Consider the following 72,089-nt stretch of genomic DNA (forward strand, 5'->3'; position numbering starts at 1 on the left):
TGTCTGTTATTGGTCAGTTTAGTCTGTGTGTTAAAGGCCTTTTCATAAAAATCTGGTCAGATCTTGTTAAGTTGTTATTTCTGTGTAAAAGGAAGGAAGCAGAGAGAAGAAGTTTTAAAACCTCTTTGTTTCCTTCACAGCTCTTTGGTATCTGCTGTGCTGCTGCTTCACTCTCTCTCTTTACAGAAAGTATTAGAAGTTTTCAGACGTGTCACTGCTGGATGTGAGGATGGGAGCCACTTTGCTCTGTGAGCTGGGCCTATTCTGTGAGTACATCACTGACTTCTATTGTTTGATTCATACTGATCCATAAACATGTTTTAGTAAGAAGAACAGAGCATCAGTCACTTGTACCATTTCAGGTCATGTGATCAGAGGACTCTCATGTTTGTTACCAACATGGTTGTTTGTAGACTGGATTAGATTTTAGTGCACTGACTCAGATCAGAGTGGAGCTGGTTTAGTTTATCTAACAAAGGTTTGTTTCTCCATCAGTGATAATTTGATGCATACAAATCATAGCAGCCACTGGTACAACCACAAGTGTTTGATTTATTTTGGATTTGTGTGTCTTTAGTTTGATAAAGTCTGAAGTTTCTGTCTTTATTGTAGTGCTCTGTACACTCCTCTGCACTGGACACGCTCAAGGTGACTGAACAGTTTTTACTTTTTTTCTGTCTTTTAATTTTTCTGGTAAAAATCCTCTCAAAATACTGCATGAATCTTAATTACAGTTGACTTATGTTTTATATTTATTTATTATTAAATATATGAACAGTGTATGAACATACTGTCACAGATTGTTTCGTGCATAAAAGTGTTTCAGGTTAACTTTGTGGTCATATTGGATTTTAGATGCTGTGTTAACTATTGAACCCAACCGGTCGAGTTTTTTCATTGGAGAGTTTGTTACCTTCAAATGTGACATAAATGAAGGAAAAGACACTGACTGGGAATACAAAATCAACAAGGACGGTCGAGAATTAGTTAGGTACAGCACACAAAAAGACAAACTTTTGTTTACAAGTCAAAGTGGTGAATATCAGTGCTCTGGTCGCAGGAAGAGTTCACATGATACAAAGATCAGTAATACTGTCTCTATAACTGTATTAGGTAAGTCCTCAGTGAACAACAATGTGATGATTCATGTTGAAAATCATCTGAATTATAAAATTCTCAATACATTTAATTAATGTTGTCATTGAAATTTGAAACTTTAACAAGGACTACTATATTTTAGTGGTTACTTTGCTCACAGCATACACAGTATTACAATACTCACAGGCTGTCATTTATTATTACTTCATGTGTGTATTTTATTGTATAACAAGAATAACTGTGTATGAAATACATTTTAAATAAGGAAAAGAAGAAACATCAAAAGTTTCATAAAATTTAAGGTGATGATGTTTCTGTTATCTAAACCTGAAACTAGGCAGATCCCTCTGAACCCATCATTGTGTTTCCTTCAACAGTGAACTGCATTAATTTACATTCAGTGTGACTTCTTCAGGCCTGAGATTTGACAAACATTTATAATATGACTATTTAGAGATCTACAACCTGAATTACTGCAGCTCTGTCACCATGTTGAGACAGAAAAATGGCAAACATTTGAAGTGTCTGAAACTGCAGAGAAAAAAAATATAATAGGGAAATTTGTAGATTTTATTTTGTGGGAATTTGAAATGAAAACATATTTTGAAATGCAGCTTTTTCCCCTTTATAATAGATCTGTCTTCGTTTTTCATAACATCAGATAAACCCAGGGCCACACTGACAGCAGGAACAACAATCATACCAGTAGGGGGCAGTGTGACACTGACCTGCTCTGTGCAGAGCTCTGATGGATGGAAATATGAGTGGTTCAGACGAACCCAAACAACCTCTGAAGTTCAAATCAGAGATCAACAAAACAGAGATATCAGAGTATCTCAAGGAGGAATCTACAGCTGCAGAGGAACAAGAGGAAACCCAGTTTACTACACTGATATAAGTTATGATGTCACCATTGAGAAAACCAGTGAGTTCAGTCATTTAGTTTGAAATATACATTCACTCATGATTATCAAACATACAATGTAAAGTTTTCTGTGTTGATTTCATGTTTCTGTTTGTATCTCAACTGTTAATATGTGTGAACAGTTTCCAATAAAGTTGTTGTAAAACAACAACCCAACTGGCCTCAGATATTCAGAGGTGAGACGATCACTCTGACATGTGAGGTGCAGGAAGGAGGTGAAACCACCGAGTGGGAGTATGAATGGAGAGGACCCAGGACACCCACACAGTGGACACACAATAATGATGTGACATTCAGAGTGTCTGAGTCCAGCAGTGGAGACTACATGTGTAAGAGTCGATGCAGCGATGACTCATATTCTTCAACAGAGTGGAGTGAAGCCTTCACATTGTCAGTATCAAGTAAGTCATGTTTGTTGTGCGATCTCCATTTGACAAATGTCATAATGGTCAGCACAGGATGAATTCAATGGTCTACAAAGCATGTTACATTGTTAGTCAGACAAAGAGCTGCAGCTGATAGTAGCCTCATTGTAGACAGTTTGTCACCACTTTATGTCATGAACTTTCAGCTGGTATAGAGACGCCAATGCTGACCTGCTGCTCCATCACCTGAGGACAATGATAATATAAACAGGATGAAAATGTAGTATTTTGCAAACTCCCCCAACAAATAAAAACAAATATAAAACTTCATCTCATCAAATACTGCTTTGTTAAAATTAATATGAAGCACACACACATGACTGGGTTTCATACAAAGGTTTTTGATTTTATTTCTATTAAACTCATTGATTTGCATGTTAACCTCAAAGTAATTTTATGAAAGCAAATCAGACTCATTCCAAGTTCTTCCTGAAAATGTCTCATTTGTACAATATTATGTCTTTGTGGGGAAAAATGTGTTGATGTCCATTCTTGTGCCATCATCATGTGCCATCATCTTCCTTCCTTCCTTCCTTCCTTCCTTCCTGTTCAGGTTTGTGTTCTTGTTCATGCTCAGTAGGTTAGTTGTCCCAGTATAGTTTAGTTCTCCGTTTTGCCATTTGCCTATCTATATTTCGTGTTCAATTAATCACCTTCACACCTTCACAACTGCCTGCGTTTGGATCCTCCTTTATCATCTCCACACGGCTCTTCTCACTCGCCGTGACAGTACGGACCAGCCAGATATGGATCCAGCGGTGTTCAGCCCTCCCAAGGAGCTCCAGGAGGTCATAATCGACGCAGCCTCCAGGTTAGTGAACCTATGGCTGGAGCATGAGGGAGAGGGATTTCTCAGCTCTGTGGAAGCCAAGCTTCACCAGCTGATTTCCGGTTATCCCTGGCTATTGGACTCATTGCACCCGCTCGTACAAAACTTCATTTTTTACGAACTACACCTTCACCCCTATCCCCCCACTGCTACCACTCGCCCGCTCGCTTCCACGGAGGACGTGTTGTCCGAACCGCCATCCGAGGAATTACCCGGCCCGTTGTAGCAGTCTCCGAAAAGAAAGCAATGTTCACGCCGTCGGCGCAGCACCCCACACCGGCAGTGGTGAGTGAGAGGGACACTGCTTCTGCTTTTTCAGAAACAAGGACAATTTATTCTGGGGCCATTTTCTGTGTTTCCACAGAAGATAATAGTGGTTTTTCTATGGCCACTGCTTCAAAGACTGTTTTTCCTGAGCCCACGCTCTGTGTTAATGACTGTTTCCACTCTGTTGTTTCCAAGCCTGGAGTTACTGAGCCTGGCATTATGAATTTAGGGAATGAATATGTTAGGGGAGCTTTTTCGTCTGCATCGGTTCCTTCAGGCAAAGCAATAAACTTCACTGAAACAGTTTTTCCTGACCATATCCCCCCCATCCACACCTTCACCACAATTCCATGTGGGGTCTGTAACACAGTTAGCAGTTCAGTCAGCCGCCACGCTGCCCCCAGTTCAGTCAGCCGCCACGCTGCCCCCAGTTCAGTCAGCCGCCACGCTGCCCCCAGTTCAGTCAGCCGCCACGCTGCTCCCAGTTCAGTCAGCCACTCCACCACCTATTACGCCTCCACTACAGCCGTCTCTGCTACCTATAGCTCAGTTGCCACGAGCTCAGCAGCCTACCCACTCATTCATTCAGTCACCATCCTCACCGTCTCATTACAAGCAGGGAGCGCACTTCATCGTTATATCTGCTGGTTCACTTAAGCTGGCATCTCAGAGACAGTTGTTCCCTCTAGGGCCTCCCCAGAGGCTGGGTGTCAGTCACCAGCTAACTCTGGACCCCTAGAGGTCAAGACGCCAGCACCAGCAGCTTCACTGGAGAACTTTACTGAGCAGTCTCAGCCGTCATCCCCTGCTGAGAGCTCCAGTGAAGGACCCGTTCAGTCGCCTATCTCAGCTGGAGGGCCCGATGAGCCCGTCCAGCCTCAGGCCAACTTAGCTGGAAGGCCCGAGGAGCCCATCCAGCCAGCCCCAGGTCTCATCAGCTGGGGGTCCTGGAGGACCCAGCCAGCACATCCTCATGTCAGCTGACGGTCTGGGGAAGTCTGTTCAGCTGTCACCTGCTGAATCATCTCCTGCGACTTCTACACCGTCGCCTGCAGCATCCGCATCGTCGCCTGCAGCATCCGCATCGTCGCCTGCTGCATCCGCATCGTCGCCTGCAGCATCAGCGCCACTGTCAGGTTCCGCAGCCAGCCCTTGGAGGGGGGGTACTGTCACGGATCTGGGTCAGTTTGACCCAGTATTTTGAGTTATGTTTTGGTGTGTTTTTGGATTCTTTTCTTATGATGATGATGATGAATCTGTGTTTCAGTTATTCTTGTTTAGGGATTAGTTCGTAGGTTTTGTGTTCTCATGTTTATTGCAGGTTTAGTTCTACTTCCATGTGCCATTTTCTGTCTGTCTCTCAGTGTCGTGTCTGCGTCCTTGTGTAGTGTTTTCTTGTTTCCTGTTTTATTTTGAAGGTCTGCGTCTCATGTGAGTGTGTTCAGTTTTACCGCCCTCGTCTCGTTAATTACTCCCAGCTGTGTCCACCACCTGTGTGTAATTTCTCTGTGTGTATTTAAGTCGCGTCTTCTGTCATTGTAGTTGCTGGTCCGTCTGTGTATCCTCCATGTCTCATTCGTGTGTCTCCCTGCTGTCATCATCATGTGCCATCGTCTTCCTTCCTTTATGTTCAGGTTCTTGTTCATGCTCAGTAGTTTAGTTGTCCCAGTATAGTTTAGTTCTCTGTTTTGCCGTTTGCCTATCTACATTTCGTGTTCAATAAATCTCCTTCACGACTGCCTGCATTTGGATCCTCCTTTATCATCTCCACACAGCTCTTCTCACTCGCCGTGACAGACAGAAATAACAAAATTCTCCTTTAGATAATAAGACTGTTTACTGTGACTCTCTTTCTCCTCATTGGAGGCCACCCGTGTTGATCGAAGATTGACTTTTACTTAACCGGGTGAAGGGACACTTTCTCTTGGTTGAACACACACACATACGCATGTACAGTGACACAGACCTACACTCAACCCCCCCCCCAAACCCCTCCAAACACCTTTGAAGCTTATGTCTTCTATGTTGTGAGATGTGGTGATTCATGTGTTGTTGTTTTTTTTTGTTTTTGTTTTTTCTCCTCGTCTTTCCTCATGTTGTGCATTTTCCATTGTTGTACCTCTCTCTGACCTGCCTACCCTATGAGATGTTTGTGTAATGTATGTATGATCGGAAGGGAAAGATGGCGCTGGCACGGCTGGCAGCCTTAACCCAGTTTCCCTCGGGATGAGTAAAGTATTATCAATCAACACTACTAGCAGCAGCATCACATCCTTGATACCACATTGCAACCACAAGACCTTGTGATAGCAACACTAGCAAAACTATATAGAGGATTACCAGAATGCCAGTCGCACACTCTTACACACCTTTTGACTACATGTTTCTGTATACATTAGCACATGTTTTGTTTGTTTTGTTTTCTCAAAAACTAAACATGCAAGAAGGATGAATGATGGCTGAATGATCAGAATGCCAGAAAAATCTAAATAACTTAATTCATGCTAATGCTCGCCGCTACCACCATATTGATTTCACCTTCGAGACTCTCACAGAAGACTCCCTTTTCTCGTTCACCAAAATTTCCCCCTCTGATCTGAACTAATTTAGCCCAAACGGTCAGCAAATCAAGGCATCATGAACTGATGCCTGTCACTCACTACTCTATGAAGGTGAATGATAGATGATGCTGTGGAACATGGGCTGTGAAAAATAAGCCCATGTAGTTAAATCCTGTGTTTTTCTTTGGACTATTTGGTGTTGTTGCTGCACTTTTTTACACCAGCGTTTAAACAATGTGTTCTAAGATCATTTTAAACACACACACTCACTCAAACACATACACATCTCTGAATCTCTGAACACACGCATATTTCCAACACTCTCCTCCTATTCCCACATAAATGAAAGATGCCATTCAGTGCACTGTAACTATTACAACATTAATAAACAGAAAACAATGAGGTATTCAAAACTATTTTTGATTTGAAATCTGCTTTTTAGCCAGGCAGTCTGATGTGTCATGTGCAGAGAAATTACACGTTGTTTTCTCAATTGCTCTGTGAATGTTTAACATTTGATCGGTGCTGTGAGAAATTTCTTTCTAAGACAAGCAATAATTTAATGTTTAACTTAATTCTGTTCCTTCAGCAGCAAGTAAACCCAGAGCCACACTGACAGCACAAAGTTCAGTCATACCAGCAGGGGGCAGTGTGACACTGAGCTGCTCTGTGGAGGGCTCTGCTGGCTGGAAGTTTGACTGGTTCAGACGTGATTCAGTCTCTTTTAAAGCTCAGCTCATGAGAGGAAATGAAGCAAACAGAGATATTAGTGTCTCACAAGGAGGTCTGTACCACTGCAGAGGAGGGAGAGGAGATCCAGTTTGCTACACAGAGGACAGCCGTGACGTCACCGTTGTGGAGATTTGTGAGTTTTTTATAATTATATATATAATATAATTTTTATAAAGTTTATAGTTGATATACTTTATCTTTCTTATCTTATCTTCTCTTCTAACTTTAGCTAGCAACTGGGAGTTTGTTGACCTTTAAATGAGGGACACTTTCTGAGTCTGTTATCATGGTAACATACTGATCTATTGCAGGTTTTCTTCAACAAACTCTGTTTCTCTCTGACTCTTTCCCTCCTGCTGCACCTGAATCCACTTTCAAAGCTCAGAGTGAAGCAAGTTCTTCTACACAAGTTGATTCACTTCAAGTTAAATGAGGGCAGCAGCGTTATCATCATTGTTAAGGGCCACAGGGGAGAAGCCATAATAACAAAGATGAAATTCTTACAAAACAGCTAAAGTTCAGGAGCAATGAAGACAGTGCACTTGGTTCACCTTCCAGAATTCATCTCAGTGGTGTGTGGACTTCCACCCCCTAAAGGGGCACACATGCCTTAAAATCAACAGTTCCACCTTTTGTGTTGCTCCACTTTACTGTCCTTCTGCACAGTCCGTGTAACAAAACAATACGTTACAAATACTGGTCATGTCTCCAAAATGACTTTCAGTCCTCACAATTACTAAAATAAACTGTTAACGAATTAAATAAAAGAAATGAAAGCATTAATAAAAGTGGACACATATTCTGGGCGCACCACATAATCGTAAGTCAGTCAGGTCACTGACTATCTTGGGATTCAGTCTATAACCAAACTCAAACATATCAAGAGTGTCATTTTCCTTCACAAAAGCTTTTATTTGCATAAATACAACTTTTTCTAATACTTCACTAAACGAGGGAGGTTTAAAATTGGTTTGTAATATATTTGTGTCCAAGTTTGAATTCTTTAAAATGACAATAAAAATTGATGGTGGTTTTAAATGTTAAGTTTGAGATACAGGCTGTATCCCAATTCGGGGTCTGCAGCCTTAAAGGCCGCATTTTAAGGCCGATTACATCACACCGACCCGACAAAGGCTGTCCCAATTCGAAGGCTGCTCGAAATGCGGCCCTCAAATGCGTCCTTCATTTCCCTGAATTTTAATCACTGATGACTTTCTTTCTCTGCTCACATACTTAACTCAGAGTGAACATACTCAATGAACATGATTTGCTAGTTCACCTCAAATTCAGTTTTTATGAAACTGGTGTGACTGATGGGTCCAGAGATTTTTGTTGTGACCCATCTTTATTCAGTACATGCATCACACCACAATTTCCAACCACTACTTCGCCGTGTTTTTAACACCATGGGTGTGATTGTGAATGCCATACAGGTGCGTCCGCACGGCACCACAAACCACGCCCCACCACAGAAACCAAAGCATACTTAATCCAACTCATGAAAAAAAAATATATACAACATCAATAAAAAAATAACAACTGAATGATGTAAATGCTATGAAACTTTACTAAAAGTCATAAATTGAAGTTGTTTACATGGTATCATAACTTTGTGTGTATATGTGTTGCTGTTCATTCTTCTAAACAGTTTCTGTCTGTGAATCAGCTGTTTTTCACTCACTTTACTCTCATTTAAACAGCAGAATTTTTATGTCGCTATTTGTATCTAACTGGATATTTTTCTGTGAACAGTTCCCAGTAAGCCCACTGTGACCCTGCAGCCATCCTGGACTCAGATATACAGCGGTGAGACAGTCACTGTCAGATGTGAGATTCAGGGAGGTGAAGGAGCTCAGTGGACGTATGAATGGAGAGCAGCCAAGTTAAACACACCTCCAACATCCAATGAATACAGAATCATCAGAGCTACTGAGTCTGACAGTGGAGGATACAGCTGCCGGGGCAGGAGGGACTATTTCTTCTCAGAGTGGAGTGATATCATCACACTGACTGTATCATGTAAGATCTTTCATCCAGAGTATCTAAATAAGGAAAAAGCACTTCTTCTTTCTTACAGCTTTATAACTGTCTTTCATGTTGGTCAGTAAAATGTTTAGTTTTTATTCCAACAACAAAAACCTGAACAGCAGCTTTTTATTCACAGTGAAGAGAACAAAACATATGAGAGTAACTTCTCTGCTGTGCAGCTCTAATACATGAAAGATGAAATGCAGAACAAATGCTGGATTTGTCTCAGCTGCTCCACCACATCCACTAAGAAACATTAAATCCACTGATTGTTCCTCGTGTGTGTTTTTAACTTAGAAATGCAGCAAATTAAATATGAAAGATTAGTGTTGTGTTTGTGTGATAGTTGTACAGTTTGTTGTAGCTTCACCAGTAAGGTTATGTGATATTTATTATTTCCATATTTCCACCAAGTTATTTCAACTGGTTTGATTCAGTCATTGACTTTTGTTCTTTTTCTAAACTGAACTGCAGATAAACCAAAGGCCAAACTGAGAGCTGATAACACAGCTGTTCCAGTAGGGGGCAGTGTGACCCTGACCTGCTCTGTGAACCCATCATCATCATCTGGATGGAAATACTACTGGTACAGAGATGAGAAATCCTCTGAAGCCCTGACCACACAAGATGCAGTTTTCCACTCAAATGGACAAATCAGTGTCTCACAGGAAGGACTCTACAGGTGCAGAGGAGGAAGAGGAAACCCAGTTTACTACACAGAGGACAGCCAGTCAGTCAGGATTGGGAAAACTGGTCAGTTTAACATGAAGTCAGATAAATTCCTGATTAAGGAGGAAGATGAAGAACAAAAGGCATTAACATTTTTGACATTCGTGTGTTTTTATTGTACTTTCTTGAACAGTAACAGCCTCAAACAGGCCTGTTGTGACTCTGTATCCAAACTGGTCTGAGATATACAGAGGAGAGACGATCACTGTCAGATGTGAGATCCATGGAGGAGACACTGAGTGGGATTATGAGTGGGAAACAAACAGCATGATAAAAGCTCCAAATCAAAATGAATACAGGATTAGATCTGCTTCATCATCCAACAGTGGAAACTATCGCTGTAAGGGCAGAATGAAAAGTTCACAGCATGAAACAACAGAGTGGAGTGATTCAGTCACACTGACAGTTTCTGACAGTAAGTAGAGTCATAGTTCACTTAACCTGGAAATAGAAACAGTTTGTAAAAATGTGTTTTTATTAGTACATGTTGAGATATTTGACATGTTTAGATAGTCTCACTCTTAAAGTTCATCATAAATATTTGTGAGTCAACATTTTAGTGACATTGAATTCAGAGTTAAGAGACGAAAGATTGAGAGAAAATCTTTGTTGAACAGATGAACCCCGTCCTGTCCTCACTGTGTCTCCATCATGGCTGAGTCCTGGAGCCTCAGTAACTCTGAACTGTGAGGTTGAACATCCGTCTGCAGGATGGAGCTTCTACTGGTATAAAGCTGTTCCTGATCTATCAGAGAAATCCTCCAGTTATGAGCTGCTACCTGATGGCAGTGGGACTGCACAGGACTCCTACATCATTCATGGACAGACACACACAGCAGGATATGTGTGCAGAGCTGGAAGAGGAGACCCAGAGTATCACACTGATCACAGTCAACCAAAGTTTGTCTGGTCTGCAGGTCAGTTTGATTCTGTCTAATAAGTTGTGTCATCACTGTAATCCACCAAGGTTCAGCTCATTATTTTTTTTCTAATACTAATTTGACATTTTTTGTTCCTAACATCTGTGAGCTTTGTGTCTTCACTGCATGTTGTTTCCAGATGTTCATTCAGCAGCGTCTCTCACAGTGAGTCCTGACAGAGTGCAACACTTCACCTCTGACTCTGTCTCACTGACCTGTGAGGGAAACTTCACTGAGTGGAGAGTGAGGAAGTTCTCTGAGGACGGCCGACTCTCTGACTGTAGGAGAATGACTGGATCCACATGTGACATCAACACATCAAAGTCAGATACTGCAGTGTACTGGTGTGAGTCTGGATCAGGAGAGTTCAGCAGTGCAGTCAACATCACTGTACAGAGTATGTTATTATACATTTACTTCTTGGATTTGGATGATTTAGAAATCACATGAACATTTGTCCCAGCTTTGCTGTATGTGAAGTCATTTTATGTGGGAAAAATAGCAGTTTTTAAACATAGAAGATCAGATCTTGATGATAAAAAGCATCTGTACAATCTGTTCTTATTATTGTTTGTCAGCTTTTTTCTAAAAGTGTGCAGCAGCTGATGTGACTGGAACAATATTTGTGATTGTTTCACAGATGATGGTAATGGTCCTATCCTGGTGAGTCCTGTTCATCCTGTGACTGAGGGAGCTTCTGTTAGTCTGAGCTGCATTTTGAGAACACAAAAAATACTTTCCAATGTGTTTTTCTATCACAATGACAAACTTATTCAAAATGATCCCCGAGGGGAGCTGAAGATCTCTGCAGTGTCAAAGTCTGATGAAGGTTTCTACAAGTGTCAGTACTCAGGAAGAGAGTCAGCACAGAGCTGGATGTCAGTTAAAGGTGAGCAGGATCAAAATATGTGATGGATTTTTATAAATGAGTTTGATGACTGAGAGGCAACATTAGATTTTCTGATTTACGTCTCAAAGTCGTTTCTTAGGTTCAGTTTGTGCTCAGCAGCTTCTCAAAGAACATTTATCAAAATCCAGCTGGACAAACATCCAAATAACCAACTGACTACATGCACAAAAGATCAGAAACAAACAGGATTTTACAACCTGATTGTATCTTTAACTGGACTGAAAGAATCCACAAATGTTGTTGTTTCATATCAGAACAACACAAACAGTAACACCATGATGGGTTCATGCTCTGAAAATATCTGACAGTCCTGGATTTGACTTAAACACAACTAATGAAATTGGATGTGATGTTTTTTTTTTGGTTTTTTTTGTGTCCCGTTTGGATCTTTAGCCATCAGAATTGTTTTCTTAAGGCCAAGAAGGATGCCAAGCGGATTTATTTTAGCAAGTGGATCATCATGGCCTTGCCATATTGGTCCATTTGATTGACCTTTATTATAATTATGAATTTATTTTATTTTCAGTTGGTACAAACGGGACAGACATGACTGGGGGATAGGACAGGGAGAAAGAATGAAAGAAAGAGAGGGAGAGAAAGAAAACCAAAGGGGAGAAGAGACGGTGAGAAGGGGGGGAAGAAAGAAAAAAACAAAAACAAACAAACAAACAAACAAAACACCTGGATCACCTGTATGGAGAAAAAAAACAGAAGAGAAAGCAAACAACAAAGAGCAACATAATAAAAAAACAGCACCATCACAATAAACTAGCTAGCAGTAGATAACAGTAGATACTAAATAATAAACGATATTGTGCAGCACGCAAGATAGACAGCGCACAATGTTCTTTGAGGCAGCAGCCAAGAAAGCTGTAGTTCGCGTCTGTGAACACCTGTGTGTACACCTGTGTGCATACCTGTGTGGATCAGCATGCTTGTATTCCAAAGGTTTTTCCATGTAACGATCTGCTAGGGAGTGTGGGGAGCCACAGCCCCGTCCACCAGGGTATGAAGCAGGTATGGAGGAGATCCAGGCCCCAGACATCCAGAGGCCCCAGAGTACAAGGACCCGAGGAGGACCACCAAAGGGAGGGGGGGGACCGTGCCACCCTCCTGGGAAGAGCTGAGTAGAGCCCCAAAGGAGAGGTCACCCCGCAGCTACGGAGCAGAGGCCAGAGGGGGTTGCAGTGGCGTGCCCGCGGGCTCTGCCGGCAGCCAGCTGTGCCAGAGAGGACCGAGCTTCAGGCCCAGAGGCCAGAGGCCTGAGGGCATCCCACCCCCCGGAAGGAGCCCAGCCGGGCCACAGGCGCCCGGCCCCGCCAATCGGCCACCAGGTGTGAGCTGGTACATACATGAGCGCCCAGCCCCAGACGACAAGGACCACCAACACACCAACGTCTGAGGGCATCAGCCACCGGCAGGGAGTGTGGTGAGGGGAGATAGGCCTCCATACTTTAGAGGGCCTGAGATGTACCCAGAGAGGTTGAGTCTAAGACCCAACCTGACATATAGACACAGACGAACAGGCACACGCGGACACAGACGTGCATTCCCACACCATATGCACAACCAAATACTTGGCACTTACCCAACGTGTAGACAGACACAAATAGACACTGCACAGACAGTCGCACTCCCCAAACATACTCTATATCCCAGGTCCAGGTACCCCCACCCTCAGAGGGGCAAGCCGCATCTAGACCCAGGAGATGTAACCCTTCTCTCTGGGGTGGAGGCAAGCAGACCACCTCCTTATCTGCAGTAGCGGGGAGGCCCCGCATCCCAGACCCCAGTCTGACGGCTAACAGAACCGGGGTGAGTGAAGACCTCAAACCTCCCTACGCCCGCTCATATGTAGTGTTGCTGTGTGCTGTTCTAAAGTGCATTTAAAACTCAGGAGAGCATGGTACTAGCTTCCTCTCAGAGAGCAGCACGGCTCTTCCCGAAAACCCTTAGTGTCTAAATGCATTTAAAATTGAGGGTAGGGCACCAGCGCCAGAGGTGGGTTGGAGTACACCGACCATCCTCTGGATGCTGTAAAACGTGCCCACCCCCAAGGCCCTATATGTATGTGTTATGTGAGAGTGTGAGTAATGTGGATGTCTAGGTTGCAGAATAAAATTGAGGCACAGGCGGCCAGAACGGGACAGAGGGGGAGTGCCTCCCCTGCACCCTGGTGACATACCTGCACCCCAAGCCCTGCGTGTGTGGGAGGGTGTGGTAGAGCGGGAATAGGGAGGCAGCTGAGGATGGGGAGGGAAGAAAGGGAGGGGCAAGCAGCCCCTCCCTGGGGCCAGCTCCCCCGCTGACCCCAGTAGGGACCCCCACACTCTGGAACCCACCAGGGCAAGGGGGCCCAGGCCCATCCGGACCGGGGCCCTCAGCACCCCAGACCGGGGGGCGGAGCACCCCCAGACCCCCAAGCCTCCACGCCCGTCCCGGACCCTCCCAGGGGCAGCCAGGCTACCAGGCCAGTAACCAATGTCCGCCAGCACAGACCCTCCCCCATCTCCGCTGTACGCAGCCACAAGGAAAACACCATCCAAGAGCCCCAGAGCTCCTAACCAGGTCATGGCCACATCCCTCAGGTTAGTCCCTCTAGGGAAACGTCCTTAAGGACTCCCCAGACGCCCTAAGGCCGTCCCTACCCCCATATCAACCACAATAGCGAAGGCAGGACCAAACCATGATCCCCCAGCCCCACTAGGTGATGAAGCCGATCAAAGGAGCCCAAAGGGATTGATCAAATGTGATGGCAGATGTTGTATCAAGACTAATGTGATCTATTAGATGGTTTCTATATTGGTTACAATTAAGATTATTTTTATTTTTCCAGTTAATGAGGACCATTTTCTTGGCAATGCATAGGGCCGTAAAACAACGTGGGCTGTGTTTATTTCTGCAGTGACCTCATCCAAGTTGCCCAGCAAGCACACTAAAGGGGAGGCTGGAATGTTACATTTCAGACACTTTGATAAGTCTTCACATATCTCACGCCAGAATTTCTGAATTGGTGGACAGAACCAAAGAGCATGGATGTAATTGTCCGTTGTATTTGCTGTGCAGTGTGAGCAGTTGTTGGAAGGCGTATAGCCCATCTTGAACATCCGATGACCAGTATAGTGCACTCTGTGTAATATTTTGTATTGTATTAATTGCAAACTGGGATTTCTGATCCATTGAAAGGTTTTTAAGCATATCTGAGACCAAAGGTTTGGGTCTAAGTTGATTGATAAATCTGCTTCCCATTTTACAATAGGAAGGGATATTGATTCATCTATTTTAGAAAGTGTTCTGTATATTTTAGACAATAATTTGGGGGGTTTTAGACTAAAAAATTGTACCACACTTGGTGGTGTTTGTAATTCAGCTTCACTGGGATTAAATTTCTTTTTTTACTATGGATTTAATTTGTTAATATTCCAAAAATCGTTTCTTGTTGATCCCATAATGTGCAACTAGTCTGTCAAACGAAATAAAGTCTGTTCCTTCCCACATATGTTCCAAGTATTTAATTCCTTTGCAATTCCAATCTGGAAAGTCTATCATATTATTGTTTTGTAATATGTCCGGATTGTTCCAGATAGGTGTACTTTTGCATGGGATTAATGAAGACTCTGTCATTTTTAGAAACTCCCACCATGCTGTCAGAGAAGAGCTAATATTGATGCTTTTAAAGCATTCATGTCGTTTGATGTTTGAGCTGATAAATGGTAGGTCTGAAATTTCTAGGTTATTACATAGTGCCTGTTCTACATCTATCCAAGGTTCATCTAAGAGGGTGTGTTTAAACCATCTAGAGATGAACTGAAGCCTGTTGGCTAAAAAATAGTGATTAAAGTTAGGCAGATCTAATCCTCCTTTATCCTTGGTCCTTTGTAGTGTTTTTAAGCTGATACGTGGGGGTTTATCTTTCCAAAGGAATTTAGAAATATACGAGTCTAGAGATCTGAACCAATCTTGTGATGGCTTATTTGGGATCATTGAAAATAAATAGTTTATTTTTGGCAAGACCATCATTTTTATAGCGGCGACCCTTCCCATGAGTGATATGGGTAAAGATTTCCATCTAGCCAGGTCGCCTTCTACTGTCTTTAAAAGTGGGATGTGGTTTAATTTAGTTAATTCTGAAAGTTTAGGAGAGACATTAATACCTAAATATTTTATATTTCCACATTGCAGTGGGGAAGGAGAAGAGTTATGGAAGGAGCAATTAATCGGAAGAACTGTTGATTTCGACCAGTTAATTGAATAATCTGAGACACTTGAGAAGGAATTTATCAATGCAATTACCCCAGAGATATTGGTTTGTGAGTTTTGGAGAAAAAGTAACACATCATCTGCATAAAGGCTGATTTTACGTTCTATATTCTTACATTTTATGCCCTTAATTGTTGTAGCCTGTCTAATTGCTGCTGCTAGTGGCTCAATAAAAATTGCAAACAGTGAAGGGGAGAGTGGGCATCCCTGTCTGGTGCCCCTCAGAAGAGAGAAGCTGGAGGATGTTTGGTGTGATGTGTTTACAAACATTCTTACATTTCAGGTGCAGATGAACCCGGAGACGTCACATACTCTCTTATTAAACTTCAAAACCTTAGAAGAGTGAGTACACAAAACACACAGTGTAGAAAAAAGCCTGGAAAGTTTTTAAAGTGTTTAAAATGTTTTAATTATTTTCATTAATCTGATCATCTTCACAGAGAAGCATCATAAACCAGAGCAGAGTGCTGTTTACTCTGAGGTGAAGACGGGAGCTGCAGGTACAGTCACAACAGTCTCATTCAGTGTTTGTACTTGAATGTGTCATCACATCGTTATATTGCAGGTAATTATAGGTCAACATGGAGTTTAGTTATTCACTGACCAAGCTTAGCTACTACATACGACCACTACACATCACCAGACTGAATCTTATACACATCGAGGGCCGTTCAGAGTTTAGTGTAAGTTTGTCTGCTTCATATACAGAATGATATTGTTATTGTACAGTATGGTATTGTCCATCTATATGTCCCCAAACTAAATAGTTTCTCTCATGTTTTTACTCTGTAATGTTCTTGTCATCATATCTGTGCTGAACAAATGTGTGCTGAGCTCTGACGTCTCTTTTAGAGGACAGTCTGATGTATGCTGAGGTCAAACAGCCCAAAAAAGAAAAAGCCAAGAAAAACAAAGGTGAGCAAAGTCTGCCATCATCTCCACTGAATATTGTTCAACATGTTTATCTGCTCTTACAATGTAAATCTGTTTATTTTATAGTTTATATTTATGTATTCACACTTTGTCAGCTATTTAAAATCTACTCTTTTATCTTTGCATTAGTGGAGACATCCAGTTTCCTCCTGGTTAATGATATTATTGTTTTCAATGATCTTCTCTTCATTCACAGGAAAATCAAGTCCTGCAGCTGATGCAGCAGTTTATTCTGAAGTCACATCAGGAAGCTCTCAGTAATTCTGCTGCCATGCAGGCTGATTTATTCTTCACATTATTAAATGTCTTCAGCTCATAATATCTTTACATGTTGGAAATCACTTTGTCTCTTTGTGCTTGTCTTACAGGTCAGTGAGGAGAGCTGTAGCAGCAAAGCCAAGAAGAAGCTTTTTATGAAGCCACTCTTGCCCAAATATCAGACATGCTCAGCTTTATGTACAGTTACAATATTCAATCATAATATCATATATAACAGGGGTCAGCAAACCAGGGCACGCGTGCCACAGCTGGAACGCGAAGGGTTAACTGTTGGCATGACCGTAGCTGGACCAGCCATCGGACATTTGCTCGGTGGGCCAATGTTGATTTTTCGTTTTTATGGGCCGATGATTTTTTTTTTATTTATTTTTTTTGCAACGGTATAAACAATGAAAGGTGGTGGATTGGCCAGATGCTGGTCAATGTGTAAAAATAACTCGAGAGACCCATTTTCAGAGAAAATATCAGGCGTTTCGTGTTGAGCTGAGAGGGGACACAGTTTGTCCCGGACTTCAGCTACAATGGAAAAAGACACAAAGCTGGATTTATTCTGTGTCTTTGCTGCACAGCTGCCTCTTCTTCTCTTATTCTCTCCTGTTGCTACTTTAATCATGAAACTGATCAATGATCAGCTGATCGGCTTTTCTCTCTTGCTTGTTCATTGCCCACTTTGCACCAGAAAGAGGAAACCAGCGGATGTCGTGCTAAACAACAGCAGAACGTTTATGTCACGGTCTGGCTGGGGCAGACCGTATGTGTTGCAGAGGAGGACTCAAACGCAGACCAAAACGTGGTGTGGATTAACAAAACAAGCCGTTTATTGAGGTTAGCAACGAGGGTACAAAATAATAGGGCATCGGTGAAAACTAAACAATAACCTAAACTGGGAGAACTAATAACAAAACATGAAAAACCTTAACCATAGTGAACTGACATGGGTACCTGGAGATGAGACATGGATGAGCAGACGACCCGACAATGGCATGCAGAAAACAAAGGGCTTAAATACATGAGGTGATCAGGGGAGGTGGAGACACATGGGGGAAACAGCTGACAGACATAAACCTAATGACAGGACCAGGAGAGGAAAGCTAAATACAATAAACAAAGAACACATGACATTGTCAGAATAAAACAGGAAATACTAAAACATGACAACACAACTTAACAGACCTAATATGTGATGAATAAATACAAAACCCCAAAACATAGAAAACCCAGGAACAATAACTGCCTAAACTAAAGGCAGATAGGAAATAACACAAACTAAATCACATAACAAAATGAGACAAATACAAACATGAACTCAGAGCGCTGGGTCAGAGACCCAGCCTGTGACAGAGCCCCCCCCCTCAAGGGCGGATTCCAGACGCCCAAAACCTCGAAAAACAAAACCAAAAACAACCCACCAAGGGCGGGCGGTGGGGGTCCAGGACGGAGGGCCAGAAACAAGGCCAAAAAAACCAAAATGTCCATCAAAATCACAGGAGCGCAGGGAACAGTTCATGACTCCTCAGGGGGCCGGCCCGGAGGCCGACGGCACAGAAGTCCATGGTCGAACAGTTCCGGGGGCCGTCCGTGCGGACGGCAATGGTGGCGACATGGAAACCGTTCAGGGGGCCGACCGTGCGGACGGCAACGGCGTAGAAACAGTTCAGGTGGCCGACCTCGACGGCGGTGACGTCCAGCAGGTGGCCGAAGATTCCCAGGTGCAGAGCGAGGCTTGGGCGGCGGCATAACAGCCGTAGGACCAGGCGACGCTGAAGCAGAGGCTGGACCAGGCGTAGCAGAGGCCGGACCAGGCGAGGCAGAAGCAGAAGCCGAGGAAGACTCGGATGAGGCCGAACCAGGCGAGGCAGAAGCAGGGGCAGAGGCCGAAGCCGGACCAGGCGTAGATGAAGACTCTGACGAAGCCGGACCAGGCGAAGATGAAGACTCGGATGAAGCTGGACCAGGCGACGACGAGGCGGCCGCAGGTGGTGGCTGGACAGGCTCCTCGGGCCCTCCAGCTGACGCAGCGTGAGGCTGAACGGGCCCCTTGGACCCTCCAGCGGAGACAGGAGGCTGGACGGGCTCCTCGGACCCTCCAGCGGAGACGGGTGACTGAACGGGCCCCTCGGACCCTCCAGCGGAGACGGGTGACTGAATGGGCCCCTCGGGCCCTCCAGCTGACGAGGCATGAGGCTGGTGTGGTTCTCCGGAACCACCAGCTGATGAGGAAGGCTGCTGGACAGGCTCCTCGGGCCCTCCAGCTGACGTGGCATGAGGCTGGACGGGCTCCTCGGGCCCTCCAGCTGACGTGGCATGAGGCTGGACGGGCTCCTCGGGCCCTCCAGCTGACGTGGCATGAGGCTGGACGGGCTCCTCGGGCCCTCCAGCTGACGAGGCATGAGGCTGGACGGGCTCCTCGGGCCCTCCAGCTGACGTGGCATGAGGCTGGACGGGCTCCTCGGGCCCTCCAGCTGACGTGGCATGAGGCTGGACGGGCTCCTCGGGCCCTCCAGCTGACGTGGCATGACCAGTAGGTGCAGAGACGACCGGCTGAACAGAAGGCTGAGCAGGTGATGGAGCAAATAACTGAGCTGAACAATGGGGAGCTGGCTGAGCTGCACAGTGGGCTAAGGGCTGAGCTAACGGAAGCACAGGAAAGTGAACTGTGGACTGGGCTGCTAACAGAGCTAATGACTGAGCTATAGACTGAAAAGCATGCAGTAGTGATGGTGGTGTTGGTTGCGGACTGAATTCTCCTGAGCCTTCAGTAGAAACAGGAACGGGTGCAGGCACCTGCTGGACACTAGCCACTCCCACCCGAGGAGTAGGTACGGGTGCGGAGACGGGCTGTATCCTGGCTGACCTCACCCTGGGGACCGGCATGGGTGCAGGGGTGGACTGGTTCACAGCCCCCCTCACCCCGGAAGCCGGGACAGGCACCGGCAACGGCTGGGCAACTGCCCTTCCCACCCGAGGAGCTGGTACGGGTGCAGAAACGGACAGAGCCTCAGCTGGCCTGGAAACCAGAGCAGGGACCAGCTGGGCCTCAGACTCCCTCACCCGAGGAACTGGTACGGGTGCAGGGGTACGCTGGGCCCGAGCTGCCCTGGCAGCAGAAACACGAACAGGCAAAGGAGCAGGCTCAGAAAAAACAGTCTTAGAAACGGCAGGCTTAGGGTTAATATGTATTGGGTCGACAAAAACGGATCTATCAAAAATGAATCCGCCGTCCACTTCATGTTTAGCAGTCTTAGTATTAGCAGTCCTTGGGTTAACGGTCTTAGAGTGAGCTGACTTGGGGATGACTGAACCAGACTTAACAAAACCTGAACTGACAGATCCTGAACTGAGTGTTGTAGACCTGGTAGAAGTGTTAACAGTTTTTCCTTTAACCGCATGTGCAGACTTAAGCGAGCGGGAATTGTCTTTCATCCCTCCCTGCGTAGAGGGAGTAAAACAAAACGGATCCTCCCAGTCCACGTCGTCATCCATAAGGGAAATTCCCCATGGATCGGAAGTGAGCCGATTGTTGTTAATGTCAGACGGGACGTGAGAATAAAAGTCATTTTCACTCACCACGTGTGCTCGGCATTGTCCAGTTTATGGCGACGGGTGCGCCGCTTCCTTCGAGCGGAGGAAGCCGGCGGAGCGAGCGACTGAGCCCCCGGTGCACAACACGGCAACAACGAGGCTGGAGCGTGAGCGCCTATAGCCACGCGAAAAACTCCCACTTGAAGCGGACGAGGTTTGGAAACAGGCGGGGACTCACGGCAGCTCTTGGGACCTCCGAGAGCTAGCCGAGTCCCGTGGAAAATCCGCTCATAGTCGGGGGCGCGCCACGGCTTCCAGCGGAGCTCCTCCTCCAGCTGGGCGAAGGCTGCCTCCCGACGCTCGTAAAGCTCGCCGTCTGCTGAGTCCATAGTGGTCAGGTCGTACTGTCACGGTCTGGCTGGGGCAGACCGTATGTGTTGCAGAGGAGGACTCAAACGCAGACCAAAACGTGGTGTGGATTAACAAAACAAGCCGTTTATTGAGGTTAGCAACGAGGGTACAAAATAATAGGGCATCGGTGAAAACTAAACAATAACCTAAACTGGGAGAACTAATAACAAAACATGAAAAACCTTAACCATAGTGAACTGACATGGGTACCTGGAGATGAGACATGGATGAGCAGACGACCCGACAATGGCATGCAGAAAACAAAGGGCTTAAATACATGAGGTGATCAGGGGAGGTGGAGACACATGGGGGAAACAGCTGACAGACATAAACCTAATGACAGGACCAGGAGAGGAAAGCTAAATACAATAAACAAAGAACACATGACATTGTCAGAATAAAACAGGAAATACTAAAACATGACAACACAACTTAACAGACCTAATATGTGATGAATAAATACAAAACCCCAAAACATAGAAAACCCAGGAACAATAACTGCCTAAACTAAAGGCAGATAGGAAATAACACAAACTAAATCACATAACAAAATGAGACAAATACAAACATGAACTCAGAGCGCTGGGTCAGAGACCCAGCCTGTGACAGTTTAAGCTTGATCAGCTGTTGTTAGAATTTATTTAATATTAATTTCTAGTATCAGCTGATGTTTGCTGGAGCCACAGCTGTAAAGCTGCTGGTCATGATGTCGGTTTGGATATGTGGTGAGAGGGAAACATGAAGATGAAACCAGGAGATGTCCTTACTGAATCATCAGAGCTGAACAGGTGATGGAGAAACAGGTTTACCTTTTAGGTGACATGAATGAGTTGAAGGGAAGTTAAGAACTGTTTCTGAGAGACAAATAACACCAGGATCCTTTTTTTACTTAGCTGACAGCTGGTAACTGTGCAGGGGCGGGTCTAGCAAGGTTTTGCCAGGGGGGCAGGTAGAGCATTAACAGGGAGAAGGGGGCACAAATAAAATACTTTCTTATTCTCATTTAAAATATCTAGCTTTTATTAAATAATTATCTGAAGCTTACAACCAAAGTTTTTATCTGATGTAAAATGTATAGAAATCATACATATACCAACAAGACTGTACGTCACTGTCACAACAGTGTTTGCTTTCATTCAGGCTTTATGGCTTTAATACCTGGTGGGCTGGTCTCTAGTAAAAATGCCCGGGACGATTTTTTGTCCCAATCCAGCCCTGGGCACGACACGCAGTGAATTAATAACATTAACATGTGTATCTCTGTATTAACAAACGTGCCATATTGGCCCATTTTATTTTTCTTATCATTGTTGTGAGGAGACCATAAATAGCATTTGCATTTTCTGTTGTACAGTTCATTTGCTGTTATGGATAAAAAAGTGGCTTTTTGTTGTTTCAAAATAGCTGATAACTATTCACTGATAGCTGCCAACATCTGCAAACAAATATAGTTCTATAAAGTGGTTCTGTGTGTAACTGTTAATATAGAGCGTTGTTAAATTTATTGCTAATGCAGTCATATGGCACATTGACTTCTGAGGAAATTTTAGATGGCACTCGTCATCAGAAAGGTTGCCGACCCCTGATATAGACATAGTACTCTCTTATAGTATAAAACAAATGCAGATGTATTCCTATTTAATATTCATGCGTTTTATATTCATATATTTTTTATAAACATTTTGTAATAAACCTTGACTGTATCTAACATGTTCCAACAGCAGTGAGAACAAAGTGTGAAATATGTGATCATTAGTATCTGACTCTAGCAGATGTCTTGTTTTATGTTATCAGCTCACAGCAGAGAGTTAACAAGGAATTCAGACAAAGAGCACAGTGGAAATTTCACTTTTCGCTCTCTGTGTGCATCACACGTGTTTATATGACCTGTCCATACTGGAGTGATAGTAATAATTGTCACTGCTACATTGCATGACACTATGTGAAAACAGTTTTCGAATAAAGTCACTGTGGCCATTAAATCTGTGGGCATAAAGAGAAACTGTGAAAAGCTTGTTTCTCATGCTGAAAAGCAGCTGCCTGTAAGAGTCTCTGCTGTAATTGTTCACATTAATTAAAAAAAACACTCTGTCTCTTTCTCTCTGCCCTCAACATCATATAAAGATGGATTTCAATAAGTCCTGATATGTGACTTTTTTGAGCTTCCGCAGCAATTCACTAAATTATTATTATTCAGTTAAAAATATCTGCAAACTATAATAAAACCGTAAACAAAGAACATGTGTTGGTCATCTGGTTTTAAGTTTAAATGTGTACAGTGTAAGTGTGTGCAGTATATGAGTCTACAAGTTAAAGTCTTTGTGAAATGGAAACCACACACACACTATGTTGCATATTGGAAAAGAATTGGATCATTTTGATTGGTGTAGTTTTCCACACAAACATTGTTTTTTATTCTTCATCTATTTCACCCTCTACAGATGTAATCAGCCCATTCAATGGACATAATTCAAATATAAATTTCCGTTTAAGTAGTTTTCTTATAGTTAAAGGGATATAAATTTACAGGTGTGCCCCTGTAGCATTGCACTTGCTCTCTGTGTGGACTGCACATTTTATATGATCTACCTGTAATGGGAAAAAATACCACACTGTGAGAACTGATAAAAAGTCAAAATCTTTTTCTGCAGCGTAGTAGGATTATTCTTTAGTCAGCAAAGACCAAACCAAGTGTGTTCACTTTAGCTAGAGTCCATCGTGTTTTGCATGAAGCCTCTCAGGACTGTCAGAGTCAAATATGCTGACATCCAGCCGCTGACAGTGTCCAAAAACCTGACAAATATTCTGCTATGATAACAATCCAATGGACCACAGCAGTTTGGTTAAAAAAGAAAGGAGTAAAACTATAAGCTGAGTGAAAATGCTGTCTGACTTTAAAAATTGTAACAGAACATTTTTAATAGAAAATAGAAAGGGAACAACACAAGGAACAAACATGTATGTTCTGAATGGACAGGAAACACAAACACTGCTGCGGTCGAAGTTACAGCAGATGTTTGAGCTCAGTTTTAATGGGAAGGAAGCATGGAGGCCACTGAGAAGAAGAAGTTACAGTCTTATCTATATTTAGTACAGCAGCTCTTTCTTCTGCTTAATTATTTTTGGAAACCAAAACACTTAAAGATTAGCTGTGGATCAGAGTGCAGCAGAGCTGGATGTGAGGATGAAGTGGTCTTTACTCTGTGTACTGGGGCTATTCTGTAAGTACATTACTGATTACTTTTCTATTTATATGGCACTGAATAAAGAAACAGTTTTTCTTTTTTTTGAGCAGGAGAACAAGTTTGAGAATTTGATTAGTGCTACAATCTGTTGTTTTACACTAGCAGTTTAAAGTCTACAAGCACAGCAATTAGAGAATGAGCAGGAATGTGTCATCTGAAAATTCACCTTCTTATAAATGTTTTAGTTCATAATGAGATGATTTTCTGTCACTTTGATAATGTTTCAATCTTCATTTTAGTGCTCAGTAAAATCTTGTATGGAAATGCTGAAGGTAAGGTGTGTTTTTTTCTTTTGTTGCTCTTTTTTATATTAACAGTATTGAACTTAGAACCTAAATTATTAAGTAGTATACTTCTATAGATACCAAGCAGGTTACTGTGATAAATGTGGAGGGCTGGTTATCCATGGAGAGAAAGCCCCTGGCTCTCTGTATCTTTCTGGTTTCTTCAGCAAAACCAGGAAGAGGTTGAGTCAGAATAAATTTGGGGTTACAAACAGGAAGTAGAAGGGAGAAGTGAGCAAGCTGAGTGTGGCCAAGTGGTCAATATATATGACAGAGATGTGGCTCAGTAAGAATCAGAGTGAATAAGATTTAACTGAGCATTTGATGTGCCAGTATGGAGATTTAGGTGTCTCAGTGTTTAAGGCTGGAGCTGCAGTGCTCCCAGCATACGTGAAGCTCCACCTGTACTGAAACATAACAGAAAGTGAAAAATGGAAGAGGGAATTACTGGAGGATGAGGTTGAGGGAGCTTTTTATTTATTTTATTTTATACGATACATTTGAAATTAAATGTAATAAATTTCAGTTTTAAAACTACCAGGTGAGAGCCAGAGTGTGATTTACTGATACACTCTGACATACGATTTATTTCTGTGCATTTATTTAATAATTTTTACAAACTGAATTGGTAAACCAGTACCACTCATGTCAAAACTAGAACAGATATATTGCCTCACCTGTTTAATGTATTGGGGTACGGACTATCACAATGTACTTTTGTTGTATTAACTGAAGGACTCAAAGGTGTATTTATAAAAAAAAAAAATACACAGACAATAATAGAAGTAAATACTCTTGGAATCTGTGAATTGCAAGGATGAATACTATTCTCTGGCAGAGACTTAAACATTTCCAGGGATTTAAATAAAGCTGCCAGAATATGAATCACAAGACCCAGAAATTCTCTTCATATCTTCATGTTTCTTCTGTGGATAGATGATCCAAATAGTCTTGACTACTTTTTCCCACCAGCATTACTGACTGTCCACTATTGGACATCATGTTCTGCCCACGAGGGTAGTGAGCCGGTAACATGACTGAAAACTATTAATACTATGTGATGAAAATAGTTTAAATATGTTGAATGTGCTATTTCAGTAGAACAAGAACAGAATAAATACAAACAAATTTAACAAAAATGTCTCAGTTTTGAATCGAAAAATACACTTGGCAAATGTGCAAATATCATATAATTTAGTGCCCGATAGACAGAAACATAATACCCCAGAGGTGTTCAGTTGAATTTAAGTCATCCTCCAGGATATGCCTGTATAGTCTCATCACAGGAGGCTGAGCATTGTCGTGCACCAGGCGAAACCCAGGACCACCTGCACTAGCACAGGGTCTGACAGCGGGTCCAAGCAGTACCTTATGGAAGTCAGGGTGGAGTTTCCTAGCCTGTAGAATTCTGTGTTTCCCTCCATGGATATGATGCCCAGACCATCACTGACACTGAAAAAGTGATTTAACATTATTCACATTTCATATCAAAGAGACTGTAATTTTCTTTTTTTTTTTGTATTTCTAACTTACAGAATTTAGAGAGAAGGCCACTCTGACAGCACAAAGTTCAATCATACCAGCAGGGGGCAGTGTGACACTGACCTGTGATGTGAAGGAATCTACTGACTTAAAATATGAGTGGTTCAGACAAACGTCATCTGAAGAAAAGTCCATAATAACTGATGAGTCAGGCAGAGCAATCTCTGTTTTTAAAGGAGGAAATTACACCTGTAGAGCTGAAGGGAAAACTGTCACCATAACAGAAAGTGACTCAGTCACGGTTCGGGAAACTGGTGAGTGTAAACATTTCATTTGAAATAAAACAACAAAGTCTTGAAGAGATCCATTTTAAACGGTGGCTGTACAGGCACAGATGGAGGCGTTGAGTTTTCTGTCTTTTTCTTCTTGTTCAGTATGTTTTTACAGATTTTTTAAATGTTTAGAAGACCTGCATGGAGTATTTATACACCTTTAGTTACTGAAAAACATTAAATCACATAGCATGCAGGGTAATCAGTGAAATAGCAATATATAAATGTATTGATCTGAACAGAAAAAATACAATGAAACATAAAAATAGCATATTCATCCTAGATCACTGCACCTGTTTTTAAATTATAATAATATATAATACATTATATTGAAGCCATAAGTTTTGAAATTTCAGCTTGCAGAGGAACCAACACAGAAATACAGCTTAACAAAATGTTAAAGTAGTTAACAGGTTAACCTATTAAGTGTGTCTGTACAATTACACAGTTAATCCGAACATTGATATTTGGGTTATTTTGAAAGATTAATGCACAACAAATCATTCAAACAAGTATGACAAAAGGCTGCTGCTGGAAACAGTGATGTTTGTGTTTGTTAGTTCGTAACAGGATCACAGTGACTGTGCAGCGCAGCTGGTCTCAGATATTCACTGGTGAGACAATCACTCTCAGATGTGAGATTCAGGGAGGTGAAGGAAAGGTGTGGAAATATGAATGGACAGCACCCAACACAAACAGCCCTCCAACATCCAGTGAATACAGGATCAGCAGAGTTTCAGTGTCCCACAGTGGAGACTACAGATGTCGGGGTAGCAGTGACTATCTCTTAACAGGATGGAGTGATGCCTTCAGACTGACAGTTTCATGTGAGTTGGACCATGATTCATGCTGACATTTAATGTTTTCATGTTTACATCTGTCTTAACAGGAAAACTCCAACAATGATCCAGCTGTCTGCAGGCAGCTCAGGACAACAGTTTTTCTCACTGAAATCACTGAAATCTTTAGTTAAACAGTCTAATGTGTCACATGCAGGGAAACGAATTATTGGTTGTTTTTGTAGATAAATTACTCTGTGAATGTTTAATGTGTGATTAGTACTGTAAGAAATTTTTCTCCATGATGATTTAGTGTTTACTTTGTTTCCTTCTTTCTTTGTCTGCAAACTCCATAGCAAGTAAACCCAGAGCCACACTGACAGCACAAAGTTCAGTCATACCAGCAGGGGGCAGTGTGACACTGAGCTGCTCTGTGGAGGGCTCTGCTGGCTGGAAGTTTGATTGGTTCAGACGTGATTCAGTCTCTTCTAAAGCTCAGCTCATGAGAGGAAATGAAGCAAACAGAGTTATTAGTGTCTCACAAGGAGGTCTGTACCACTGCAGAGGAGGGAGAGGAGATCCAGTTTACTACACAGAGGACAGCACTCCATTTACAATTTACAAACAAGGTGAGGGTTTACTTTTGCTCTGAAAAAAAAAAACCCCATTCACAATTAAATTAGAAAAAAAATAAAACAACTTTATATCTATGGTTTCTTTTGTTTTTGGTCTCTGTTGGAGTTGTTTTTAAATGTGTGTTTTTGTTTGTTTGTTGAACAGTTTTGGCTGCTGTGAAACTGCAGCACAGCTGGTCTCAGATATTCACTGGTGAGACAATCACTCTCAGATGTGAGATTCAGGGAGGTGAAGGAAAGGTGTGGAAATATGAATGGACAGCACCCAACACAAACAGCCCTCCAACATCCAGTGAATACAGGATCAGCAGAGTTTCAGTGTCCCACAGTGGAGACTACAGATGTCGGGGTAGCAGTGACTATCTCTTAACAGGATGGAGTGATGCCTTCACACCGACAGTTTCATGTGAGTTGGTTTACGAGTCAAACTGAAGTTTCCTTTTTTGTGTTTTAAACTCGACATCAAGAAACAATTCAGACCCTCCAAGAAACTCACTGTGCAAACAGACACACAGCTGAGTCCACTGTGACTTCACAATGATTCAATTAAAGGGGAATGTAAAGAGATGATAGTTTTAATAAATAAATAATAAATCAGGTAAATCTGTTGTGTAGTTTTGAGCTAAGACAGATCGCCTGTGTGAGATTATAACCTTGTGTTTGGTGCCAGTCAGAGTCAGAGTCACACTGAGAGCAGAAAGCACAATCACAGCAGTGATACCAGCAGTTCTTCAGTCTGTTTGTCTTTCAGTGAGGTCACATTAAAAGCACCAGGACACAGTTTATGAAATTTGGGGGATCAAAGCCAAAGAAAGAAGCCATTTCATTTCACTGTGTGTAGCTGGTCTGGCCTCACACTGTTGCTGCAAACTGTGTTGTGTCAACGAGGAGATGAGTCAGCTGTTGCTTTGCCTGCTGAGTTTATTCTCCAACAATGTTTAAATAAAAATCAATTCAGTTCAGCAACTTCATGTGATTGGGCTTCTACACGCACAGCTTTAAAAGAAACAGTGTCTTTGAATACAGCAACCAAGATTTGAACCATTTTAGCACTTTTACTGTGCTTAACCTCTGTAACAGGATCATTAGCATAATCTCATCTCTCCCCAGCAGGGCCTCCTTCAAAACTACAGGAAATGTAGTCAAAGGTTATAAAAAATAAAAGCTTTCAAATATTAAAAATAAATACACAAAATAACTAGATACATATGTATGACTTGGGTATAAAAAATAATGACAAAACCAAATAACAGACAATGGATTCTCTGTGAAATATAAATAAATATATTTCAATGCATGTTTTACATGTGGATACAGATTACTGTTTAAAAATTGTACAAAAAAGTTTCTTTACTATAGAAAAACTTTTGTCCATCGAGTTTTGACTTTCTTAGGAAGCTGTTTAAATGTTCGTTTATCCCTGCATTAAGGCTTTGTGTTTCCACTGGAACTAAACATATCTTTTTAAAAATAGAGCAGTGTTGCATTCTGGGAAATAGCGTGGAATTCAAAGCTTGGATTTAAAATGAAAAACTGTAATTATCAGGGGCTATGCTTGTGTAATTGTCACCAGTTCTTTTTGTGTATTTTGGTTTGAGGTTTGTGCGGATTTTCAGGAAAGATGTTTGGCCTCATGCGCACCAGATGCTGCACCTTTATTCAGGTCATAGAAGCTGAACCAAAGGCCAGAAAATGGCCTCAAATTATTACAGACACATTACTACAGTAATCTTTCTCATTACAAAGTTTTGCTCTCAGGAAGACTCGGGTGGATGGAAAACAAATCTTTTGCATTCCATCTACTGTATCACATGCAAAGTTGCAAAGAAAGCTTTCACATGAGTCTCTACAGTCCTGAAAAAACTAAGCACACCTCATGATTCAGTAGCTTGTAAAACCTCCTTTAACAGCAACGACTTGAAGTAATCTTTTTTTTTTTTATCAGTCTGTCTCATCATTGTGGAGAAATTTTGATCTAGTCTTCTTTACAGCATTGCTTCTAAGTGGCTAAATACAATAATATCATTAGAGCGTATCCATTTACTCAGAGTCACTGACTGAAAAGCTTCAGATCTGTGTAGGTATGATTGATTGTTTTTATTCATTTTTAATGAATCGTGTGCATGTTTATATATTTTTCCTCCTTTTTCATATCTGCAGATAAACCCAGGGCCACACTGACAGCAGGAACAACAATCATACCAGTAGGGGGCAGTGTGACACTGACCTGCTCTGTGCAGAGCTCTGATGGATGGAAATATGAGTGGTTCAGACGAACCCAAAGAACCTCTGAAGGTAAAATCAGAGGTCAACAAAACAGAGATATCAGAGTATCTGAAGGAGGAATCTACAGCTGCAGAGGAACAAGAGGAAACCCAGTTTACTACACTGATAGAAGTGATGATGTCACCATTGAGATAACCTGTGAGTTCAGTCATTTAGTTTGAAATATACATTCAGTCATGATCATCAAACATACAATGTGAAGTTTTCTGTGTTGATTTCATGTTTCTGTTTGTATCTCAACTGTTAATATGTGTAAACAGTTTCCAATAAAGTTGTTGTAAAACAACGACCCAACTGGCCTCAGATATTCAGAGGTGAGACGATCACTCTGACATGTGAGGTGCAGGAAGGAGGTGAAACCACTGAGTGGGAGTATGAATGGAGAGGACCCAGGACACCCACACAGTGGACACACAATAATGATGTGACATTCAGAGTTTCTGAGTCCAGCAGTGGAGACTACATGTGTAAGAGTCGACGCAGAGATGACTCATATTCTTCAACAGAGTGGAGTGAAGCCTTCACATTGTCAGCATCAAGTAAGTCATGTTTGTTGTGTGATCTCCATTTGACAAATGTCATAATGGTCAGCACAGGATGAATTCAATGGTCTACAAAGCATGTTACATTGTTAGTCAGACAAAGAGCTGCAGCTGATAGTAGCCTCATTGTAGACAGTTTGTCACCACTTTGTGTCACGAACTTTCAGCTGGTATAGAGACGCCAATGCTGACCTGCTGCTCCATCACCTGAGGACAAGAATGATATAAACAGGATAAATAAATAACATATTCAAACGTCTTGATGCATTCTCAATCATCCAGGGAAGTAAATCTCCAAAAGTTGATTCTGTTCATCTGGATGTAGCGTTTTGTGGGAGAAACGTTTTGTCACTCATCCAAGTGACTTCTTCAGTCTCAGCTGACTGCAGGTTTCCTCAATCTTATAAACAGTATGTTTGCATAATGACTGAAACCCGCCCACTGAAGGAACAATGGGCTGGGAGGTCAGTTCCTTAATCAGAATTATGCAAATTCTCAGGACCATTGATCAACAACCACTGGCCAAAACCCATTGATCAAAAACCACGAGTACCATTCACAGAGAGTTGGGGAATGGCTGCAATCACAGCATTGTAAGATGGTGAAAGATGTACCCTTAGGCCCGCTCCTCGATTCAGAGATGGTCTTTCCCTTTTCACGTAAATGGCGTCCTTGACTCCGCGCTCAAACCAGCGTTCTTCCCTGTCCAGGATGTGTACATCCTCATCCTTGAAAGAGTGTCCACTGGCCTGTAGGTGTAAACGTTTCTCCCATAAAAAGATACGTCCAGATGAACAGAATCAGCTTTTGGAGAATATATTAAAACAAATAACAATTGATGTACAATTTCCATAAAAACAAATAATAAAAGTAATTCTGAACTATCATCTGATCAAATACTGCCATCTTTTAAAATAAATAAACACACACAGACATACCTCCAAAAATAATGGTACTGTTTCTATGATTAACATTCTCATAACTCTGAGTCACTTCCACTCACCTTTAGCAGGAGGCTGATTGAGATTGATCCCTTTAAACTCCCAGGTCCTAAAGACGGACCAGCTTATTAATCAATCTTCAAGTACTTTTTAAATACAACAAAGACAATATAAAACTTTCACAGCTTCGATCAAAACGATTGTACAGTTAGTATCTCTTCAAGATCACCAAGATTTGGTGATGTTCACCATTTACATCTAGTTATTTAAACGGTTTTGATTCAGTCATTTACTTTTTTTTTGCCTGTCCCATTTCTTTAGCCGTCAGAATTGATGCCTGAAGGCCAACACAGATACCCAACAGATTTACTTTACCAAATGGATCATCGAGGTCTTGCCGTATTGGTCCATTTGTTGTTATTATTTTATTTTATTTTACTTTTGGTTGTTACAGATGGGACAGACATGGCTGGGGGATAGGAAAGGGAGAAAGAAAGATGAAGGAAAACAAAAGCAGAGGGGAAGAGAGACAGTGAAAAATCTCCCAGATCACCTGTTGAGAGAAAAACAGAGAAAACAAGCAAAAAAAGAAAAGAAAAAAAGATCAACATAATAAACACAATATGATTGCATTAATCTAGCCAAGTGTAAATAACAGTAAATGCTAAATATTGGATGTTGTTGTGCAGCACGCAGGAGGCAGGACTGACAGCGCACAATGTGCTTTGAGGTAGCAGCCAAGGAAGATGTAGTTTGTGTCTATGAACAGTGAACATCCGTATGTACACGATTCAGTCATTGACTTTTGTTCTTTTTCTAAACTGAACTGCAGATAAACCAAAGGCCAAACTGAGAGCTGATAACACAGCTGTTCCAGTAGGGGGCAGTGTGACCCTGACCTGCTCTGTGAACCCATCATCATCATCTGGATGGAAATACTACTGGTACAGAGATGAGAAATCCTCTGAAGCCCTGACCACACAAGATGCAGTTTTCCACTCAAATGGACAAATCAGTGTCTCACAGGAAGGACTCTACAGGTGCAGAGGGGGAAGAGGAAACCCAGTTTACTACACAGAGGACAGCCAAGAAGTTCACATTAACACAACTGGTGAGTTTGGATTCAGCAACAATATTGAATAGATTGATGATTGAGGATTACTATGAAGGTCAAACAGCATTATATCTCATGGTAACCTATTTGGCATTGTAAAAATGTTCTTATTGGAAATGGTTGAACATGAATAGTCATGTAAAATGTGGAGTCTAGAGAATCAGTGTCAGGAATGTGATCCAAGGAGGGGAGACTAGGTGGGATTGTGAATGTGAAACAATCATTTTCAGCAAATCTCCAAATCAACATAAATTCACAATTAGTTCTGTAACAATTCTACAAGTAAGACTGCAAGTAGTGTAGAACAGGAGTCACAACATGAAACCACAGAGCAGAGTCATGCTGACAGTTTCTGACAGGAAACAGAAAATCTCAATGTAAACATCAGTTTTTGTTTCTTTATATTAAGATTTCAGATCCAAAATCTGACATTTTCTAGTTTCAGGTTTTGGATGTGAAAGAAGTTCATTTATCGTTCCGTTCATCATCGGACTTGTTAGTGGAATTATTGCCGTGCTGCTGCTGATGTGTTGCTATAAACAGATAAAGGGTGAGAGACTTTCTGTTTGAAAATTTACAAGAAAAATATTTTTTTTAATGCTGTGACACTTTTAAACAAACTGATGTAATAATGTTTGTGTTTTTTACAGAACCCTATTGTAACAGGTTGGTGCAGCAGCTAAGTTTCATTTATATAACTTCAAATGAAGCTAACTTTGAATTATTCCTCATTAAACTTACATTTTTTGCTGCATGTTTCAGTCTCACTCAGTCTCAGAGCACAAATCAAAGCTCTGCTTCACAACAAACAGCCAACCAGAATGAAACTCAGGTTTACTCCTCTCTTCTTCATTGTGAGGCTAGAAATTATTACTTTTTTCTTTCTCTTTAGAAAAAAAAACATATTTTATTAAACAAAAAACAAAAATAAATAATATTTTTTTTTCTTTCATATTTTCAATGACTTGTAGGTGATCTTTCAGTCTATGAATCAATCAGAGGCTCTGGAAACACTGGAAGTGGTACAAACAGTATAAACTTTGATAATAGCAGAGCTGTAAGAAATGTAAATATTTATTCTGACTGATCAAACTTCATTATTTCAGCAGATGAATACAACAACATCACATCTGGATTTCAGCTTGAAGGTCTTGATAAAAGGAGTGAGTACAAGAAACATGAACTGTAATAATTGGTCGAATGTTTTTGTAACTTGTGTAATTTTAGAGGAAGACAATCTCCATGTTATTAAACACAATAATCCATCATCACAACAGGCAGACATGATGGCACAGAGGAGAGCTCTGACTACAATAATGTGAATCCTGAATCAGCCTCACGTACAAATGTGAACTCTACAGACACCGAATCATTAGTAATCAGATTACATGTGCAGTAAAATGTGTGACATCATTGCTAAAGTTTCAAAGTTTTGTGGAGCTGATGAGCAGAATCACGACTGGTTTTAGTTATGTTGTGTTTCTGTTGTCGTGTCTGAATAAAATAGCGAGCCTCTTAAATTTGCAGTTCTGTGTGATTAAAGAATGAAAGTGTAAAACAGGGGTGTCCAAACTCCGGCCCGCGGGCCAACTGCGGCCCGCGATCCATTTTTAATTGGCCCGCAAGTAGTTTTATAAATAGAATAGAATATGGCCGCACTTCAACTTTTGCTTGAGTGTATTGCACTTCTTAGTTTTAACACCAGGGCGAGCTACTGCTGATCAAGGCAGTTGCTTCACCAAAAAGGACAATCACAGAAGAAATTTATCCCAAGTTACTAAACGTGGCAGAACCAAAGAAGCGAAAGGTAGAAAGTGAGTGCAGAAAATTTCAGACACGGTGGGGGAATGAATATTTCTTCAAAGAATTCAAGGGGACGTGTGTCTGTTTGATCTGCACTGAAACTGTGGCAGTTATGAAAGAGTATAATGTACCACGTCATTATGAAATCAAACATCAGGCCTATGCATCCTACACTGGTGCTGAGCGAGAGCAGAAGTTAAAGCAAAGGTTAGCTCTCCTGCAGGGTCAGCAACAGTATTTTTTTCGTGCTCAAAAGGTCCAGGAAAAGGCTCCAATAGCCAGCTATGAGGTCGCTCAACTCATCGCAAGACATGGCAAGCCTTTTTCAGATGGAGACCTCATAAAATACGGCCTCGTTAAAGTCACCAAAATAATGTGTCCGGTGTTCCAGATCTACTGGCGTTTAGATCAACTGGTGTTGGTCGAACAGATGTGTGGCAGACTTGCGTTTCAGGAGCTGCTACCGACAAACCAGCAAAAAAACGCCAAATGTGTCATCTGTGACACTTGTGAGGTTGTCTCAAACACACTCCGTCAGTCTTGATGCTGTTGAACAACAAAATGTTTAAAAATGTGGCGAGTTTACCTGGTGATATCCTCATGCGCGACGCAATCGCGAAAACAGCAAACAATTAACACCACGCCGATGTTGTTCACAGGACACAAAGAGTAAACGATCGGGAGACTCTTGTCGTCGTTATCGTTCCCCTCGCACGGTTTATTTCTCCGGTTTCAGCGTTTTTGCTTCACAACTACAGCGAGCAGTTTACTTTGTGCACTAACATGGAGTCGAGTCAACCAGCGCCACCTCTGGCCAAGTGCCACAGCCTACAGCCAGATCAACTTGTGACACACATCTGCACTACGTTTGAATTCATTTCATGCACAACACATTTGTACCTTTCAATTGTGTCTGTTTGTGCGTCATGCAAATAAACCTTTGAAAAGAATGAAATGACACTAATATTTCACTAGTGTTGTAACATCACATGTCGTTAGCGTAGTCTGCCTGTGTCTTTTCTCTGCAAACAAACATTTTAGAGTTGGTTGTTATATACAGTCTGTATAAGTGTGGTTAATCTAATAAACATTTGTAAGGAGATGGCAGTTACTGTGAATGTACAGCGGGTGATTAGTAATAAACAGTCAGACAATGACTCTGACAACCTCATTCAATCTTGCAGATTGCACCTTCTGTGGAAAGTGGTACCACACGGTGTGTGTGGACTTCCCCTGTGCAGAAGGTGACTACAAATGTTGTGGGTGCTAAATAAACAGAAAAAAGTGATCCCTGTTGTCTTTGCTTACTGATTGTTTTTAGTGTTGACAATCCACATTGCTGGCATTGCATCTTTCAACATGTTTGTGGGTAGATCTGGATGTACCAGGGGTAAGTGCAGCCACTCAGCCTCTACTCAATGTCATCATAGCAGCAGGTGTAGATGTGTCACAAGTTAATCTAGTAGTAGGCTGTGGCACTTGGCCACAGGTGGCAGCAGTGGACTGACCTCCATTTGAAACTGCTCCAGCTGCTGTGTGATAGTGGATCTGCTACAAATTGAAGATCATAAGCAAGTTTTGGAAATGAACCCTTGTATTATGTTGAAGAACAAACAATTGACATTGATTTTGTTGCGGGTCATTTAGATCTGTACTGTGTAAATCCACTCAGAATTATCCAAAAACTGCAATAAAACAATAGCAACTTTATTTCCCATCAGATAAACATGTAGAACACAGACATACAACAGTTAGACTTTCCATAACTATTTTAGGAACAATTTGGTTTTTCGTTCTTACAAACACGTCTTTTGAACTTGCCCAACGTTCTCAGTTTTTCAATGCTCAACATTTTCAATTTTGTCCACATGATGGACAGAATGTAACTGTGTGCTTTCTGCAGATGTATTTCTTGCATTTCTCACAAAAGGTGCTTGTTTTCAAACAGGAATCTTCCTAACTAAGATTTAAAACAAAAGATTTCTACGTCTCCTCCAGTCTCACAAACAGATGACAAACCAATCGACACACCTGAGTCACTGACTTTCTTAAATCCACTCACTCTCACTGGCTCTGTTTATTACGAATCACTGTGTAACTGCTGTGAATTCACAGTAACTGCCATCTCCTTACAAATGTTCATTAGATTAACCACACTTATACAGACTGTATATAACTACCAACTCCCCAGCCATGTTGATGGATTGCCTATATTGGCTGGAAATATTAATTTCCAGGGAAAAGACACAGGCAGACTCTGCTTACAGGATGTGATGTGACAACACTAATGAAATATTGATGTGTCATATTTGTCCAAGGCATATTTCATTGTTATGGAAAAAGAGAATATTAAAATCATGATGACCAATTGGAGTGGTGATTTCTATGACTTTGTGTATATAATTTGGAATTTTGTACAAATGTAGGCCAATAAGGAATATATGATATCATTTCATTCTTTTCAAAGGTTTATTTGCATGACGCACAAACAGACACAATTGAAAGGTACAAATGTGTTGTGCAAGAAACGAAATCAAACGTGCTGCAGATGTGTGCCACAAGTTGATCTGGCTGTGGGCTGTGGCACTTGGCCAGAGGTGGCGCTGGTTGACTCGACTCCATGTTAGTGCACAAAGTAAACTGCACGCTGTAGTTGTGAAGCAAAAACGCTGAATTCGGAGAAATAAACCGTGCGAGGGGAACGGTAACGACGACAAGAGTCTCCCGATCGTTTACTCTTGCTGTCCCGTGAACAACATCGGCGTGGTGTTAATTGTTTGCTGTTTTCGCGATCGCGTCGCGCATGAGGATATCACCAGGTAAACTCGCCACATTTTTAAACATTTTGTTGTTCAACAGCATCAAGACTGACGGAGTGTGTTTGAGACAACCTCACAAGTGTCACAGATGACACATTTGGCGTTTTTTGCTGGTTTGTCGGTAGCAGCTCCTGAAACGCAAGTCTGCCACACATCTGTTCGACCAACGCCAGTTGATCTAAACGCCAGTAGATCTGGAACACCGGAAAAAGTGCAGGTCTTCAACAACGTCAGCGTGTCCAGAAATCCAGTTGTGCGACGCATTGAAGACTTGTCAGCCAACATTAAACTGCAACTGTCTGATAAAGCTGTGCTTTTGATTTTTACTCCATCGCATCCGATGAGAGCACCGATGCCACAGACACCGCACAGCTGCTAATTGTTTTGCGGGGAGTGGACGAGAGCACGAGCACTTTAGGTGAGTAAAAAATATATTCCACAGTAAATTCCACAGTTAATAAGCATGCATGTGCAGGTACACATGCTTCATATATCAATAATGCGCATCAATTCTGTCACTACCCTGCTTTTGCGCACCACTTTCTTATATGCGTTTTTCTTGTTAACACACAGAGTACACACCGCTGTGCACAGCGCACACACACGCGAAGTCAGCTGATCTCATCTGATGCAGATCTCCTCCTTGATCAAGTGACATTTGTCCGGATTTTTGCCACGAGTGGCGATCAGCACCGCAGCTGGATGGCCTGATTTACATACCCAGCGCAGCTGATACTCACCAGAATAATTTACTAAAATTATATGCACTCCTGTTATTAAGTCCAGTTCAGTCTGTTAATGTTGATAATCGTCTCAAACAGACGATAATAGATGTTTTGCTAAGCCTAATAACTTAAATAACAAACTTGAAATTTACCCGTCCCATTTTCCACTTTATTGTTTTTTCTCTGTGCTGTAAATCTTCTGTCTAAGAAGAAATCTGAGGCTGCTGTTCTGAGAATGAGCTACCAAAGCTTTTTCTGAATAAATCAATAAAGATCCATTTATGGAAAGCTGTGATGAAGGAAGTTTTGTCTATAATTATATTCAACAATATAACATATTCGACCACTTTTAAGTGATTTTTCTAACTATACACTAAAGTTAAGGTTATATACCTAATTTCTAGTAAGTGGCCCAGCCCCTCCTATATTTTTATGTATGTGGCCCTCAGTGAAAAAAGTTTGGACACCCCTGGTGTAAAAGGTCAGAAAGCATCATCATATCTTTGGCACCATTTTTTCTTTGTTTTTCACTTTTGACGTCGTATTTGTTCTGATTTTGTTTCAGGTCCATAAAAAGATTATTTCAACAAAACTCAAGACTCACGAACAACATCAGCAACAAAATCCAACTCAGAACATTTTGACAACATTTAGAGAACTGCCAGCATCCAGATCAACAGCAGTTATATTAAACAATGACATGCTGTTGGTTTAATGTCAGCACTGGAAGACTGATAATATGGTTCATCTTTGTATTCAAATCTTATTGTGTTTATTTCTGTTGTAATAAGTGGAGGTTGGATGGTGTTGGACATTGTTTCCATCATGACACAATTTCATGATTTGGTTCTATGAGTTTGATTCAGTCTCTCTCTTTTTTTTAATCTCTTTAAGATGTTCACTCACTTCCTGCTTAATTTTACGTTATCTTTAAAGCTTACTGTATGGAGATGTTTATTGCATAGTTTTCATGTCAGTAACAAAAAAATACTAAGAATTATGTTAATATACATTACTTGTTTCCAAATTGTGATGCATAAAAACTAGTCAACGTTCAGATTTTACAATGTGATTCATGTCACAAACAGATAAAAATCAAAATGATTGCTTGTTGTTGATTGTTGTGCTTTAAAAAATAGTCAAAATAATATCACAACACTTCTTTATTCCTCTCAGTGACCTGTGATGCTTATATGTGTATAAAAATGTTGTTTCTAACTGTCTGCTATATGATATTTATTAATCAGCTGAAAATGACTCATGATTTCTGTCTGAGCCCCCAGAAAAGAGAAAATGCAGCCTGTGGTTGAAGAAAAAAATGTTGTGTTCAGTAAATGACTTGTTTTAGCAAAGAGGCAACAAGAAATGCAGACAATAACAGCACCGTGGTGTTGTCTTGACAACTACATGCTGATATCATCAAACATAAATATAAAAAATTTCCTTAGTTGAAGGGATAAAAAGTGTCAGGTGTGCCTTTGTAGCACTGCACTTGTTCTCTGTGTGGACTGCACATTTTTATATGATCTACCTGCGCTGGGAAAAATACCACACTGTGAGAACTGATGAAAACTCTCCTTTAGAAAAGTATCAGGCAAAAATTGTGATTGCTACAGTGCTGAACGTGACAGGCAAAAAAACAAACAAAAGAAAAACCATAACAAAAAACAGTCCTGTGACAGGACCCCCCCCCCCTGTTTTTTTTAGAAAAGTATCATAAGCTTGCCTATAAAAGTGTCAGAAATCATACTATAAGTGAATGCTTTTTTTCCCAGAAAAACCTCAGCTTTCAATATCTAGCAGTCATTACATTTCATTGTATTCGTATGACAGTGGAACAGCAGTGGGGGAAAACAGACTCTGTTTTTTCAGATTTAGAGTTAAATGGAAACAGATTTAACATGAACAGAGTGTAATACAACATCAGCTTTAAATATGAACTACACTGTTCCAAAAAATAGTAATGTCAAAGTATCTTACTGTATATTTTACTGTTTTGTACTGTCTTTCTAGAATATCATGAAATTTACATAAGTAGACTGTGATTTTACATGTCAAAGGTAAAATAACATAACATCACTGTAAATATAGTAAAACACAATTTACTTGTTTTTTAAATATATTTTTTTGTACATATGTGTTATGATATTTTGATACCACGGTTAGCATTTACAGAAGATTGTTTTATACAGGAAAACTGTTACTCAATAAGGTCCATCTACTAGTTGTTTTTCTCTTTCTCTCTGACCCAAGAATTAATGTGTAAGACTCACAAGCTGGTACCAGAAGGTCGAAAACACCACAGAGATGAGACCACTTCCTTACTCCCATCCTCCCTTCCTTATCTCTTAGAAAAAGGCTCGTTAAAGGCCAGGTGGTTTGTTTCAGAATTCACTAATGAAAGAACTCTGTATTCTGTGTATTTTGCTGGGATGATCATAAATTGTAGCTGAACTGATAAACTACACACAGGATACTTCTTTGCTCACAAGGCAGGAAGACGTTTCCTTATTTGGTCTGTACCGGTTTGAACTGGGAAAGCTGACACACGAACCTTTTTTCATCTATATAAACTGCTGTGTATCAAATAAACCTTTGAGTCGATTGGGAAGGCAACCTAAAGCAGTCTCTGTTTTCTTGTTCTCCCAAGCTGCTCCCGAGCTCGTAACTAACCCAGCTGAATGGCATACCTGAGTGTTACTTTGAATAATTAGGAATCTTAGAAGGAAAGGACAAAACTCTGCTTATCGCTCACGCCACGGAGGAAACCCGGGACGGCAATTTCCTTCAATTTTGGTGTCAGAAGTGGGATGACTGACAGAAGGTAAATATGCGTCTTTCATATTTATATAAAGACCTATTATACCTCTCTCAGTGATCGATCCATAAAAAAACGGGATATGCTGACGAAGTTTCACTTAGTGATCCAGAGAGATACACTGACTGACTTCCTCAGTCCCCGAATAAAGTAAATTAACCCTTGTGTGGTGTTGGTGGACACAGGAAGTTGCCTGTTGTCTTAAATACTTCTCGTTAAGTGAGAAGTTGCTCACCAAAGAGTGACACAGGAAGTTGCCTGTTGTCTTAAATACTTCTCGTTAAGTGAGAAGTTGCTCACCAAAGAGTGACACAGGGAGAAGTTGAACGGGTCTCACAGACCCGATTACCATACAAGGGTTAAAAGCAGTAAATTAAAAGCAGAAAGACACAGGAAGTTGCCTGTTGTTTTACGAGAAGTTGCTCGTTAAGCGAGAAGTTGCTCGCTAAGTGAGAGTTGCTCACACAAACAAAAAATTGCTAGCAATAAATTTAAAGTGACCTCAGCTGTGCCGCAGCGAAAATACTAACCTAAATCCTCCTAGCGTGTAAACCCCTCTGGAAATCACTGAACATGAGTCAGAATAATTCAAAAACCACAGACAAGTCCGATAAAAAATCTAAAGTACCTGTAAAACCAAAAAATTAATAAAATACAAAATAAAGTCTCAAATAACGGCTCAGTATAACTCCCATTTCCAGTTACGTGTAACCCACGTCCACGAATCGGCGAAGACTTCCATGATTACGTATCCAGAACATGCGGAAGTGCTTATGTGACTGACTTTGTTTACAACTTACGGACTGTGAGTACAATGCATTCTAATTTCTTTTCGGAGCCTTATCCCGAACGATTATCGCCAGAAACCAGGTCAGTAGAAATGTTGAATATCATTTGTGATAAGAAAAGTAGTCTGCTTAAAAAGTCCTGTAGAAAATATGATAGAATGCCGCGACGTGATGCATCAAATGTTACCGCTATGGACAAAAGGACCGGAACCAGGCGTAGATGCTTTAACATCAAATAAAACTAGTGCAGGCTCCAGCATAGAAAATAAATCTACCGCGGGAAAAGCTAGTCTTGCATGCTCAGCCATTCAGCCCACAGCCCCGCCGCCTTACGAAGATGAGACCGAATTAATAGTCGCTGTAGCAGCTGCACGCAAACAATGTCAGCATTCTGATTCAACCAGCTTAAAAGACAGTGACAAAAAACCTGAATCATATGCAACGGATCTTAGCCATCTCTTTAAACAGGATCAGGAAAAACAATATATACGCCGCAAGGAAGAATTAGCAGAACATAAAAAAAAGAGAAAAACTTTTGAAAGAAGAATGTGAGGAACTTATGAAAAACAATTCAGACGACTATGAAGAAAAACTTTTGCATCAGGCAGTGTCCACAATAGACACCCACATGAAACGCCACGATATCGTAGCTAGAGGTTTAGAGGTAGCTAAAGAAATACCTGTTACCCGAACTTTAATAAAGACTTATCTAAAAGGAAAAAAGGAAAAACAAAGCCGGAATGACAAAGGTCCTCACGCCAACACTCGCGGTAGTAAACAAACAGACCCAAAGCATGATAAAGCATCCACAACTGCAGAGTTTTTGTGGGTAAATAATGACAAAATCACCAATTTCTTTAAGAATCTAAAGAAATTCCTGCTAACAATGTCCAGAGACAAAATTGACTTAAATGCAGTAACTATGTGTAAACAGAAGCCTGATGAATCTATCCTAGTATTCATAAAACGCTTTATGCACTGTTGGACAAGCTAGAGGTGCAAATTTAGCTCAGTTTTCCAGCAGCCGCAGACACCCAGAGCAAAAATGAATTTGTGTATTTCATTTAACACAAAGTGTGAAATGTTTGCTGACACTGATAACAGCTTATGTTTTCTCTGCCCTATGTACCGACATGATGGAGAAGGAACATCCTCTGTGTCAGCTGGACCCTCAGCAGAGAATGAACTCAACATCCTTTTTGTCCGGTACTCTATGTCACACACTGTGCCAAAAAAACGTGTACAGACGCCACTAACAGGTAATCCCATGACTGGGAGCCACACTTTTGTTTCTCTCACACTGTTCAACAACATGATAACTGCTCACACAAGTGAAGGTCAAACAGTGATTTTGTCACATAACTCAGACATAGGTTATGACATAACTACACCATGTCGTCACATAGATCTAACCTAACCTATCCACTGTACTATTTCTGCAGTTACATTGCCAGCTGAATACCAGAATATGACATTGTGGTCAAAAAGTGAGAATGATATAGGATTTATTGACTGTACACTTTATCACGTACACCTATTAAAACACAACAAGCCAGTATATGTCAAGCAACATCCCATTTCTGCCGAAAAAGCCGCAGCCCTAGATGTCATGATAGGAGATTTATTGACTACAGGAGCAATAAAGCCCACACTCCTGTCAATCCTGTGCCAAAGCCTAACAAACCTGGCGTATGGCGTTTCATACAAGACTTAAGGCAAATTAATGCAGTCAACATTCCTCTGCCACCTCTCGTTTCAGATGTTCACAGCATATTGACATGCATTGCATACACATTTTACCGTGGTGGATTTATGCTCCGCTCCTTTTTCTCAGTACCTGTGACACACAGCCGTTATTTGCATTCACACATAGAAAAAAGCAGTACACTTGGACTCGTTTGCCCCAAGGCATGATAGACAGCTCTGCTGCTTTCTCAATGGTGCTTCACTCCTCCAGGGCTGCACCCTGATCCACATGTGGATGACCTCCTCCTCTGTGCTCCGAGTGAAAAACTGTGTCAAACTGCTACACACATGCCTCTCCAGCACCTCCAAAAGACTGGCCACAAAGCATCAGCAAAGAAAATGCAGTACTGTCAGACTTCTGTTCAATATTTGGGATTCACACTGTCTCACGGAAAACGTTCCATGACTGCAGACAGGATCAAAGCTGTGACCTCTGTCCCTCGTCCCACTACACAGAAGGAAATGTTGTCCTTCCTGGGCATGGTGAACTATTGCAGACAGTGGATACCAGACTGTTCTTTTCATGACCACATTCTGCGTGACTGTTGTAAAAAAAAGACAAGCCTCCTCGAATACTGTGGTCCACAGAAATGACTGCCTCTTTCAATGCATTACAGGGAGTGCTGACCTCCGCCACTCAAAGGTGCTGCCTGAATTGTTCAGGAATGCCGGCCTGCCTTAGGGCAGTAGCAGCTTGCTCTATCATGATAAGGGACTGCGAGAAGCTCACACTCTCACATGACACTACTCTACACACCAATCACCAGGTCACGACCATTCTAGCAAACATAACTACACAACATATGCAAATCTCACTATAAAAGCGAGCAGCACACCTGATTCGCCAGCACATTTATTGATCCTATGCTATGTTCTTCTGACCGACAGGATGGCTCAGACAGGCTTGACGTTCATGACTGCATGACACGTATACAGGAATCCACAGCACCACGTCCGGATTTAGAGCAAACACCTATCCCAGACTCAGCCACGGTTTATGTGGACGGGTCCTGTTCAAGGCCGAATGACAACTCATTTCTTTGTGGCTATTCAGTGGTGACATTGCCTGACATCATACTAGAGGCTCACTCATTACCATTTCACTCAGCACAAAAAAAAAGCAGAGCTCATGGCTTTAATACGCGCCTGTGAGCTACATTTGGATAAGCATGTGACAATTTACGCAGACAGCCGCTATGCATTTGGCGTTGTGCATGACTTTGGCACATTGTGGAGACAAAGAGGATTTAGATCTGCTGATGGAAAATAAATTGCTAAATTCTGATTTTGTTCAAAGACTTTTTCAGGCTATACAGCTACCATCGGCCGTTGCAGTTGTAAAAAACGAAAGGACACAGTACAGCTGACACAGACGAAGCAACAGGTAATGCCTTAGCAGACGTGACAGCCAAGGCTGCAGCTGCATCACAGCTCCCACCTCCGCAGGAAGTATTATCTGTGCCCCTACAGCTGCCACTTGTTACACTCCCAGACTATTTAGAAACAAATGTTGATTTAAAATTCACATAAGAGCAAGCCTCTGCATGTGATTACACCTATTGTGAGAATAATGACTGTACCTTAGATGACAGAGATGGCTTATACAAAATCTTAAGGGTTTGATTGCCCTCCCATCTTCCCTGCTGCCAGTCCTTGTCCGACATTTTCACTGTGTGAGTCATGTCGGACAAAGAGGGGTAATAGGGGCAATAAAATCAAGATTTGTAATTGAGAAAACATCACATGCAGTAAAAAGCATATTAGCAACCTGTCTAACATGTGCGCGAACTAATGTAGGTAGCTTAAAAGCAAAACATCAGCATTTACCACAACCAGATTTTCCATTTCATACATTACAAATTGATTTTACACATATGCCAGCGCAAGGAAGCATCAAGTACTTACTGGTAATAGTGGATCAATTTAGTAAATGAGTAGAAGCTTATCCAACCTCAAAAGAAACTGCAGAAGTAGTCTGTCAAAAGTTGTGCAATGAAATAATACCCAGATTCGGAATACCTCACCAGATTAACAGTGATAGAGGATCTTCATTCACATTAGAAGTAATTCAAAAGTGTGCTAAAACTTTAATGACCTGGGTCAAATTACTTCCTCAAGTCCTGTGTGAGATTAGAATGACTCAATCTACAGTAACCAAATTATCTCCATTTGAAATAAGACTATTTCCAACACCATGGTCAGCTTCCAGAGGGGCACCGCTAGTAGAAGGTGATGTATATTGCATTGTCCACTGATGTTCACAACCTGGTAGAAAAACTGAATAATAACTATCAGAAAGTTTGTCTCTCTCAGCCTTTCCCCTCCACAGTTCCACCAGTGGAGACAAGGAGACGCATGTTGGAGAAGCCACTAAAACCAAGGACACTCTGGGAGGCCGCGCGTGTTCCAGCCCCAGACTGTACTGGCAGTGACGAAGAACCAGCATCCTTACGGACGGACAACCTCAGTGGATTCATGCCAGCAGGGTTAAGACCAGCCCAATCGGACCATCTCAGGCGTCGGATCAAGCAGACGACATCTCCGGCGAGCCAGCGCCCGGATCCAAAAGTTACATACACACACGCAATCACTGATTAACACACAACGTCTGAAAGAACAACAACAAGGTACTCAAACATCCAGCAGGAACAGAAAGCCAAAAGTACCACATGATGTCTAACCTGATAAAGCTAGACTCATTCCATCCTGATAATGGAGAAAATGAAATGCCCATTGTCATCACACGACGCTTATTCTGTGTCTCTCGAACCTGGGACCAGGCCAGGAGACAACTGAAGAACTGTTTTTCTTATATATTGTCTTATATATTTAGGTTATTTATCATATCTATCGCATTAACCTTAGGATTTCTCTTTGCTATTTTGTATTGTAAACTGCAACCATGTTCACATTTCTGCAGGTCATATTTTGCTGACTATACCTCATGCTCTATTTTGCAAGACACCTACTTAATGCACTCCTCACGCTCCCTAAAATCAGTAAATAGCAACATAGACGCCACTAATAAACCATCTTATGCGCCCTCTAGAACAGGAGCTAACGCCTGGTATGAAAATGCCAGAACAGCCGCTCGTGATTTAGGAAACAGTAACTGTTATGTCTGTTCAAAGGCTAATCCAGAACAGGTAATAGTAGGATACCCCATATCCGGTTTCCCCCTCACTGAGGGACTAGAGGAAATCGGCGGAGATAATGCTCTCTTTAAAGACGCTTTACAGTTGACTCTGAGCCCTCTCGACTGCCTACTTAGACACACACACACACCAACTAACCCTGAGACTCCATTAGGCGAATTATTGAAGTTATCTAATGACACCGCAGGGACCTGCGCCCAAATGAAACGCCCTAAGAATAGGTTAAAGCCCTCACTGCCCTTAGGACAGATCCCTCTCCATTTTAATACTAGTATGATATGTCTGCGCAGACTAAAGTTAACTGGCCCAGACACACACATAGATTATACAAAGGATAACTATACATTCTTCTCTGACTCCCCAGGTGCACGCTGTAATGAGACATGGCTAGCTGTCTCTGTGGCTAAAGTTTTATCATATCTGGAGGAACACACACACAGTTCAAGTTCGAGCAGAGACTCGATCATTGTTCCCCCAGACGGTGTATTAAATGACACTGACTGGGGGGAGTTAGTTAAATCACACATGGTCACGCGCCTAACTAGAGCAATCCCACATGCTTATTGGATGTGCAATAATACTCTTAGATTAGCTTTACCTGTTAATTGGACCGGTACCTGTGGTCTAGTAACCGCTGATGTATGCTGTACTTTCATTCCCAATAACACCGCTCCTAACGGTTCATTCACACAAGCTATGAATAAACTTGAAGCATTGCAGATAGAACTAATTGCCAATACAGGTCACGGTCAGTGGCTAGACAAGTGGCTGCAGGACACGTTTGGAAAATGGAAGGAACTAATTGTAGCCTTTGTAACCGTTGCAGCATGTTTTCGATGATTATTGTCTGTTGTGTGATACCATGTATACGCTCTCAGAATTTTTGATATTAAGCTTGCTCGAAGGACCAGTTACAGTTATGATTTATCTTTATATTATGTTATTACATTCTGTCTTTATACTATGTTATCATTTCATGATAAAAGGGGAGAACTGTTATGATATTTTGATACCACGGTTAGCATTTACAGAAGATTGTTTTATACAGGAAAACTGTTACTCAATAAGGTCCATCTACTAGTTGTTTTTCTCTTTCTCTCTGACCCAAGAATTAATGTGTAAGACTCACAAGCTGGTACCAGAAGGTCGAAAACACCACAGAGATGAGACCACTTCCTTACTCCCATCCTCCCTTCCTTATCTCTTAGAAAAAGGCTCGTTAAAGGCCAGGTGGTTTGTTTCAGAATTCACTAATGAAAGAACTCTGTATTCTGTGTATTTTGCTGGGATGATCATAAATTGTAGCTGAACTGATAAACTACACACAGGATACTTCTTTGCTCACAAGGCAGGAAGACGTTTCCTTATTTGGTCTGTACCGGTTTGAACTGGGAAAGCTGACACACGAACCTTTTTTCATCTATATAAACTGCTGTGTATCAAATAAACCTTTGAGTCGATTGGGAAGGCAACCTAAAGCAGTCTCTGTTTTCTTGTTCTCCCAAGCTGCTCCCGAGCTCGTAACTAACCCAGCTGAATGGCATACCTGAGTGTTACTTTGAATAATTAGGAATCTTAGAAGGAAAGGACAAAACTCTGCTTATCGCTCACGCCACGGAGGAAACCCGGGACGGCAATTTCCTTCAATTTGCATATTTAGATTGTAAAAATACATTCAGAAATGTATCATGATTTCACAAATATTTGTCTCTTATGTGAGAGAATGATCTCTTAAATTCAAGTGTAATACTATGGAAAAATATATAAAATGATCGAAAATTAATGAGAATAATCAATAATTAAAGGAGTAATTGAATTATAATTTTGCTGAAAATTTCAAGTCATCTAGGTCTGATTCAATAATTCAGAGGTAACAAGTGAAAATATAATTAATAGGAATAAAAACTAAAAAAAACATATAAAACATTGCACGGCCACACTGTACTAATTATATATTTTAAAAAATAAATGTAGAGGTAGGAATTGCAATTAATATAAATCTCAAAGTATTCACAACATTCCTGAACAGAAATAGGCCTCTGCACCTGGGGTGAGGGTGTGGCCATGAAAACAATGTGACATGCCATTGGATGTTGGGAGACATAATAACATGACGCTAAGCATCGGCCAATGAATGTGAACTAACAACCACAAGGTCGTGGGTATGGCTGTACTGTAGGAAATCCTAATATAAAAGTATTTATTGTGCATTTTACAGTTTTGTTCTGTTCTTCTAGAATATCATTAAAGTTACATAAATAGACTGTGATTTCACATTTCAAATGTAAATTATCGTTAAATCACTGTAATGTAATAAAACATAATTTTCACGATTATTAAATGTATCTGTCTGTACATATGCATATTTAGATTGTTAAAATACATTCACAAATGTATCATGGTTTCACAAATATCTGTCTGTTATTTGAAAGATTGAACTGTTGAATTCAAATGTAATGCTATGGAAAAGTATATAACATGATTCCTATAAGCTTGTGTTACATCACATAAGTATTATTATCATTGCTATTTAGGGCGATCGTGGCTCAAGAGTTGGCAGTTTGCCTTGTGATCAGAAGGTTGCCGTTTCGATCCCTGGCTCGGACACTCTCGGTATTGTGTCCGTGGTCAAGACGCTTCACCTACAGCCTACTGGTGATGGCCAGAGGGGCCAATGGTGCGATATGGCAGCCTTGCCTCTGTCAGTCTGTCCCAGGGCATACATTATTATTTAAACCAACTGTTAACTGTATATTTCTGTACATTTACGTATTATGATTCCTATTGCCACATTCATTGACCTTGTTTATAGGTAATTTCATTGTTTGATCACGTAAAAATGTTCCTAATTTGATGTCTAAAAGCACTTGGAAAAGGCAGAATCCCATGTAAAATTAGCGCAACAAACTCTATTTTCATTACTGAAAATAACTGTATTTTCATGAGAAAGTTATTTTCTGTTATTTTATGGTAGTATTTTGGCACCCCAGCTGCCGGAATATTACCGTTTTTTTAAGATGTTTTTTTTAACAGTGTATACTAAATAAGTCCAAAAAAGTTTTTGAGCCTAGCCTACTCAATTTTTTATATATCCTCCCTTTTATATTGCAAATCTTCAGGCGTTTTGGGCAGAGGCGGAGGAAGACATTTGATACACCCGGGGCTTAGCCCTAAAGGATAGTATGCATGTGGGATTTTTTTTTTTTTTTTGGGGGGGGGGGGGGGGGTTGAAATGACTGAAAGATTAATAGGCTCTGTTTTGAGTTTTGTTCAAAAAAGAATGACTTCATATAGGGAAAAATATATATCAAATATGCAGGACACCTTAAACTAGTTTTTTAATTAAGCAGCTAGGCAGAACAAAGTCGGGCCTGTATCAAGACACGAGGACTAAACCCCAATTCAACCAGACCCAGAACTGATCCGGAATTAAAACAGGACTACAACAGTTCAAAATCAGGACTACTTAGGACTTAACCAAGACAGAACCAGAGTCAGAACTAGATGATTGTAGCACTAAAAATAATCATAGACCTGCACTACACTTATTTTTTAATTCTACCAAAGTACATTATTTAGATTGAGAAAAGTTTATATAATTATTTAGCCTTGTTGTGCAAACAAGCCTGTGTAACCGACCCAGTGTTTGGGACGGTAAAACAGATTAAATGTTCCTGCAAAACAGGGAAATGATGAGACAGAGACGACTGGTGAAGTTTCTCTTTGCCTCACTTCTGCCATATTTATTTATACAATCACATGTATTTTCAATTTGCAGCACCAACATTCTCCATATGCAACAGAAATAAGAATACAACCGTCTGTATGTTCAAGCTGCGATACCACGATCTTTACATGGAAAACAAAAATACTTCATGTGTAGCGACCTTTAAATCATCTACTCAGCTATTCTCTCTGGATGACAATTCAAACAATATGAAATGCATGTTCAAATACATTTTTACCTCTATTTAACTTTTAACCCAAATACCTATGTATTCTGATTATTTTAACCACCATACCAGTGCTTGGTCTTAAACCAATTTAGCTTAGTAGCTCACAAATACATGAAAGAGGCATGTGTATGCTGGCAGGCTTAGCTTTAGCTTTAACATTCTCAAAATCACTTTTTAGAACTAGTAAACAGTCATTCTTCACTGCCAACAACATATTAACATTCATATTCACAATATCAGGATACAACAGGGAGCTTATTCAGCTAAACGTCCTGAAATAAGTGCAAAATGAAACCAAAATGGTGCCCGCGGCTGGCTAGGCTTCGGCATTTTTCCAGTCCTTCTACTTTATAAAACGTAACAAATAACAGGGTTTACCCACTGATTTATACCCCCACATTTAGCTGTGTTTCTTATCAATATTTTACAATGTTTTAATATAGTTTTACCGCAAAACAGGGAAATGATGAGACAGAGGCTGTATCCCAATTCAGGGTCTGCAGCCTTAAAAGCCGCATTTTAAGGCCAATTACGTCACAGCGACGAAGGCTGTCCCAATTCAAAAGCTGCTCGAAATGCGGCCCTCAAATGCGTCCTTCATTTCACTGAATTTTAAGGATGTGGCTGTCACTACCCGATCCGTACCGGAAACCCGATTGGTACCCGGCATGCGCGAAAGGTGTCTACTTCCGGTCGAAGCGTTTTACGATAGTTACAGGTCAGAGTATCTGTTAGGATGTTAAGAATAATAAGTATCTCTTAAAATGTTTGCAATAATCAATCATTTCAATATAATGTAGACAAAAAGGAAAAATAAAAAGATAGTTATGGATCAGGACTCACCGATCCTTACTGCGCATGTGCAAAGTCGGACCGTACAAATCGGGTCTACCCGATCCGTACCGCGCATGTGCAGGGGTTTTCTTCTTCTTCTGTTCGTTTAATGGCAGTTTACTCCCCAGTGTACGAGGATACTGCCACCTGCTGACCGAGCGAATGAACCCTATTGTAAACCGAATTAGCATCATTACAAACATGTGTTAAATTTGATTTAGTGATAGTCGAGTGTGTTTAATGCTTGTCTGTGTGGAGAGGATTGATTGGAATAGTGATGATGATGTCCGCTATCACTGTCAATTGTCAGTAAACACTTCATCTGGCTGATGAATCTTCACGTGACATGTTACAAAGTCTGTATTACTAACTCTGTAATTAGGCGCCATTCTTCTTATTTTACGGCGCTGTTGTTCAATCAGGGAACGCTCTCTGTTGAGGAGAAAAGCATAAATTTGTTTATATATGAATTATCCATTGTTTAAATGTCCCGGTAATCGAAAAGGAAGCAGAGCTGTTGAGAAATGCTTGGAGATAACTGGGCGCTAACCGTATCATTCAAATATATTGAATGTGGCAATGTTGGCAAAGAGAGGAAGTGACGTAAGATTTGCGCATGCGGGGTACCGATCGGGTTTCCGGTACGGATCGGGTAGCGCATCCTTCGGAGGACCCGGCCTTTGCGGTCTACGTGGGCCGGGTCCTTCGAAGACCGAAGAGAAGGCCGGAAGTGCGAGGCTGTGAAATGGGACGGTCTAGCCTTCAGATTTGCGTCACCGGTGTGTCGGTGGAGTTTAATAAACTCGGTCGTCTGCTCCTTGCTATCTAAACTATAACAGGACACTGGTGTAAATTGTCGATCGTCACACACTTCTGTTTAATCAGTTTTCTGTTTGACGTTTATTCAGCTGTCTGAAAACAAAGGAGGAACCCACCCGATGGATTAATAAAGTTTTATTTATTCTAATAAATTTGATCTCAGCCAAACCGATTTACTCCGGAACAAATAAAACACTGGAAAAGGGTAAAAAAATTACGTTTTTAACTTATCCGAGTGACTTGTATCATGTTTAACCTGAGTAGCGAAAGAGCGGGGGTTTGAAAACGATGAAGCCGGGAGTCCGCTGCTCTTGCCGGCTCGAGTGACCATTGAACCCCCGGCTTGCTATCGAGCTGGTGGGTAACAGACGTCTCCGAAAACGTCGGCACACTTTTGCAAATATGCGATGTCTTGATAAACCGAGCAGATATTTGAAGTTTACACAGCTACTTTCTCGCCTGAAAATATGTTAAAAGTGTATTTTGTGACCCAGAAAGATTAATAACACTAATTTTAAAACTCAGTAGCGGCCGCCATTGTTGGCAGCTTAAATTTGGCTGGGCCGCACTATGAATTCTGGGATATGGTGGGCCACGAAGGACACACCCGACCCATCCTTCAAATTTGGGGAAATGAAGGACGCATTTGTCGGCTGCATTTGAAGGAGTCGACGAATTGGGACAGCCTTCATCGCCTGGCTGTGACGTAATCGGCCTTCAAATGCGGCCTCCGGAGGATGCAGCCGACGTTTTGGGACACTGGCAGTGTAGACTTCGTGGCCCAGCATATCCCAGAATGCATAGCGCGGCGGTGGGTGTGGATAATTTTACCGGGAAAAAAAACGGCGGAAGAGGGGCGGCCAAAAAGTAAACTTTTAAAAGTAAGTACTGAATATTATGTTACTTATTTATGTGCGAATGTTTAATAACGAAGAACATTAAAACATTACTGTTGGCCACATGTCGGCAAAGTTATGTGATATTAGTGATGTTTGTAGTAACTTGGTTTTAAAGCCTTTACTTTAAAATATACGCCGTTCAATAGTTGACGTTAATCTTACAGAGAATGTGATGATTTTATGGATATTTAAAGTAAGCACTGAGACAAATTTAGCAATGCCAACATATTAAAAGAACAATATTTGTCTCTCATATATATAACACAGTTATATATACAGTGTCAAAGAAACTTGTCTTTGAGTGAAGATTTAAGGTGACAGGAAATATAAATAATATAAATAAATGCAGCTTGAATCTTTACTGAAGCTCAGTATTTGAAACAGAGTTCATTCACTGCTGTAATAACTAATAATGATTGAAATTATAACTTTAATATTGGCCATATTATATTTACATTACCAAAGTGAGATGACTTTAGTCTCATGAACAACATTAGGTAATTATTATTTACTTGCTAATCTTAAATGACTCTCTAAAGAAACAGCATTGTTGTTGTTCGGCTTTTCATTTCGCCATTTGTTGATTCACTTGAAGAGCAAGTAACGTAATATGGGTCAAGTGATCAGTTTGATATCAATCTTTCGTGATACACCGTCAAATTTACATTATTTGTACAGTACGAATGATTTTCTTTGGTACCTGGTCAAACTTCAGTTCTCCTCTGTCTGCCTGGTAGTGATGTGTCGGTCGCGAACGAAATGGCTCTTAGAGCCGGCTCTTCGACATTAACGACGCGAGCCGGCTCCTTATTGGCAGCCGTGTTCTCTCTATCTCTATCTCTCTCTGCACTTTTTCCGGTGTCACTCCGCACACGAGCCTTGTGCTTTGCGCTGGGAAGAGGGGGGAGGGGCAGTAGTTACACTCGCAGTAGCACAGGAACAGAGCGGGAAGGAAAGAGAGAGAAAGAGAGCCAGAGACAACAAGGTCACATTAGAAAGGCATAGTAATCATCCACAACTATTTTCAGTTGCGGATGATAAAGGATTCAGAAATCATGCAGGCCCATATGACAGAGAATATGCATCTTTTTTTTGTTTTCATATTTTAATTTATATTTAATTGTGTTGTGGTTTGCAGTGTTTTGTGTTGTTTCACTTTAAATTTGTTTAAAAGGAAAGAGCTGAAAATTTAAATAGTTAAAAGTTGGAATGTGAATAATTGGTTTTTGTATTATATGATTTATTTATTACATTTTATGTGAAGTGAATAAATAAAAGTATATTTACGGTGGCCCCTACAGACAAAGTAAAAACTCCAAAACACGTACAAAAGACAATAGAAGTGCTCCAGGATGCTGGGCGCAGTGTTGAGCTTTTGTTACCTAGTGGTTATACAAGCCAGCAAGTACCAACGACCGGATTTGGTGTGTGGTAGTAACAGGTAAATGACCTTTTTTTTAAATTATTTGAATATATATGAGTGCTTGTGTATAAATACACAAACAATACACATATGTTTTCAATTGTGTAATTTAAGTGATCTAGGTAGCTCTGATTTGGAAGTTCAGTTAATGCTAGAAATGTGTTTTGGAGTTTGTACGTGTTTTGTCTCTAGGGGCCACAGCATATATTTATATATAAACATATATAAATAAAACCACTTCTTTTTTTTACTTTAGTAATTCCTTTTGTGCATAATTTTATATTATTGTTAATAATAAATTAATTAAAGCAACAAAACAACCTGAAGAGCCGGTTCGATGCCGAAAGAGCCGGTTCTCTAAAAAGAGCCGGAAATCCCATCACTACTGCCTGGCTGCGCTTCTCCAACAGCACACTCGCAGGCAGCAACTCCCCCCGCCCCCTCGCTCAGTCGCTTAGTGTCTGAGCTCAGATCATACCGTTATTAGGGGGGATTTACGCACAGTCGTAAATTCGCACAGTGTGCGCTATGTGCTTCGAATATTGTGTGTAGTTTTTGTTTTATACAGTTGTCAGCCAGGCATCTAACTAGGAAAAAATTACACTCCAAAAGACCCCGGGCTTCTGAAAAAACAACCCAGGCTTAAGCCCAGTAAGCCATCCCCCCGCTCCGCCACTGGTTTTGGGGCGTTGTCACTTCTCCACACCTAGCTCTCTGCTCCATGTGTCATCAATTCTTGCCTGTGATTGGACCGTCTTCGAACGTGCATTCTAATGATGCACTGTAAAGTTTCGTAACGTTTGTCTTCTCATCTTTCAGTAACCGTTTCTCTCTAGCCCAACTGGTAGTTTGAGTCACCCTGGTAAAACCCAGGCGGAGTTGACTTTCCTGTGCTCAGACAGCAGTAGCTTGTGATCGCTTTGTGCTACCGTAATACATCAAATATTCCTGAAAACCTCAGCTTATCTGCTTTTCTAAAGCGCATTTTCCACTGGTGGGCCCATGATAAATAGAGGTAAGTGTCAGTGTGGATATACAGATATAGTTCCCCTCCCATATTTCCCATGTCAGACTCTGAACACAGCTTCCAAGTACAATCGCTGGACTGTGTTTGCAGAGCTTACTTTATATTTTTACATGCTGTAGAGCCATTTTTGGGAGCATTTCAAGTTGCTATACATCAATACAACTGTTATAGCCCATATTTTAATAATATGTATGCATTACGTCCATAGTAACTACATAAATTGCAAAAAAGTGCAATAAACTACAAAGAAATTGAAAATTGTTTTTGGTTGTTTTACATATATTTCTATTGGAGAAATTTAAGAGGTTTATTCCCCAAAACTTAAAATACAAAAAAGTTGCAAAAAATAGTTTACAACAACAGGAAATTTATTTTGAGTGTCTTCATAATTTTATTTTTGAGATACACCAATTTTTATATACTGCAGGAAAAACGAAAAACAATCCTGTGATGCAAATTTGCAAAGAAAACAGCATGTGCATCAAAATAAACTATTTTAAGCAGTGCAATTTGAGTTCTAAGCATCCCAGCAACTATTCAGAAAAGCATAAAGTCATAAACTTTTAAAAAGCCTATGCTTTTAAGGCCTACAAGTAAAAAACTACATTTTCCGCGAAAATGACGTCACTTCCGGTTTCGGGAAGTGTTACGAATAGCTGATCGGATCGGTGTTGTGCCCGCGACACCGATCCGGGCACGACATCCGCGACACCGGTGTCGTGCCCGCTCCGACCGGCTTTAAAGGGTTAAACCATTTATAATTTGTTGTAGCTGTCATGGTCTCCCAGTCCTCCTGGTCAACCAACCCGTTGTCTGTGGATGTTCAGAAACATTTGCTGATAAGATGACTCGAGATAAAATATTTCAGCTTTATGATGACCACACAAGACACTGCACAAATCACATAAAAGAATAAAAATAAATAATAATAAAACATAATTATGAGCTGGTAAAATATGTCACCTGACCTGAAACAACAGAAGGTAAGAAGCAAACACAAGAAGCAAGCCTGCATGTTTGCAGTGGACAGGAAATGTGAACACATCACACAACTGCTGTGGTCAAAGCTACAGGAGCTGTTTGAGGTTTGTATAAAAGGAAAGGAAGCACAGAGAGGCCACAGTCAGAAGAAACACTCTGGTCTTATCTGTATTAAATGCAGCTTCTCTTTTTATTATTGATGTAAAGTCAAAGTGTTTGAGATCAGCTGAGGATCAGAGTGCAGCAGGGCTGGATGCAGTGGCAGAGCGGGGGTGGCTTACTGGGCTTAAGCCTGGGTTGTTTTTTCAGAAGCCCGGGGTCTTTTGGAGTGTAATTTTTTCCTAGTTAGATGCCTGGCTGACAACTGTATAAAACAAAAACTACACACAATATTCGAAGCACATAGTGCACACTGTGCGTAACTCCCCCCTAATATTGGTATGATCCGAGCTCAGACACTAAGCGACTGAGCGAGGGACGGGGGGAGCTGCTGTCACTTTATCTAAAAAGCAAAAACATAAACCAAAAAAACACAGGTGTACAGTGGAAGCCCACGCCCCAGTTTTACAGCAGGTCTCAGACAGTGTTGGTTAAGTAATTAGTTACTTGTTACTAATTACTTAACTTGGTCCCTTAGGGATTACTTAGGGATCACGTAACATTACTGATTACTCATTTTCAAAAGTAATTAGTTACTTATTACTTAGTTACTTTAAAAAAAACAGATACACAACCTGAGTGCGTTATAAACCGATAGACCTTTCAGCCCAGTTCTATTTTTTTTCCATAATTCATCATGTAAATTGAATCAAGTGGAAAAGTCTCTTGTCTTGCATAAAAAATAAAATTTCTTTGTGTTTACACTCACTCTTTCAAATCGATGAAAGTAAAACACAGCAAAAAATAAATAAGCCCAAAGATTAAGCAGCACTAAGTCCTGTGGCTCTTAAATCTATTTTCATCTATTTAGCAGGAGTGAAGCAGTAGTAGATCTGCAGTGGTCATGCCAGTGGGTGGATCCGAGGGTTTCTCTGTGAATTTCACATTCCCACATTAGTGTGCTCTGTGCTTGCTCGGATTTGAAGTTTAATTAGTCACTGTACAGGGTGTACAGGGTACGCTAATGCTTTTGTCATTTTTTACGGAATAAAACTTGAAGTAATGTAAGTACTTCGACACTTGAGATCTTGCAGTGAAAAGTTTCAGATTTTGTTTTAATAACAAACAACAAAACAATTGTTTCTGTATTGCACTCCTCTCCATTTGCCCATGTTGATGCCTTTGCAGCTGTGCTTTGCAGTTCTTGATGTAGCACAGCACGCTATCAACAAACAGCTATCGGTTAGGATGTTCGAAGATATCTCAGTACGTCCTCTATGAAGCAGTCCTACAACTGCTGAGAGGATTCCTGAGATGTGGTTTAATCCTGTAGCCTGTTTTAGCATGATCATTTTCACTCACTTTACTCTCATATTTTAAATTCTTATGTTTCTATTTGTCTCCTTTTGGGATTTAAATATATATATTCTTAGTGCTTATTGTCTGATTATATTGTTTTATGTATGCCAGACCCAGACGAGAACTATGTTAAGGGTGACAGGTTGCCCTGGCAACAGACTTATGAAGAGGAAGTGCAAAGCTGCACCGGAAATTTGACACAAAGAAAAGAGGAACTTGTACCATATAAGGAGTTGTTTGTATCAAAACTGGGTGTGACGTGCTGCAAAATATAGCGAGATGGGGTGCTGATGCCTCAGACTTGGGCTGGCGTGTTTGTGTGTCTGCTCAGTCTCCATATTCCGGAATATGTAAAATTAAAGATCATTTTTTGAGTTAAACCACTTTGAGCCGTGTCTTTCTTGGCCGTTAAAGAATACAAAGACCTGAATTTAATACTCCTAACTGGATATTTTTCTGTGAACAGTTCCCAATAAGCCCACTGTGACCCTGCAGCCATCCTGGACTCAGATATCCACAGGTTTCTGTAAGAGCGTACGTAGGCTGCCATGACAGACCACTACTTCCGTTGTCCGGTTTTATACTTCCGGTTACTCAAAGCGAGACCCAGTGTTCAGTCGTTGCTAACAACAAAATCAGTTACTTTGTGCTGTAATAAGTGGCTTTACCTGTTCGAGTATGAGCTCGGGTTCAACGTGTGCTATTGTCGGCTGCCACAATAATTCAAGAAAACTGAAAAACGCATTAGAAACATTTTGCCTTGAGCATCAACAACTTAGAAAGGCCTGTCCGTGCCCACCGCCCTACGCACTGCTTTCTATGCCGCGGAAGGAGGATTGGAAACTAGCGTGGCTGGCAGCTTCTTCTGTTCTAGAAGAAAGGTTATGTGATACAGTACACATATATATATATTAGGGGTGCAACGATACACAAAATTCACGGTTCGGTTCGGTTCGGTACTTTGGTGTCACGGTTCGATATTTTTTCGATACAAAATAAAATGTTCATGCCTTTTTAATTTGTCATTTATTAAAATTATAAATATATATTTTAACTCAAAAGTACAGTTTTTAACCCTAACCCTAACCCTTGTGCGTGTTTTTTATTTTGACAGCGAATGCACACCTGCGGACCACTTATGTGCACCCCTGGTTATTTAGCTCATCATATTGCAGCCACAGAAATTATTTTGTCCATGAAACCATAAAGCTGCACTTTCTTTTTGCCTTATCGTCTGATTTGTCATAACTTTTCCGTTTTGCGGTTAGCTTTTCTTTGGCTGTCACTTCTTCACCCTGACCTGTCTTATTTGGCTCAGCAGAACTGAAATATATATCCTGCTGCTTTTACACATGCACTCACATAAGCTCAGCGATTCTCTGCGCGATCAACCTCTCACATGTTTAAGCTTGCTGCGGGAGATTTCACTTGTCATGTTTGTGTAGTAAGCTAACGATTAATAAGACGATGTCAGAGGAATTGGTGCACAAATTATCATCACTCACCAATCAGTACTGTCGCTCTCTATACACAGTTCGCGTGATTGCAAAGTGAAAGCTAAAAACAAGCACAAATTCAAACGCGATTTCAATATGTCACATATTGACAGTGGCTCACCGATGCCAATGACATAATTACCCAGCTACATTTCTGAAAGAATGCAAAAGCATTGACATATATTTTTCCTTCCTACAATAGCCGGACGGGCAGGGCAGAGATAGATTTTGGTAGCCCGACTGGAAAAATCTCTAGCCCCGGGACGTTGGGCTAGCGATTTTGTGAGCCCTGTATCTGATTGAGGAATCACTCATCTTTGGAAAAGAGAGTTTATTACAGAGAAATGGCTCTTTCCAAAATAAAAGCTATACTATCCGCTTCTTCTGGGCTATATTCTCAGCAGCATATTAAACATATCAGGTCCCCATAAGGAGAATCATGTGCTAACGGCTGTCTAAATGACTCGGGTAAAGTTTGTAGCATGCATGCGTGTTGTTTTTGTCTTTGCACTAGGATGATGTCGGCGTAAATGTGCAGTCATATTCATTGTGTTCCCACTAGTGCTTTCAGGTTAACCTCGTTGAAATGACCTTAACGCCACAACACGGCAAATCTCCGTTAACGAGCTACCCCTGATAGCCCCGTGCATGGGGCTAGACAGCCAACACGTTAACGAGCTAACTGCGCTAACACACTAGCTCCCACCCATGTAATTGAGCATTGCGTGGCACATCCAACATACTGTTTTACTTTAGTCCATGACGCACTTACCTTCAGGGTCATACGTCACATGAAAACCAAAATAATTCCAAACGCCAGATCTGAATGAGGGTGGGGGAGGTTCAATTTGCCATGTTGCAAGGAGAGCTTAACTTCTGTCTCGCTAGCTTGCCCTGCGCTCTTCCTTCTGACTATGCTGTCTGTGTGGAGCGCTCAGTGGATCTGCGCTCGACAGTGCAGCCTAGGCGGAGTAGTCGAATGCAGACTCACTGAGCGCTCCACACAGACAGCATCGTCAGAAGGAAAGTTGATAAAATAAATTAAAAATTTTGTATTGTTCGATACATATGTGTACCGAACCGAAAGCACTGTATCGAACGGTTCAATATCGATACGAATATCGTTGCACCCCTAATATATATATATATATATATATATATATATATAAATTGCAATCAATTGAACAATTACTACTTTTTTATTCAACCACATTGTGATAAGTTCTTCAAATGAAAAAAAAAATGTTTTTCTCAAATCTACAATAATTAGTTGCGCATTCTTGACATTTTTTTTGTGTTGGAAGATTACAGAAATACAGAACTATTCACAACATTTAATGTTGTCAGTTTGTCATTCATTTCCCACCATATACAACTATGTACATTTTAGTTGTATTGAAATATTTAACAGATTTCATATTGAATGTCTCCTTTCATTCACAAGACAGAGACCAAACTCTGCAGACATGTTGGTGTCTGACTGTCCCATTTATAGTTGTAACATGCATTAAACCTTGCCCATTATCTTCAAGTATCTCTCATTTAACTGAAACCGTCCTGCTCCATACTCCTCTACAAGTCAAGGTAAGAAATATGAGAAGTAAAACCCTCTCAAGCGTTTTACTTGTTCCTTTACAAATGCTTCATCATATTGCACTGTAAATGAAACATGCTCAGTAGGTGTCCAGATCACAAGTGTGGCAGTCTTGAGCCCTGTGCAAAACATTGTAAGTTGCACTTGCATGTAACAGCCTCTGCTGCCAGTTTTCTGCAGCTGCAGTTCCTCATCTACCAGTTTGATATCGCTGCATTTCTGGGTAAGCTGCTCCGTGAGTGAAGGACAAGTCGGCACAGGACATTTTATTTCTAGAAGCACATCTGAGTCAATGACCCCGTCAGGACTCGCAGAGAGCCATGGCTCCTGGATGCTGAAAACACTACCCATGTGAAGGATGTTCATACCCTGTTCTTTCAGCTGATGACAAGCTCGAACTTCATTTTCTTTACCATAGTTTGTTTCATAATTCCCACGAAAGGAAGGGTACATGTGCTCAGATAAAAATTTGTCATTTTTTGTGGTGGCACGTACTGGAACTTTTTTAGCAGAGCTTGCTGTAAGTCTGATTTTCCTGCAGTTGTGCCACAAATCAGATGCACTTTGGTCTTTTGTTTCTTCTTGTAATTGTTCTGCTTGCACTTCAGAAACTTGAATGTATGCCTGGTAGAATGCCCTGCATGGATTACAGCTTAGTTTGTAACTGTGTGCTTGGTGTGGCTTGCTCATCAACTTTACTGTTGCGGTGAGGACCTGCAGATGGCGAGGCATTGTAACACTTTCCAATTAATGTGTTCTTGAGGAGGAAAAGTGGCTTCACTGGTGCTTTGCTAACACTGTCAATAAAGTCTTGATGTGTAAGGTGATATGGTGTGTTAGGGAGAGATTGTGTCACTGCAGTCCGGGAGTTCACATCATACTGCTGCTCTGTCCTGTGATGTCTGAAGTTTATCTGGCTTAGACGTTTAGGTTCAAGGTTCGTTGCTGTCCCTGCATTCCACGTGCGCTGCTCGTCTGTACACGCAAGCCCTGTCTTTCCACTGATCGCAGCATTCTGCACCTGTAACAAACATTAATAGTTTTTTTCTCACTGTCAATACTCAAGATTTAACATAATGAGGAAGTTTACACTAACAAAAGCAGTACACACTGGCATATAAACACTGGCAAAGTCACCCATATTATCCATTTCATATTAATAGTCAGTTACAGTTTGATGCAGAAATATACATCCACAGTCTATTTTTTTTTCAAAGTAGTGTGTGTGTGTACAAATATACATATATATAAACAAACATGGATTATACTACCCTGTGTCACTTCTTATAACTATAGTATTTTGTTTCTTGTAAATTTGCCCTTAATGTGCAGTCTTTTATTTTTTTTTATATTTTATCTTCATGTGATTGTACAGCATACAGCCCACACAAAGTTAACGAGTGGCTTTCACATGTAAACAGTGCTCCACGTAATACTTGGCTAGATGGCAGTAGCGTGACTCCTTAATCACAGCCTTTGACCAGTCCATAGTTTCTGTTTCAGTGATTTAAACATTGTGATATCCAGAAAAGTGATATACCTTCCACAGAATAGCAGCCGCATGACTACATGATCTCCCTAATCCGGCGATACAGGAACAGCCGACTGTCTCCACTACTCCACTTTCTCTTAGCATTACCCATGCTAAGTGTTTCGCTTGATTAATGCTCTGGCTCGCCTCTACAGCTGCTTTAAGAATAATAAAGTCGCCTTGTTTGTTGAGCAGTACTTTATCAATTTTGTTGCTGTGCAGGTAATTATATGGCTCGCTGCTCTTGTAATTACGTAATTCCTCGCCATCAACGCCTTCGGAAAATACAAGGTAATTAATAATGTCGATGTAGCTAACATCGTTTCATGTCATCTACCCACTCCGTGAGAAGTGACGGGTGAGGCACTGAAACTGCAGTGAGAGAAATCTTTATCAACAGTGAAGGTGTAACCCCGCAACTGTACAGAAGAGGATTAGGGCCACTGGAAAAAAATCTGAGAAAAAAGTCAGAATTCTGAGAAAAAAGTCAAACAATGGCAGGCTCTTTTTATTTTCTTTTTACTTTTTAAATTACAGTAATATGTCACATACAGAGTAATTACTAATTTATGTTTGGTGTTTGTACAGAAATTATTCAAAAATAAGATCGGTGCTGTAGGGAATTTCTTCCTGAGATGCGATGATTTAATGTTGTAATTTTTTCTGTAATTTCAACAGCAAGTAAACCCAGAGCCACACTAACAGCACAAAGTTCAAGCATACCAGCAGGGGGCAGTGTGAGACTGCTCTGCTTCGTGGAGGCCTCCTTTAGCTGGACAATTGACTGGTTCAGGCGTGACTCAGTTGCTTCTGTAGCTCAAAACCTAAAAGAAAATCATGGAAAAAATGTTATTAGTGTCTCGCAAGGAGGTCTGTACCAGTGCAGAGGAGAGAGAGGAGATCCAGTTTTCTTCACAAAAGAGAGTACTGAAGTCACTGTTGGGGAAATCTGTGAGTTTAGTATTTTATTCCAAAGCTGAAACACCACTCAGTGTTGCTGTCTGTTCACCGAACACCCAATGATTACCAATGAATATTTTTTTGTAAATGTCAAATATTAATGCATAGACAAAACACAGTATTTGTATCTGAAACAAAAATTGAGATATCCTTCTATTGATTTTATTGTTCTACTCATTTTAAATTAAAATGAGTAGAACAATTAAGTGTTTAACCCTTTAAAGCCGGTCGGAGCGGACACGCTCCATTTTGCGTAACTATTTTTAAATCCCGGTAGCACTGCAACCACGTAAGCTAGCGCAATAATTTTTTTTGCATATGAAACTGAAGGACCCGTCCCATCCTGGCAACAAACTGTTCCAACTTCTGCAATCCGGTAGAAGGTTCAGCATGTCAAGGCTCTGTGTGCGGGCAGGCAGAGATGAGGATCCAAATGCAGGACTCGGAAAATGGAATGTAACTCAAAAAACCTCAGCTTTATTGCTGGCAGGAAAACAAACATAAAGTGAGGACGGAACACTGAGACCAAGAACACACAGGCAAAAACTGATGGTACGACGCGACACTGAGCATGGGAAAACACAGGGCTTATATACACAGGGTAGTAACGGGGGAATCGGCAACAGGAGGGAGACACAGCTGGGAGAGATCAGGGCTAACGAGACGGGGGAGCTAAGCTGCACACACTAACATAAGACAAAGACTTTCACAATAAAACAGGAAACATGAATTACTAAACAAGCATGCAGACTTTACACTGAGAGACAAACAGAATAACACATGGAATCTGAACTAAACTAAACGTGAGATATAACTGAGAACAAATCCTTAAGCATGGATAAACAGAAACAAGAAACTAATAATAATCATCATCATCACTACGAGAAGAAAACAATCCATGAAGCAGAAATAAACCAAAACATAATAAACTCAAAATACTGGTGATAGGTTTGTAGCATAAACCTATTCGCTGGAACGTTAAGACAATATAATTACACTGCTAAGCAAGACACAAATAGGCAAAGTTCTTCATGTTACTCGTGCACGGGAGAGAACCGGACAACCGCTTGACTCCAGTTGGTCTCGTCCGTTCTCCCATACACTGTCCTTTTATTGAGGTTACATGAATATGCATAGGTTCATTAACATACGACGTCTACATACAAACAAAGAGTACCTTGCCTGTGTGTGTGTGTGTGTGTGTGTGTGTGTGTGTGTGTGTGTGTGTGTGTGTGTGTGTGTGTGTGTGTGTGTGTGGGGACTGCTGATCAAAGGGTCAAACATCCTTGGTCAGGAAGAGGGTAGCCTCCCCCTCACCCTAGATAGCTCATCCTAGATAACACGGTGAGGAAGTCCTGCAGTTCATCTAAACAAAGAGCACTTAGACTAGAACAGACGCAACTACGTTAATCCTACCATAAAATAATAAGACACGGTATGACCTCTCATGCTCCCAAAGTGCTGTCTAATACACACAAAGTTTGCAGACTATCAAGGATCAAAACCTCTACCAATCTACAACTAATTACAAAACTCTAAGCATATATAAGTAAATATTTCTAAGCATAAATGACAATCAACAATACAAATCTAACATTTCCCCCCTTTTTGACCTTTATGCCTGAAAAGTTCCCAGGTATGAATACATCATGTCTGACAGTTTCAATGCAAACCTTTTTATACTCAGCATATGTCAAATCACCCTAAATTACTGAAAGGTACACAGTTTAATAAATGTATTAGCAGTTACCCCATTCATTGAGCTCATCTCATGGCAAACTGCATCTTACGAGCAACCAAAGAAATTGTTAATTTAATAGTGAAACTAAAAAAGTAACATTTTCAAAAACATCTCAACTTGGTGGTGCTTCCTCCGGGTGTGCACATCACATGTCTTTCTGCAGAGTGGTTTAAGCTCTGCAGGGCATCATGAATGTCTCTTCCAGTTGTTTCCATCACTGTCCATAGGACCAGAGTCCAAATGTATGTAGAATAGACATTCAAACATACTAGTTGGTTTTGTTGTTCGTCAACATGGGTCTCAGCTATTTCCAAGCTGCAGACCTCTCAGCACTCTAGTTTTATGGCCTCTTACCAGCCCCCATCACCTGACTTCAGACCTTCGTCCTGTGAGGGGGATATTTATGACTCCTTAATTGTCCACGCTCTGCAGAAAAAGCTCTCTGTGGAAAGGGTGCTGGGTTCCGTCATCTTACTGCTGTTATGATCCCAGCAGCCTTCAGAGTGTCATCGTATGCACAGTATAGTGGCACAGCATTAGGTGATGTTCATAGGAAACTGCTGTCATCACCACCATAGCTTCTGGTTCCTGTGCTTTCACAGAATCATGATGTCATCCTCGAACTCCTTCTGCGCTGTCGATGGAGCTTGGCACGCTCCCCTCATCCCACGAGTTTTCATGTTCCAACGCTGCTGAAGGTTTAAGGCAGAGCACGTCGTACACCTTAGTCGTCTTCCTCAGCGTCAATATTGAATCTTTCATTTTATTTAAAATCTTGCTGTGGGAAGTCTCCTCTTGATTTCCTGGAAGCTTAGTAGCACAGCTCTCTGTGTGATGTCTGCTGTGCTGAAGATGATCTCTGATCCTCCTGAAGCCTCTCTCCCATCTTGTGGACGATCCTCTCCTCTATTTTGCAGGCAGTTTCATGGTCCTTGCTGTGGCTCCAAGGTCTGATTTCATGATGGGCCCCAATCAGCTTGATCTTTGACCTCAACCACTGCCTGGGCTGTCAGTTATGCCTGGAATGGTTCTCGCTTCTCACTGGGCCTCTGAAGATTTCTCAGGAGATTACTGCTGCACCTGTATTTCATTGCTAGGAGGAAAAACTTCTATTTGGAGAGCATGTCAACAATCATCAAACCACATTCTTTAGTTCAGTGAACTTCACTTATAGGCCATCAAAGCCTCATCTGAACATGGGTGCACCACTTGCATAGGTTTAATACCTGTAAATAAACGGTTAATCACACAAATCGCTGCAAAAATTATATAAAACAAAATTTAATGTTAATTCCAAAATTTAATGTTAATTCATTGTTTCATATTAATCCTGGATCCCCCATCTTGACACATGGACACTCCCATGAGTCAACTCATCAAAATCAGATTCCTGTCTCAAAGAAAAAGATTAGCTAGATCATATCCCAGGTAACATCAGGGCATCTCCTCCTCTGGAGCAGCACCACCCTGGACCTATAATCCTGCAATAAAAATGTTAGTGTGCTTTGCATATTAAGTTTGCTTAACACCTGGCTCTCCCAGGAGCCTGCATACACACCATCATGGCCTGGAAAACAAAATCTGGAAGTAAAATCAAACTTCATACCTGTAAACAATTGTATCATAAGGACAAGAAGCATTCAACATCAGCAAGACAAGTGTCATGTGCAGGTTTTCTCAAATCAGTAAACTACAATTATTTTCATAAGTCGCCTCAGACATGGATCATCCCATGTACTCAGGCAACATTAATGTAATCGGTGACTGCTCTTAAGCAAAGTCACTCCACTTATATATTACTATGGGCTCAAAAGTGGCCAGCTAATGAGCCCATATCAAACTATCCCAGAAACACTGTATCTCTTATTTGTTTTACTCATGTCACTTGTCCGGTTCAGCTGAATCTTCCACAGCATTCTCAAAGAAACTAACATTAGCAATACACATTGACTGTAGTCAGACAGAGGTCAGACACAGGTCAACAGGTTCCAGAGGTGCCATAAAAACACCATAAAGTCAACCCTAGCTGTGGAAAGAAGTAACACCAGTTCTCAACACAGGAAATTTCACACAGGTTATTCACATTATCAAAGTAACCTTCACATTTTCCCATCAACACAATGCAACAGCATCACCACTCATAACCTGTAAACACAGTTTTCCTCACACATAAACCCAGAAATCCTGTAGTAGGAAAAAACATCAACCAGTTGTCCTGGTATAAATCGCATCATCAATTCACATGAAGAACTGGCATGCTGTAAGAAAAGAAAATGCAAATATTAGCGCTTGCGCAGGCGTATGCATACTTTGTCACAGATATCTCTGTGAGCAACTCAAGCCTATGAATAACACACCTGATAAATGCACAGACACAGAAAATGGCATTTAAAAGGTTAAATCATCATGCAACCTCGAGTGTTGCTGTCATCTTTCTGCTCCTGTAAAAGGAAACACATGGGTTCATCTGCACCTTTGTCAGGTGGGGGTTAGCTTCACACAATCATGTTCAGTCAGTCAGTCAGTTATTTTAAAATTCTTACTCATTCACTCAGTGGTTCCTTCTTTTGCTAATTGTGGAAATTATCATCGCATTCGTTTCCACGCTCAGCAAAACGACGTTATTTCAAAAAGAAAAATAATTTAGACTGGATTTCCTCGTTGAATCCTTTTTGGGGGGGACTCTCATTTCCTAATTGTCCCAAATAAGTGGCTTTCTCCTGAACCCATTTTAAATGTGGAGAAACTCACTTGCAACAATTTTCTTGACGACGTGTAACGCTTTTAATTCCCGACTTGCAGATCTGCTCAAAGAAAAGAAATTCACAAGCAAAAATCAGTGCTTGTTCAAAAATGAAAAATAAAAAATAACAGAGATTATCAAACCAAACTCTCAGTGCACTGTGAAAGTATCAAAATAAAAAGGCCTTGTTAAGTCATGACACAAGCTCCTCATCTCAGGAGGGTAAATCATACCATTAGCATGGTTTATCATACCATCATACTAATCGGCAGGCTCAACTTCACAACAAAAGAAAAATCATCAGCTAGATTCACTCCAAATCAACCATCAGCTGCACAACACACAACATAATCCTAATGTCTTATTAGCTATGAGTTTAATTACCAGGTCTGTGCTCTTCACTCATTTAGGCCACAGATCTATTTTATTCAATTTTCCTTTTCCCTTCATCATAAAACATGTGACATGCTGTCATGCACTTCACAAAACAGTCTGTTCTGACGTATTCAGAGTTGTGTATCTAAATACAGGATTCACTAGCACATCAAAGCAGGAAACTCAGTGTTTTAGAGTCTCCACTCAACACACAACAACTCCAACACATCTCATTCACTCGTGCTAGAATTCAGTCACCTTTCATTAATCTAAAACCGATCACTAATTTGCATATCAACTATTAACCCACTAAGTTGACAGGACGACAGAAAAGCATGTTCAAAATAGTATCACAAAAGACAATTTCCCTCATACAGTAAATTACATGTGCTGCCTCAATCAAGCAGGAAGCTTCTCCCAATTTACCATTTTAACAACTAAATTTATTGTCTGATCACTGGTTGGTCAAACCAGAATCTTTTTTCCCACAAAGTTAAACTGTTGTCCTGCAACCTGGAGAGTCAATTTTTTGCATTGGATAAATTCAGTATTTAATAACAAGTGTCTGCTAAATTGACACTATTTTAACACTGATGAAAGATAACAAGCTAATTTTCATTACATGTGTTTGTGTTATTAGGCAGGTCTAATGCATGTCTGTGGAGCTGCATCTCCAGCAGAGCATGTTCTTAAAGCTGCCTTTCCTACACACTTCTCTGCTATTATTTAATCATTTCTTAACTAATGTGCTATGAGTCTTCATGAGTCATTTTGTGTTTGGAATTGTTAGTAGGGTTAATGCATGTTCTGCTTGTGTGTGTGTGATTTTGTATATGTTTCTATTTTCGCAATGTTTCAGACTCCGTCTCAATTTTCCAACTTAAGCAGTCAGTTTTGTTTTTCCCCAGGTTTGCTAACCCAAATTTTGATTTCCCACATTAAATAATTCCTATGTGTTCTCACCTAGTCTTCTCACTCTGTTGTCCTCTCCCACTTCAACAGTCCAACAGCCGGCAGTTCTCCTTCAGCTTTGTCCTGTGTCCCACTGTCTCTTCTTGCCATTTTACTCCACAGGTGGCAAATGTCAAACTCCAACTGTTCAGTTCTCCTCAAACGTTTTCTTCACATGCACAGTGAAGTCACAGCCACTCTCACTATTGTCCTCTGATGCGGTTGACTTCGTGCTAGTGGCCGAAGTGCTGCTGCTGCTGCCTTCCTGGGCGACTTCTTAGCAGCTGCTGTCTCTTTATCATGGAGCTGCATTCCTTATCTTCAGGGAGGAGTGAGCTCGCTTGTGAGGTTGAGAAACACATGGCACTGTAAATAAGTCAGCCAGAAACTTGGCCTGCATGTTTCCAATGATGTTAAACTATAACTTTCTTCCGACCGCTGCATGTGGAAAATTGATTCAGGTCTGCTTTTCACCTGAAAGTGACAAACTAAGACATTTCATTATTATCATCACTGCTTAATCAACACATATCTCTCTCTCTCTCTCGCTCTGTGTTTTTGTGAACAGTCCTTTCTTAAAAGCAGAAAATGAAATTATAGTTGTTTTTTTTTGGTTGATCAACACAAAACCTTTTTCCTATGATTATTTTTTTCTACAATATAAATTCTCCCTCTTATTCACTCTTTTTTTTAAATTTTTTTTATTTACAATAGCTGGTGACCTGCAAAATCACCGCTATCACTCACAAGCAAAGGCAATTACTCTTGCACAGTGCACAAAAACACTGTGATGTCAGACACATTCACACTCACTTCGTCATCTGCAAAAATAAATCACATGGCTGATGATATGTGCCATGGTGATCCGTAAATATGATCACCAGTTTATTTAACTATTTTTCAACCCAACAAACAAATAATCAAAAACATGATGCTGATGTTATGAACACTCTACACACAAGTCAAGATGCAGGAAAACTGCTCATGGAAACGTTGCACACTCCAGTTATCACAGTTATCATAGCGCTGTTTCCCTCTCTTAGAGTAGTTCTCAGACAGCTCTCGATCTGATAATGTGTAGCCTGCTCATCAGCTCAGAAGAAAAAAAAAAAACTGCAACGCAACATCACACAGTAGTTGCTCTGCCCACAGTGGCAAAGTCTTACACTTTCATATTCAACTCAGCTTCTCCATCATGTACTTTTAGATGTTTCATACAGGGTTCAGCATATTAGTTGTTTTCACAGGTGTGCTCTACATCCCAACAATGGTTCATAATAAGACGAAAGTCTTCCACACAGGTCAAGTGCCTCTATGCACTTCATTAGTTGAAATATTTACCTATATCACTTCACCTCACATGTCATCGTACTGAATTTAAGCAACCACAAGCGTAATGTAGATGACTTTTAACAACTATCCACCTCAATTACGTCTATGGTCTGGCACACAGGCTGAAGAGTTAACGTTTCGTGTCAGCAAGGGGTGGGGGGACAGCCACCCACCAGAGCATAGCTGCTGATGTGGGCTGGCCTTCTCCACACGCTCTTCAAGGCTGGTGTGTTTTCTGAAAACTTCTAACATTTTAATCTCTTCCATTTTTAAGCCTGCGATTAACCGCACGGCTCAGGTCCGCGTGAAACCCGCGTGACCGCGCTCGCGTGAACCCGCGCAGCTGTGGAGCCGTCGCTCTCTCTCTTTTTTACATAAATACTTTGTGCTGCCAGGAGCAAAGTCCAGCACAAACGTCTGTCTCCCTCCGACTCACTCTTGGTTGCTTAGAAACCCATGATAACAACAACAGTCGGTGTCACAGACCACATGTTCTGCTCCGCACACACTCACACAACAACAACAACAACGACGACGACGACAACAAAAACAACACAAAATAGGCCTATCGTCCAGCACAATCTGGACCCCGCGGAACTTCTCAACGCCCCACAAAGCGGCGGAGAACTCACCTCTAGCCACACAAAGTAGCGAGGAACCTCTTGCTCCACAAAGTAGCAAGGAACCCGGGTATCGCTACACAAAGTAGCGAACTTCCCAACGCCTCACACAGTGGCGGAGACTGCACAACGACACGGTTATAGAGTCGGCCTCTTCTCAACGCCTCACACAGTGGCGGAGACTGCACAACGACACGGTTATAGAGTCGGCCTCTTCTCAACGCCTCACACAGTGGCGGAGACTGCACAACGACACGGTTATAGAGTCGGCCTCTTTAAACTTACTTGGCGTTGCTTAGAGTGTAATATCAGCCCGAATCCCGCCGACCGTCATTCATCGAGGAGAAAGGACAGACCGCGAATCCACAGGAACTTCCTGGCTGACGTCAGTCTGTCAGCGTGCCTCTCCTCCCCTCGGTGAATGCGATTCCAGGGCTCCGGCATCGAAGGACCAATTAATGATAGGTTTGTAGCATAAACCTATTCGCTGGAACGTTAAGACAATATAATTACACTGCTAAGCAAGACACAAATAGGCAAAGTTCTTCATGTTACTCGTGCACGGGAGAGAACCGGACAACCGCTTGACTCCAGTTGGTCTCGTCCGTTCTCCCATACACTGTCCTTTTATTGAGGTTACATGAATATGCATAGGTTCATTAACATACGACGTCTACATACAAACAAAGAGTACCTTGCCTGTGTGTGTGTGTGTGTGTGTGTGTGTGTGTGTGTGTGTGTGTGTGTGTGTGTGTGTGTGTGTGTGTGTGTGTGTGGGGACTGCTGATCAAAGGGTCAAACATCCTTGGTCAGGAAGAGGGTAGCCTCCCCCTCACCCTAGATAGCTCATCCTAGATAACACGGTGAGGAAGTCCTGCAGTTCATCTAAACAAAGAGCACTTAGACTAGAACAGACGCAACTACGTTAATCCTACCATAAAATAATAAGACACGGTATGACCTCTCATGCTCCCAAAGTGCTGTCTAATACACACAAAGTTTGCAGACTATCAAGGATCAAAACCT

At 41.2% G+C, this 72,089-nt stretch overlaps 2 protein-coding genes and 1 long non-coding RNA gene across 3 annotated transcripts; all 3 read left to right on the top strand.

Moving 5' to 3' along the window:
- Window positions 1-203: 203 nt before the first annotated feature.
- LOC308408034 (Fc receptor-like protein 5) lies at window positions 204-32,498 on the top strand (the record flags this gene model as incomplete). The annotated part of the gene is made up of 8 exons (XM_080900082.1): window positions 204-266; window positions 613-648; window positions 856-1,113; window positions 1,760-2,023; window positions 2,146-2,424; window positions 29,747-30,010; window positions 30,133-30,411; window positions 32,188-32,498. Exons 1-8 carry the CDS (start codon window positions 230-232, stop codon window positions 32,496-32,498), a joined length of 1,728 nt encoding a protein of 575 aa, XP_080756208.1. The 5' UTR covers window positions 204-229.
- LOC308400164 (Fc receptor-like protein 5) lies at window positions 6,844-10,531 on the top strand (the record flags this gene model as incomplete). Its single annotated transcript, XM_080887679.1, has 5 exons — window positions 6,844-6,970; window positions 8,590-8,856; window positions 9,340-9,618; window positions 9,728-10,009; window positions 10,212-10,531. 5 exons carry the CDS (start codon window positions 6,844-6,846, stop codon window positions 10,529-10,531), a joined length of 1,275 nt encoding a protein of 424 aa, XP_080743805.1.
- Window positions 16,027-16,873, top strand: LOC308392390. The gene is made up of 3 exons (XR_013970802.1): window positions 16,027-16,184; window positions 16,537-16,599; window positions 16,814-16,873. It is a non-coding gene; the product is annotated as an uncharacterized lncRNA (long non-coding RNA).
- Window positions 32,499-72,089: the final 39,591 nt, after the last annotated feature.

Source organism: Rhamphochromis sp. 'chilingali', assembly GCF_963969265.1.
Source record: "Rhamphochromis sp. 'chilingali' genome assembly, chromosome: 1".
NCBI lineage: Eukaryota > Metazoa > Chordata > Actinopteri > Cichliformes > Cichlidae > Rhamphochromis > Rhamphochromis sp. 'chilingali'.